Below are 72,089 nucleotides of genomic sequence, written 5' to 3' on the forward strand. Positions count from 1 at the left end.
GAGGCTAAGGAAGAAGCAGGTGCACATCCATTTGCTGGAGAAGGCCACTGAGCAGAAGACTTAAGGAAACAACTGACCAGAATCCCCGATGACCCTGTTTCCAAGATGGAGAAGATCTGACATAAAAGTTCCCGACCAGTGCTCATTCTGCCTTCCTGTCTGTGTCTGACTGTTAGAAGATTCTGTGCTCTTCTCTCTTAATTTCAACTCTTTTTTAGACTACATTGTTTTAAAAAGAAAACTAAATACAGTTTCCCTTAAGTTAAAAAAAAAAAAAAAGAAAAAGTGCCTGATGTTTCTTACAATATTTCTGAATTTTTTACTGTTCATTTCCCTATTCTTTCTTGCCTCTGCCTCAAAAAGAGTTTCTCCTTGCCTTGCATCTACATGTGTTGCCTAACTTTTTTTTTGACTCCATGTGTCTGTTCTCTGTGTTAGTCTATGAGCAAAGTGCCTTCAAGCCTGTGATACACCCACCACGTGGAATCCCTGTGTCTTTCCTGTTGTGTTGCACACTGTGTCTTCCCCACGAGATAGTCCGTTTCCTAGGTTACAGATGCCTCCGTTTGTTTAATACTCTCAAAACAAAGAAATCAAACTACTGTATGCTACCCTAGAATTCATTAATTCTAGTATTTAACATAAATCCCATGGATCCCGGAGTTAATAAATAGGCTTCAGAAAATCCATGAGCCTCCTCCCTGCCACAGGATTGTATTATACAACAAAAAATGTTAAGAATCACTGATCTATTCTAACACTAATAACTTTACAGATGAAGAAACCCAAGGTCAGAAGGCTAAATTACTTGAAGGGAATAGATTTTTGAATCCTATTCCTTTCAACTTCTGAACTCAATTTCACATTCTCTTGGGAGTATAAAATTCCATGAAATGTCTTCAAAATCCATTACCCTGCCTGCAGGCAGAATTTGTCATAAAGATCCCAGCAAATGCAGCCCATGATACTATTAAAGATCTCCTGGGAAAGGAATTTCATAATTTCCTTCAGTGTACTTTCACACAAACATAAAGTCTGCCTCTGAGAGCAACCAATGCATTATATTACTTCTCTTTCTTGTATCCTGAACACACACACACACACACACACACCAGCGTTTTCCATATAAGAAGTGATCAAGTAAAAATGTAATTTACCTTACTTATACTCTTTGTCAAATATTATTTCAACGTGAGCTTTATTTGAATATGAAAATTAAGCAAAAACAATATCAAATTAGTTTCAATGTTTTTTTTTTTTTTGTTTTTTTTTTACGTAGAAACTCAGGTTGATATATTCCAGGTAATCCACAAATCCTTCAACCAACAAAACAACTATTTGTGCTGTTACCATGACATATTTTTTCTGATTTTGTAAGGTTGGATTGAAAGTGGAAATCCCTGCCCTGGCCTCTGCTCATGGAGTAACAACAACAGGAGGAAAATTTCTGGATAACGTATCATATCCTTAAGCCATCTCCAGGCTTCAGAGGGCTTTTCACAGAGTAGGAGGGAACAGGACATGATTTTTCTTCCTCTTAAGTTTAAATGCTGTCTTCAGTGTCCAGCAATCTCTACCCTTCTCTGATACACCTTCAGACAGTTTGCTGTTACTCTTCAACAGAGTAGGATTTTGAGTGATTTGCACTTCCCAAACTCAAGTGAAACTATTTCAGATCATTCCCATTTCCATCTCCCAAAGTCTATGGCATAGGTAAACAATAGAAAAGACTGAACATGATGAATAGCAGTCAAACTGAATCTCTCGACAGCATAATTTCTCAAAATAATGTTGTAAGTCTATTTACATACAGAATCGAAGGGGCTGAGTCTAAAAATGGCAAACCATTTTGCTTTTTTTTCAGCCTAAATTATTATTGATATTATTGGTGGGGGGAAATAAACTGACCAAGCAAGTGTGTTCCTCATTGCATAGGTTCATAGTGAAAGAACAGACAATTTAGCAGTCAGAGAGAAGAACTGAGGGAGATGGAGCTAACAAATCCTAGCTACTGCCAGGAAACCATTGGGAATTTTAAAGTTCAAAAAGGGTACTGAAGCTTAACCTATAACAACGTTTGGAAAGGATGTAGAGCAAGCTGACAGAATCATTGAAGGAGAGGATTGCTTGAATACGGATATGGGAATAAGATGTTGAATAAGAGAACTGGCATGGATAGATGTCTGGAAATAAAATCGCATTCCCCTTCAGCAGGTTTCATATAAAAGGAAAAAGGTGTGTAAGTAAAAATAGATTATGCCATTCCTTTCCACAGGGAGACTCTTCTTTGAGATCCCTGCTTCTCTGCCTTCCTGGGGTCCTGCCATTCTCAAAAAGATTGTTCAAGGTGTGCATTGTGTGTTTTGGAGGATTGTCTGAACTCTAAAAACACCATGATTAAGCGTTACCCAAGCACTGAAGAGTGGCTAGTCAAATGCTATTTTCCCAGGATTCATTCTCTGTAGGGGGTTCGAAAATAGCCATTTTCCTTTTTTCAGTGACACTATTGTAGAGTGAAGTGGTTGAGTGGATATTTATGATATAAGAACTATACTTCTTTCGGCCAACTGCTGTTCTCATCATTTCAAAGTGCCTTTTGAATAGAGCTTGGTCTGAAAAAAATAAATGGAGAAGTTTCATATAAAGAGGCAGTCTGTGGTTAGTTTGTCCCGTCAAGCTAGTGTTCTTGTTGCCCACAGAGTGAGGAATGTCTTCCTGAAAGAAAGTCAAAAGACATTGTTTCTTCCTCAAGCGTCAGTTCCCTACCAAACTGCAAAGAAAAATTGTAGCAAAAAGGGGAGTTCTGGGGGCAGGAGGAAAAGAGGGAAAGCATTTTTAGTGTGTAAGCAAAGACATGTATGCACCAATGCAGGAAGGCAATGTTGTTTTTCAGTATGAAAGATAAAGGTAACTATTTAACATTAAAGTGTCACTTGTTCTTGAAATTTCTCAGAATAGTTTGTAGTCTCTTTTGATTGAGCTATAATTGACATAAAACATTAAATTAGTTTTAGGTATATAATATAATAATTTGATATTTTGCATATATTGCAAAATGATCATCATAATAAATCCAGTTAACATCTATTACTGTGTATAGTTACAAATTCTTTCCTTGTGATGAGAACTTTTAAATTTTGCTGTCTTAGCAACTCTCATGTATCCAACCCAGTAGTAATAACTATAGTTGCCATGTTATACATTACATCTCCATGACTTATTTATTTTATAGAAATTTGTACCTTTGGCTTCCTTTAGCCATTTTGTCCACCCCCCAAACACACCTCTCTGTGTCCATGGGGTTGTTTTTTCTTTGTTTGTTATTTTTTTAGATTCTACATATATGTACACCTTTACATTATTTGTGTTTCTCTGATGTATTTTACTTAGCATAATGCTTTCAAGGTCCATCTATGTTGCAAGTGCCAAGATTGCATTCTTTTCTATGGCTAAGTAATATTTCACTCTGTGGAGGTAGGTAGGTAAGTAGGTACATAAATAACATTCCTTTATCCATTTGTCCATTAACAGACACTTGTTTCCATGTCTTGGCTATTGTAAATAATGTAATGAACATGGGGTGTATATATCTTTTCAAGTTAGTGTCTTCATTTTCTTAGAATAAATACCCAGAAATGGAATTGCTGGATCATATGGTAGTTCTATTTTTAATTTTTTGAGGAAACTCCATACCATTTTTCATAGTAGCTATACCAATTTACATTCCTACTAATGATGCACAAGGGTTACTTTTTTCCTACATCTTCTCCAAAACTTGTTATTTCTTGTCTTTTTTATTCTAGCCATTCTAAAAGGTGTGAGGTAGTATCTCATTTTGGTTTTGATTTGCATTTCCTTAATGATTATTGTTATTGAGCATTATTTCATGTACCTGTTGGCCATCTGTATTTCTTTTCACAAAAATGTCTATTCAGATCCTCTGCACATATTTAAATTGGATTGTTTGGGTTTTTTTTATTATGAGTTGTATGAGTTCTTTAAATATTTTTGATACTAACCTCTTATCAGTTATATGTTTTGCAAATATTTCCCCCCATTTAGAAGGCTGACTTTTTATTTTGTTGATGGTTTAATTTCTATCTTTATGGTTTCATATGCATCATTTCTCCCATCATTAAGTCCCAAGTCTTCTTCATTGCATTTTAGTAGAAGAGGTAGCATGCAGTGGGTCAAAAAACCTTAAAACTTATGACCACACTATCGAATAGAATTGACTTCCCTAAGCCACTTATAAACTCAGCAAAAAGAAAGTGATTTCACAAGTGTTCATACATAATTAAGCTTTTTATACTTCATTAAAGCTCAGATGATAATTTAAAAAATAAATTAAAATATATGTCTATCTAATGTTTTAGTTTGCTTTTTAGATATTAAAGGGGAATTGAATTATTGAACACATTTTCAAATAAAGCTTTACTTTTACACTTCTAAATATGCTTTTGGTTTCTTGCTTTTAAAAATAAATCACTGTTGAGGCATCTGGGTTGCTCAGGCAGTTAAGTGATGGACTCCTGATTTTGGCTCAGGTCATGATCTCACAGTTCTTGAGATTGAGAGTCGCATTAGACTCCATGCTGACAGCACAGAGTTTGCTTGGAATTCTCTCTTTCCCTGTCTCTCTCTCTCTCTGCCCCTCCCCTCCTCATTCTCTCTCTCTCTCAGTCTCTCTCCGTCTCTTCTAAAATAAATAAATAAACTTAAAAAAATTGCTATGATTTTTTAAAAGGTTAATACTTATTATCCTTAAATTAAATGAATTAAAGGAAAACTTAAATCTTTAATATGGAGCAATGGTCCAAAAGTGAAAATGAGAAAAGCTGAAAAGGAGAATGATTTAGAATACTTCTTAAAAAGAGAGATGTTGGAAATATTTTATTGGCTTCTAAGCAAAACTCACAGTACTACAATTATAATTATGGAGAATACTTGGTACGAGAAAATAACTAACAGGATAGATATAAAACAATATGAGGCTAATAAGTTACTCAGGAACATTTTTTTCATATAATGAAAAATGCCTCTATTATATTGCCTTTTCATTTAATGATCCTAGAGATAGACAAACATAATTTTTAAAATCCTAAATCAAAAGTTGATAAACCCAAAAATCTTTCTTTTTCTTTGCATAGCTTTTTACTGCTAAATCAATGTGGTACTGAAAAATCTATTTCAAGCTGCAAGGGTATTTTTCAAATCACTGCCTAAATGAAATACTTCAAAGATAAAGAGACAAATACTTTAATCTGTAATAAACTAACATACACGTGTAGGAAAGTAGTCATAAAGGATGTCAAAAACGGATTACCACTGGTGGCTCCCATCAAACATTTTAATTTAAATTAAAGTTGGTGTGAGGCACCTGAGTGGCTAAGTTAAGTGTCCCACTGTGGCCCAGGTCATGATGTTTCCGTTTGTGGATTTGAGCCCTGCATTGGGCTTTGTGCTGACAGCTCAGACCCTGGAACCTGCTTCAGATTCTGCGTCTCCCTCCCTACCTGCCCCTCCCTGGCTCACATTCTGTGTCTCTCTCAAAAACAAATAGATACTCTAAAAAAATTTTTTAAATTAAAATTGGTATGCCATTTGAAGTTTTAATTTAACCAGATGGCTATTATAGTATCAGAATCGCTGATTAGAAAGTGATTTACTATCTAATTAACTCAAAAAGGCATAAGCCATAAATGTACAATTATTTCTTAGTTAACATATTAGATCTCACAGGACATTCTGTGTATTTTATATTAATGTTTAGCAAGGTAACTCATAGGAAGTCATTTTCATGAATATGGAATAACTGCCTTTTCAACATGATTTTCAATGGAGCCATTCAAACAAAAGCTAATGATTTAACCATCTTCAACATATTTAAATTAAAGAAAAATTACAATATTCCTTTTATAAGTAACTAAATATTATTTAGTTGTGATTATGATTTTTTCTATAAGTATGTACTTTCACTTTATCTCTATGAGCTGTAAAATGTGAGAATCTCTGTTCTAGAAAAGAAACAACAGTCATTTTCCATCAAATCATCAATTTTAATGAATATCTTGTGAGTGACAACTGTGTGTCAGGGACCAGAATAGTGCTTAGTGAAATGAGAGGCAGCATGACATATGGTCCCAACTAGAGGAGTTTAAAATTTATTTGAGAATATAAGTCTACTTACATAAAAACATTTTATGACAAAAAGTAAAAATTTCATGAACGGTGGTAAAAATAGATTTTAAAATGTAAACAAAAAAGCAAAAAGAGTAAATTCCATGGCTTTGGATAAACAGTATCTCAAGAGAGGTGGAAAAAAATGAAATTGATGCCATTAAGAAGAAAAGGGAATGACATCTAAAAACACAGGAAGCAAACTGTCATATCATGTCAAGGTTACAGGGATTATAAGAATTCCCCAATTGAGACACCTACTCATGGTCATACTTAAAGGCTAAAAGACAAACAGTGTGTGTGTGTGTATGTGTGTGTGTGTGTGAAAGAGGGAGAGAAAGAGAGTCAGAGAGAGAGTCAGAGAGAGAGAGACAGAGACAGAGAAAGCTAATGTTTAGTGAATGCTAAATTTATGTCGAGGACTCTCCAAAGCACTTTAAATTAGTTATTTTATTTAATCATTATACAACCTATGAAATTTTTAGTATTATTTTAATCTGATTTTATGTTTTTTATAAGCTGATTTTATGTTTAAGGAAACAAAGTTCCAAGGGGTTAAGTAACTTGTCTAGGGGTTACACCATACAAACTTTAGCTAACATTTGAGCCCCAGCAGCTTGATTCCAGACCTCACTCTTTCAAATAATATGACACCACAGGGCCATATACCCTAAGGGCATGAGCTCTGGACAAGGCTCCCTGAGTTTAAATTCTGCTCCACTATTTACTTGCTTGGGTCCTGGCATTAGCTACTCAAAAGCTCTGAGCTTCAGTTTCTTTGTCTGCAAAATGGGAATAATAATGGTAGTTAACTCACTAGATTGCTAAATAAATTATGTATAAGAGAATAGAACAGTACCTGGTCTATACTAAGTACCTAAAATGTTAATAGTAGTGTTAGTAGTACCACTATATTGAATCTTTGTAACAAATTATAGTTTACATAAAAATATTTTATATTTATAAAAATATAAATTTATATATACATATGTAAATGTACCATGTAAGAAGAGATCGCTTAATTGAAAACAGAGCTTTGTTCCTAAGATGAACAGTGTTTAAGCAGCTTATTGTGCTCCCAGAACTTGTGGTACTGTTTCTAATTGCAAATCTGTCAATCTTGGTTCATAGAACATTCACTAGTCAGTTTAGTGAGCTTGACTGTTTTCATTGAATCCCAATGTCAGGCCCCATACTCACAGTCCTTAGTGAACCTCAGTTTTGTCCATTAGCACCAGATGACAGAAATTGTTCTGGCAGGGACAGCTAAGAGAAGACTTCCATTTTCCCTCTGCGGTATAGAACTGATATAGAAACATTGTCATGCCAATATCCATGTGCCACCAGGGGGCTTATTCAGGAGGAATTCCAGCAATAGCCACATTGCTAGCCTGAAGCCCTTCTCACCGCCTTAGTTACACCCAATCACTGTCATAAGCCAGTGCCCCTCTTTCATGCTAGATTCTCTTTCAGAGTTCTCAGAAATCAGGCTTTCATGTTGATTCAGGGTCAGCTTTCATTTTCATAGACACACATATAGTTGTGGGTTTCTACTTGGTTTTTACTCCCTTATATTTTCCTCTACTTGTGTTCCTCATATTTGTGATTAATAAAGATTGTATTTTTTCCTTCATGGTTTCTATTCAACACATACACACACACACACACACACACACACACACACACACACAAAGATACATGGTAAGTTTCTTATCTAGATCCACTAATTTTCAAATGTTAATAATAAATAAGAAGGTAATGAATATAGATGAGTAAGCTGTCATATAAAAGCAGCTGATGTGGAATAGATACAACCAAGACAACTATAAAAAATTGAGGTGGGGATAATCAAAATCTGGAAAGAATCTTTCAGAGCTTTCAGATTGCTTTTCTATTATTTTCATGTTCCTACTATAGATAAAAATACTAACATGTAATATTTGATGATGAATTTGTTCATTCATTCACAATTTTGTTCATTCAACAAACATTTATGACCATTGTGAGTGTGACAGGGAGTAATATCTGAGAATCAATAACAAACAAAGAGGTACAAATTCCTGTCCTCATAAAGCTTGAATGGCAAAACAGACCTCTAAATATATATTTAAGGATGATACATGAATCAATGTGCAGCAACATAGTGACTAAGAGGAAGTGCTGCTTACAAAAGGTGCTCCGTGAAGATCTGTTAAGAGGGCATGTGAGCAAACACCTAAAGAAAGAGGGGACAGCCATGTGGCTCTGTGAGAGCAGAGCTTCCCACAGGGAAGGGGCAGCAAACACAAAGAGCCAGCTGTGGAACCTTGGGAGGCCATGTGACTAGGGAGCAGGGGTTGAGGGGAGAGCCTGAGCAGGTGAGATCAGAGAGCCAGACAAGGTCCAGATCAGACCCAACTTGGCAGAATGCGGTGAGGAATTCCGTAATTTTCTGTGTGAGGGAAAGCCATTGGAAAATTTGAACAGGGTAGCCAGATCTTTCTTTTAAAGAATCATATTGGTTGCTGGGTAGAAAAGAAGGGACAAAGGTGAAAGCCAGAAAGTAAGCTAGTTGGGAGGCTCATGCATTTTGGAATAAAGTGGTAAAAATTAAGGGTTCAGGAGGGCTTGGATTTTAGATATAGTTTAGTTTTACTGAAGGACAAGATTGAAAAATTATTTCCAAGTTGTGGAAACCTGTGACATTAGAATGTATTTAGAAGGATGATGATGATAATGATGATGATGATGATGATTCAAGAAGAATGACAGAAGAGGTCTTTCCTCAGGAAAAAATAACACTTCTCATCAAAAAAATTGATAAATTAGGGGCGCCTGGGTGGCTTAGTCGGTTAAGCGTCCGACTTTCGCTTAGGTCATGATCTCGCGGTTCGTGGGTTCGAGCCCCGCGTCGGGCTCTGTGCTGACTGCAAGCTCGGAGCCTGGAGCCTGTTTCAGTCTGTGACTCCCTCTCTCTCTGACCCTCCCTTGCTCACGCTGTCTCTCTCTCTCTCCTAGAAATAAATAAAACATTTAAAAAAATTGATAAATTATAATTCATTTTATGCCTACAGTAAAAATTAAACTTTTAAGACAAACAAGTCTTTTTTTTTAGGGATTACTACAGTGGGCTGAATTTTCCTATGAATCAACCAATTAGGAAACCTAACCTCATCAGATGAAGTTTCATTGTTAACATGATACTTTGTTAAGCAGATGGTATGGTATATGACTTCAAAACACACTTTTTAAAGTAAGGTTAATACTTTCTACTTATTCTTCTACTTTTTTTCTTTTTTCCTTCATGTAAAAAAAATGCCACAAAGTAAACACATGCTGCCTTTCTGTTCCTGGACACTGCCTCTGTCAACTCTTGTTGAAAAGTTACAAGTTCCTTGTTATCATCACTCCCCAATCTCTTTTTACCCTGCTGACACTCCAAAACACACTATAATCATGCAGATATGTGTCGTAAAATTATATTTCTATAACAGAGTCAATTGAATTCCATCCAAGTAAAAATAAAAAGTTCGAGTGTACAGAACCCTTTGTCTTCTGTATGGAAGAGGTTGTTTATGCCTCATAAACACCGAAGTTTGTACAATGGTAAAAAATGAAGATTTAGTAGATACTTGGCAAGTACTTGGACAGGGAGTAGAAAGGGCAGTGGTCTGCACGAGACATCATTACCTTCAATAGTGCTCTGTGGATTCCTGAAGCTTTTGAGCACTGCAGACAGGGTGTGAGAGCTGTGCAAAGTCATCTGGAGAGCAGAGTAGTGTGGCTGCATAGTCAATAGAGAATCAAACCTTAAAGTTTATGTTCAAACTTGTATTCCTGAATGACAGGAGTTTCCTCAAGGCTAGGAATCACCAGAATAAAAGAATAAGAAATGAGAACGACCTTCTGGGAGATAATGGTACATAACATTAACCTTCCCAACTTCTCTTGTAATATTATTTATTGTCAAGTAAGTTTCAGATATGCACTTATATCAAACCTAAGACTGAAGGAAATAAAATTTCTGTCATCACCGCGTTATTTATGTCTGTGTGGACTATGACTGCAACACTGCCCTTTAGGATAAACTTGCTTCAACCACAGGGAGCAATATTGAAACTGATCCACTGAGAAACATATTCCTATATAAATTGTTTTTGTTGTATTCATTTCCACTCTAGCTGCCATAACTTAATAGCTGTAACAGACTCATGATATCATGTTGTTTCCAAGAACTGCTTCACTTGAAAGTCTGTAGCACACAACTAAATTATTGAGTGTGTGAGAGTCATGCATGAGCTATAAAAAGCAGAAGGGAATTAGCATCAACACCAATATCTTGGCTGAGTGTCTAAATGTTATCCTTTGACAGTGGCAGACTATTAAACAATTTTTAAATAAGACATTTTTTCCACCACAAGGAAAACATTCATTTATACTTTACAACCCAGGATTTAAGGCTTTAAAAGAAAATATGCTGTCGGTACCATGGATTATCTAAAGGCATTGGAAAGACCTGCCAATACAATTGGCTTGAGATTGGAAGGCTTGAGACTGTTTTTAAATAAAAAATGGTGTCTAAGAACAAATGAGTCATAGACAAAAGGCCAAGCCATTCATTCTGAGGAAAGTAGGAAATGTCAAAAAACAAAGATTGCATAAGAAACTATGAATAAAAAGTAAAAGAAAGATTACTTTATTCATATTGAACTAGTCTCCCAGAGCTTTCCATTCAGCTATAGAATATATTTTACAAAGGTAATATGATAACAAGTGTTCCCTAGAGCTAGAAAACTTTCAGTGTGCTTTCACTGTGTAACTCAGAGTTTCTCAGCAGAGGCATATTGACATTTGGGGATGGATAATTCTTTGTTGTAGGACACTGTTCCTGTCACTACAGGATATTTAGCAGCATCCCTGGCCTCTAGATGCCAGTAGCATCTCCCAGTTGGACAACCCCAAATGTCTCTAGAAATTATCAAATATCCTCTTGGGGTAAATTCACTCTCAGTTGGGAACCACTGACCTAAACCAAGAAGCCATACAATCAAAATTTTGCCATGTAGCTCTCTACAACGTGTACACTTGTCCAATTATAACTTTTCCATGATTTTTTTAAGACTTTCTAGCTTAATGAAATTAATTTATATTGCACTAAGAACATGTTAGTGTCAAGTAAAATGTCTTATGTGGCTCGTGCACTTAAATAAAGGAGCCTGTGTGCTCTGAACTGTACATGTGGCCTCTAGTCCTTAAATTCAGATTGTGTGGGCTCATGAAGTCTCCAAATGGCTGTCAAGATAGTGAAAAAGGAAGAGGAAATGAAAAAAGAAATCAAAAATAAAATGGAATGAAAAGCTGAGCGAGGAAAGAATGACAGAACTATTAAATCAGCAGAGTTGATGGTAATCAGAGAGCACGATGAGAAGCTTTTCCCTGGAGATGTAAAGCTGATTTAAAGCCATTTAGAAATACTGTCCAAGTCACAGATTACACATTTTTCTCACTATATTGTGATGAATAAAGTGATAAAAAAAAAAAAAGTCACAAGAGCTTCTGCAAGAGAATGTGGTGCTTCTACATGTGGCTTAAAATAAAACCTTCCAGGAAGTCTCTGGAGTTTAAGGACCTTTGTCTTTTCGAGAGAACCCTCCACAGATGAAGAATCCTTGACATCATTTCAATGCCAGAATAATTTGGATGGCATTTTGAGAAAGAATGTTAGGGGATAAATAAATAGTATGTAAAGTTTGTTTCTTAGTGTCCCTGTCATCCTTACTCCCTCAAAGTCAAGAATATGAGGAAGAAACATGCACAAAGGGAGACAAGTGCCGAAGAGGAGTTATACTCACAGAGAAGCAAACCGGGCTATCAGACTTCAAAAGTAATAGGGAGCTGTGGCGAGCGATTTGTAACAGACACTGCTAATTCAGACCAAATACTCCCTTTGAGCAGAACTGCACGCCTTGGTTGAGATCTAATTATTAGAAATGCTCTACCCCATCTCCCACCCCCAGCCATTAATCTTTGATTTGCCTAAACTAAACCAAATGACATTCAAAAGAGATTCTATTTCTTAAATTCATAGATGGCTTTTACAAATGAATTTTGTGGCTGTGTGCCAGATGGACGAATTTAGGAATAAAAGGCTTCTATCTACAGAGTAGATAACATCTATATTAAGTTTAGAAATAAAACATCAGACAAAAACATCGAAATGTGATTTTCTCACCACAGTGAAAAAATAGGGAAAAACTGAGGGCATGAGAGATGGTGGTTTACTCTAAAAGGACGTCTCACGAACTGGTCCCCACCTACTCAAACTGGAGCTGCCAGTTATGTTTCAAAGAGGACACTTCCAGGTTTTCTTTGAAGCGGTGAGGGGACGGGAGCAATTTTCAGGCAGACTCGAATTAAGACTCCCGTTTCTTTCAGGGTCATCTTTTCAGGCGTTGGTTTTCTCATCTGAAAAATGTGGATGGTGGGCTTAGAAAATTATTTCCCAGAGTATGTTCCATGGAATATTATTCCTAAGAAAATCTTTATGAAAAACCATTCTTCAGCAAATAGACACACATTACATTCTCTACTATATGGAGATATGCTGTGGATAATATTGTGTACCAACATACTACACGTTTTCTCCATCCACCCAATGTACCAGTACCATTATGCTAAATTACATGTAAGCAACTTGACCAACACCACAGTACATACAGGTGAGAAGGAAACCCAGGACTGTTCCCTTCTTGCAGATTTAGAAGGCACACTAGAGGAGTACAGATTTTAAAAAGTTTTTTTTAGTAAAGAAACATGTTTGATTTATGTATAGTAATATATTCCCAATTATTCTGACCACAGAACTTTTTTTCTCAAAACATATATATTTAGATTCTGCAGAACACTCTGAAAAACACAGGTCTCAGTTATGTCTAATATCTTTTCAAGGCCTAGCATATTAAAAATATAAGCTTTAAAGAAGTTTATCAAGAGACATTTTTATATAATCTGTTCAGAGCCAGAAAGTATATCTTTCATTCTGTCCACGAGATTGTGGTTCTTCGATCTTGAAACTAGATACTGGGGGTGAAATGAGCACACTTCATGTCCAGTAGAATAATATTGAAAAGGGATCAGTTAAAATAGTAATGCAGCATGCGTCCAAGGAACCCACACAAAAGACTGTGCCTCTGGATCCCAGTAAATATGTGGCCAGAGGGAAAAGCCCTGATTCTGTGGTCTGTAGCCCTTCCGGCGCTCTGCTTACCGCCTCAATAATGCCAGGCTTTCCAACTGCATGGTTGAAAGCACAGGAGTTTCCTGGAGAACTAGAAAAACTTACACCTAACAATTATTTAGGTCAAAAAGTATACAGTACCACAGTACCTGTAAGCACACAATTCATGTTACATGTGTAAAGCACTTAGAACTACATGCATGATGAATGTAAAGCACTTCAGGTAATGCTAATCCATAGCAAGAACTAATAGTGTGTAATAGAGTGGACAATATTGTGTGCCAACATACTACACATTTTTTCATCTACCCAATGTAATAATATCACTATCCTCACTTATATGTAAGAAACTTGACTGAGATCACACTATTTGTGAGTTAAAAAGCAATTGAGTACTATCCAAATACAGATTTATTGTTCCGAATCACTACGCATTGAAGAAATCTATCTGGTCGGATCTCAGTTCAAGCTCAGAAGCTAGTAGCTCCTTCCATTTACATCAGGTGGCTTGAAGCCACAACAAAGGAGTCTTCTCCCCTCTTATTTGAGCCTTAAGTGATGGTCATTGTTATTTTGGTGAACAGTTCTAAGAGAAAAAAAGAGTGGGGTTGGTGATTTCTTTTTCATTCTTCCCAAAGTCTCTCTTCTCCTTTGCAGAGTCAGTTTTATACCCAAGTGAGTTTTAAAACAAGTAGGACTCCCCCCTGCAAAAATACTACTTCATATTTTTTTAGCATTTTGTAGCTTATTAAACAATTCTATGCCTATTTTGTCTCTTTCAATTTAAAAAATACTATGATATAAGGAGAAAAGAATTACAGTACACAAATTGTATTTAAGAACAGGGATATAAACCTAAAATACTAGGTGTCATAAAAATTTATGTAGATCTGCCCTACAGATAAGCTTATATTTAGAACTTGCAAGAATTAAGAAAATATACTTTGAATGATCACTCTTCAACTTTCTTTCCCATTGTTTAAAAATTAGATTCCCAAGGAAATCCCAAAGCAGTTGGTGAGAGTTCAGTGTCTTACAGGTTGGTCATTTTCATTATTATTGCTTTCTAGGTGAATGAATCTTGTACTAAGATAATAAGGTATTGAGTGTCCTGAGTTAGAAACTACAGCCATGAACTGCAAACAAAATTTTCGAAGTATCCCACAATATAAAGAAAGCCACGAAGAACTTCCCTCCTCCAGGGCCACAAGCCAGCCTATCAACTTCCATTCTCCCTTTCTTCCTTTATATGACCATCATCTGTAAGAAGCCTTAGAAGAATGACTCAACTTGTGGGAGAGATCACTAAACCAAACAGAGCAGTTATTCCAAAATCTTCTTAAAATCTTATGATCTTCCTTACACCTCTCTGAAGAAAAAAGAATTTAAAAAATTAGACTGATTTCAGGGTGGAGAAAGTGGGGAAGATGCAGAATACTCTGCACCCCCACCATTTGTCATGGCAAAAACGCATGAATTCTCTGTGGAATAGGTGAATACTGTAGAAGGTGGAGGGATTTTAGCCATCTTACCTGAACCCTAAAGAGGATGCTAAGGTATCCTTTGTGAGGGCAAAGGAAATTAAGAAGAACAGATGAATCTACCAGCAGGATCAGGTGCTTTTAGGAGCTGAAAGGCATCTAGCTGAAGGCTGATTTCCCTTGCCTGGGAATTGTGCTGTGGTGTGTGTGTGTGTGTGTGTGTGTGTGTGTGTGTGTGTGTGTGTGTGGCTGGAAGACGGAATTTCTTACTGGGCTCTCTGAACTCACACATCCTGCCCAGGAGGAATCCAGAATTTCAGCACAGCCACAGAACAGACATGAATCACACATCCTTTTCTTGAACTCCTTCTCCCTGATCCAAGACAACAGGAAACAGAAATTTCGCACAGGGTCGAGGGAGCCAAGAACCATGTAACTATGTTGTGCTCTGCATACCTCTGCCCATACTCTAAGGTAAAGGGCGTGAAGGGGAAGTAAAAGAACCGAGGAGGCTTCCTTCCCACTTTAGAACTGGTCAGTAATAGGGGAGGGCAAAAAATGTCATCAGTTTACCAGCAACTAACTTTAGATTAGGAGATACTTAGAACTTTTGGCTTCTAACTTTTTGTTTGCACACTTAGGGTTTTATACACTTTCTTAAAGAGTCAAATTCTGTACCCTGCATTTATCAGACTGAGGCCTCTGTTATGGTCCTGAAAATTCACTATCCTCTGTCTTCTCTCACCAGGAAAATCAGAAGTAAACATAGAAAAATTGACACTTTCGTCAATATTCACTGATTTCCATGTGTTTCAGTATATTTGGATAAAAAAGATTCAAAATAATCTTAGTGCAAGTACAATGATTAAATTCTAAACAGAAGGGCCTTAACTAGGGTGATTTTTAAACTTCCTTATTAAAGCTAATGTAGGAACTGGGTGGAACAATTTTGGAAATCAGAAAAGGGACATCTAAAACTATTGCCTACCAGGGAAAGAGAACAGGTGATGAAGAACACATACATAAGACATATTTAAGCATTTAGGTGTCTGGAAAGTATGAATTGGACACTTTCTTGCCAAACCTGGTTCAATTGCAACTCTTTAAGAATGGAGTTTGTTACTGGGCAGGGTTGAGGTCTGCTATGGGCTGAATTATATAGCTTCCCATATGTTGAAGCCCTAATTCCAAGGACTTCAGATTGTGACTGTATTTGAAGACAGTGCCTTGAGTAGGAAAAAAACAAAAACTAACAATCTTTTCCTTGTGAATAAGGAAAACCCAGTCCTTCCTCCTGTGTGTCTCTTCTACTCTAACACTACACCTGAAACTCACAACACCTCTGACACCAGGTATTTGAGAATTCCTCCACCAAGCAATTCTCAGAAACTTGCTGAGTGTTCTACAATTTAACTCAGTGTTGACTCTGTCTACCTGGGGATGGTGTCAGATCCCACAGGTTATGGGCTGAATTGCATGAGATTGTCCCCCTCCTTCAGATGTCAAGAGCAAGTAGTAAGTGTCCACGTTCCCCACAACTCTGTCCAATTCGGCTACTAATTAGAGGTTCCATGACCCCCTCCTTGGGTTCAGTTACTTTGCTAGAGTGACTCACAGAACTCAGGAAAATGGTTACATTTGCCATCTTATTAAAGGATATAAGAATGTAGAGTATACATAAGGTGTGATGTGGAGGACCCTGAGCACTGGCGTTTCTGTCCCTAAGGACTTGGGGTGCATCATCCTCCTGGTACATGGATGTTTTCACCCACCTAAAAGCTCTCTGAACTCTGTAGTCTTGGGATTTTTATGGAGTGTTATCACGTAAGCATGATTGATCATAAACTCCATTTCCAGCCTTTCTTCCTTCTCAAGATAATTGAGAGATGGGCTGAAAATTCCAAGCTTCCAATTATGGCTTGGTCTCTGGAGACCATCTCTCATCCCAGAACCATCCAGAAGCCCACCCAGAGTCACCTCATTAGAACAAAAGACACTCTTACCACCCAGGAAATTACAAGGGTTTCAGGAGCCACATGTCAGGAACCAGGGGACAAGAGGGGGGATGTATATATTTTTTCTATTAGATCACATGCCTATAAAAGTTAACTAAGTTAGGGGTACCTGGGTGCCTTAGTAGGTGAAGCATCAGACTCTTGATTTCAACTCAGGTCATGATCTCATAGTTTGTGAGTTTGAGCCCCACATCGGGCTCTGCACTGATAGCTCAGGGCCTGCTTGTGATTCTTTCTGTCTCCCTCTCTCTGCTCTTCCTCTGCTTATGCTCTCTCGCTCTCTCTCTCTCTCTCTCTCTCTCTCTCAAAATAAATGTAAAAAAAAGAGGTAACTGGCTATATTGAGGTCATTACCTAACTGTTATCTTTACAAAAAAAGAAAATTAGGACACAGACATGTCCAAAAAGATCATATGAAGACACAGGAAGAAGGTCAAAGAGTGAGGTCTCAGAAGAAACTAACCTTGCTGGCATCTTGATCTCAGACTTCTAGCCCTCAGAATTGTGAGAAAATAAATTACTATTGTTTACAGCACCAAGTCAGTGGTATTTTGTGATGATGGCCCTAGAAAACCAATACAAGCTCTCTTTCACAAGATTCTGAAGGCATGATGGGTTTGCAATTTTGACAAATCCAGATCATCTGAAAGGACAGGAGCATATTATCTTGGAGATTAAGCATATATCACATAAAATGTTACTAAAAGTGAGTTTTCTAGCACTTCTCTTTGAACTACATTTCAAAATTTAGATATAAATTTTCTTAGTGTTTCAGTGTTATACTTTCTTCATGCAATTTCAACTTTTATTGGTTTATTTACCCAAGGATAGAACTCTTGAGACATAACTGATTTTCAAAAGCATTATTAATAGCCAACTCAAACAATTGCAAAATCATCAACATTTACATGCAATCCGTTGGGAAATGAATCCAACTTTTTATGAGAGCTTTTTTCTTAAGAAAAATCAAACAGCTACATATGACAGGTTTATGAATCTAAGCTGAGATACAGAAGTATAGTTATAATGAATGAGTGGATAGAAATCCTCATACATACCAGGTGCTTATTATTATTTTATTTATTAACAAAGCTACTCTGAAGTTGATTAATAGCTTATTCTGGTCCAGATGCAGCAAAGAATTACTCCCATATATTCAAGGAAATGCTGAGGTTGTCATAGTGGTTTGGATTTTGGTCACCAGAATTTCTTCTCTAACGTTACATGAAAAGACTTTTGGGTAAATTTGGAAGACCTAGATTCATATTTTGATCCATAAATTAACATTAACTGTGATATATTTATAGTTGTTTCCTTTATCCTCAGGCTTTCTCCTGCTTTCAGCTCTACCTTGTAAGAGACTTGGAGTTAGAAAGTATCTGCTATATCCAAGTATGATGCAGTCTATCCATTTTATTGCTCTCTAATGTCATGGAAAGAAAGACATTAAAGGGGCACCTGGGTGGCTTAGTCAGTTAAGCGCCCTGCTCTTGCCTTCAGCTCAGGTCATGATATCACTATTTGTGAGTTTGAGCCTCATGTTGGGGTCCGCACTGACAGTGCAGAGCCTGCTTGGGATTCTCTCTCTCTCCTCCTCTCTCTGCCACTCCCCTGTGATGTGTCCTTTCTGTGTCTCTCAAAATAAATAAATAAACTTTTCAATAAAGACATTACATACGTACATACATACATACATACATACACGCGTACATAGCACCTTTTGCAAAAGAAGGGAAATTTACCCTCTCAGCTGTCCATAACTGAAATTCCATTCCATCATGGTGGCTTTTCTTGTTCTTTACTTTTTCCAAGACTGTACATGGAACAGGAGACTTACCACTCTTCCATACTAATTCTAATTATATCCAATGTCCAATTGTAGCTCCATTGGTAATGGGAAACAGAATATGTCAATATCTCTAACTGTGTTTGCCCATGGATTCCACAGGTCTCATGGAATGTGCCTTAGGAACATAATGTTGGAGACACGGTGAGAGAAGCATCAAGAGGAGGCAGTCAACAACCTGAGTGAAAGTAGAGAATTACAATATTCTTAGCCATGGAAAGTCATGGTTTTATTTTGCTAAGAAAAATTATCTGAAAGTTGAAAATTATCTAAAAGATTTTTTTAAAAAGGAAGTGGTATGTCTTGTCAATGACAGATCAAAGTAGCACAGTCCCATCTAAAAATGACTTAAGAACTTTTGAAAATATACTCTTTTCCAACTTCCTATTTATAACTGGTTAAAGTCTCAGACTTGCTGAAGTTACATGTTCACCTGTAGATTTTGTCTGGTAGATATGCAAGTAATTTGTGTCCAAAATAGAGATAATCCCAAGGATTATGTTTCTTTGCCTTTTACGAGATTCACTAGCATTGTATCTAACCTTGCAATCTTATTCAAACTGTCCTTATTAAATTTTTTTGACACTCAGCTTCCAAGAAGCTCTTTGAACTTGTCTTCGCATCGGGCTGGTTCTATTATTAATTAATGAATTGAATACGGTTGTTGATATATGTTCATTTTATGTTTGTATAAGAGTCTTATTTTACATTTTGGAAATTTAACAACTTACAGAAAATGGTGTCATTACAAAGAGGGAGTATTTCATACAGTAAAATTTCACCTTTAAATATTTTGCCTTTGAGATGCTGAAACTACTTTTCTTGGGACACCTGGGTGGTTCAGTCAGTTAAGCATTCCACTCCTGGTTTTGGCTCAGGTCATGATCTCATGGTTTGTGAGTTCAAGTCCTGTGTCCGGCTGGGCACCTACATTGCGTAGTCTGCCTGGGATTCTCTATCTGTCTCTGCTCCTCCCTTGTTAGCTCTCTCCCTCTCTCTCTTTCTATCTCAAAATAAAAACTAAACATTAAAGAAAGAAAATATTTTTCTTCTGGAACAAAAGTCTTCATCATGACAGTTCCCTTTTGCTTGAAGCATACTTGCCTACAAATTATTAGACTTTAAAATTGTAGCTAAATTTATTAGAGAAATTTAACAGTTCATCAAGAAAGAATTGTTATAACATATTTATAACTCTGTCTTTCCAATATCTTCCACATATCTTGAAGTTTGTGATTCTATACTAGTCCAGAAACTTCAGAACATATATAGTAGAAGCCCTACAGACCTCTAGATAAAGAATTCTTGGTCTTGCCTGCTATCTAAAAAATGTATTTCAAAGCTCATTACCAAGGACACTTCTCACTATAAGGTCTGGTTGGAAACAAAATATGTCTCTCAGCTCCCCACACTGAAAGAAATAAAATAATAATGACCGGAACTTACTTCATGTTATTCTGCAAATTAATTTCAGTGGCAGGCATTAGCCTAGGTATTAGATTTTTTTTTTAATCTACAAAAAAAATTTGCACAGATAAAAAGCAACAAGATGGTTTCTTAAAAGCAATTTCTTGTTATAAGAATTCTTTGGCTTAATAAATGAAACAACCTAAGGCTGAACACATGCCATAATGATTACATTTTGCCGGAAAAGTCAGTGCCTCTGGCTTTTTGGTTTTAAAGCCAAAAGTAATCCTCTTTCTGGTCTGTAGTTGCAGCTCTGAGTCATTCTTCTTACCAGAGATAAGAAGTCGAGATCCGAAAATAACAGGCATTTAAATATAACTAACTGAAACAATGCGAAACTGACCTAGCCAAGTTATAGAAACAATCTATGATTGACAAAACAGCAATTTTTTATAATATATTGAAGATTGATAAATAGTTTCTTATGCCTAAAACTATTGTTTAATTTAATAAATTCAGTCATATTTATTTGTCCATACTCCTGGGCTGGATTGAGACTCAGTTATGAAAGTGGCTATGGATCCTTTCCAGGCCCGTGGTAAAGGTGGTGATGTCCTCAAAGATTGAATACAGACACACACACACACACACACACACACACACACGTGCATGCTCATTGACTAAATAAAACATTGACTTACAGTGTTAAAATATAAATGCATGAATCACAATATAAGCAAAATACATGCTCTCCATTTTATTCTAGGTTTATTTCTCTCCCCCTTCATTTAGTCAAAAAGTCTTGAGTATAAACCAAAATTAGGGATGGGAATTAAAATTCTGATTCTACTTTAAAGCACTAAGAACAAAGACGGACAGTGACATCTATGTCTAGTCTGCAAATCATTTGACTTTCATGGCCAAGGATGACAGTCCTACTTTGTTAGTATAGTGCTTAAATACATTATTTATGCTGGTACTTCTGGAAACTCTCAAATTAAATATGTATTTTAAATTATGGTAATAATTAACATTAACATCTTTTAATGCTTATAATGTGATTATAATGTAAGTTTGTTAAACACTTCATATCAGTATCTTGTTTCTTCTTCACACTATGAAGTAGATACTGTTACTTTATTCCAATTTATAAGTAAAGATATTGATGATTAAAAGATTAAGTAACTTAACCAAAGTCACGTATCTATGGCAAAAGTGGTAGGAATTCAGAGAATCAGGCTTCAAAAGTAGATCTCTAAACACTAGGTTAGAGATCTCTAAGCACTAGCAATTAACAGTTACCTTGTTACTGCATTATCTCTCACTGCAAGGCTAGTGATAATTATAATCAACTAAGCCAACAGAAAATTACAATTAGAGATCTACACTTTACCGTAATTAATTAATTTACAGCTAGCCATCTCTTATGGCCATGTTTTAATTCAGTACATTTTTGTTTCCACAGGTAAATAACATAAAGAAGCTCTTAATTCATTATTTTATCACCATTTTATCACTACCCTACTCATAACACACTCATCCTCATAGGAAATTAGTATTTTTTTACCAAAGAAAATGTACATTTTAATTTCCAAAAATTCTGCTATGTTCCCAAATTCAGTTGACAAGTTCCACTGTTCTATATTTTTTTAATGGAAGGTAGTAAATTCCCAATTTTTTTTTACTATTTTTGTTCTCTTAAAAATACTTCTTACTTTAGATATCTAGAAAGCATGTTAAAGATAATCAACAACACTTTGATACGTTTCTGCCCCAAGTGGCCCAGAAACGCCTCATGATCTGAACCCTCTCAAAGCTTTTGTGGCAAGCTTCTTTTTGAAGTTTTGAGAAGTTATGACTTCCTACACACCGGCGCATTGGCACAATACCCCCCACGCCTGCAGGTCCCAGCGCCTTTGTTACCAGGGTGTTTTGATGGGCTCCACATTCACAGCTCTCCAAGGACCCGTGACTGAGTTGAATGAAACCTTTGCGACTTGGCAGAAGTAGCAAGAACACATAACACCTGCCAGCTGTCAAGGATGTAAATGGTGATTTTGTTTCCCTTTTTAATGAATTAAAGCAGGATTGAAATCTATCCAAAGACAGCATGTTTGGCCTTTTAAAGGAAAAAAAAATGAAAGAGAGGGATGTTTTCTCCTCTCCCTGCAATGGTGTGCAGTGAGGCGTTGATGATTGCGAAGGGTAAGTCAACACTCCAGGAAAGCTATCGAAGGGCTCTTTTTGTTGTTGGTTTCTTTTACCTCTAATCAAATACGCTCCGTTGGCCTGAGGCAAATAGACCCTCCTCATTTTTTCTTGGAAAACTTTCTATACGCCTGACCTTTCCCAAAAGCAAAAAAGAGAATGTTTCCTTAAGTGTTATTATCTCAAATCGTTCAGCAGGATGTGTGTGTTTGGGGGAGGAGGACACCCTAAAAACTGCTTATTAAAAAAAGTCTTTTTTGCTTTCTTTTTCCAAGATAGCAATGAGTGAAATTTATTTATATAACTTAATTTCACTGAATCAAGGCAAGTACTCACAGGAACTGACAAAATACAATTGCACATCTCTTGAATGCATTCAGAATCACATTATTTTGTTAATAGTTATAAGGTATTTTGCATACAACCATTTACGTTTTACCCAATTATGTATTCACCTGTATAAGAAAACATGCAGGTTTGCTCTTATCATTTGTACCAGAGTAGTAAGAGCTTTATTTCCCCGTACTTTACTTCTTGCATTTTAATATGAAAACAATCTTCCGGTGGCAATTTGGCAAAAAGCACAAGAAAAGAGATGATTTTACTGTCGCTCAATCTTTATTTGCATTTTTTTTACTCAATGATGTAATAATACAGATTTGGCATTCCCTCATCTTCTTCCCTGAAACAATATAAATACTTTTTAACTTATGCCCTCTTTCTTTCTGGCATTACCAACTGTCACGAAAGTGAAGACGACAGTGTCCTTTTGTCTCTATATTTGTGATTTACTTTATGAATCATTAAGATCAACCCAACTCTTACACCAGTAGGTCATCATCTGATCACATGCATTGTTTGACAGAGAATAGATAAAACAGAACTAGGGAATTTTACTCTCCTTGGTAAAGAACATTTCTACTGAGACTTGAGCAAATGTATTTAAGCTTGAAATGGCCTTTGGTCTAGAGGGTGTAGAGATCAAATAGTCAGAGCTTTCTGGGGCACTAGGTGGCTCAGTTGATTGAGCTTTGGACTTCAGTCTAGGTCATGATCTCACTCTTTCTGAGTTCAAGCCCTGTATCAGGCCTGGACCCTATTTCAGAATCTGTCTCCCTCTCACTCTCTGCCCCCCTCCCCACTGTACTCTGTCTGTCTGTCTGTCTCTCTCTCTGTCAAGAATAAATAAACATTATGGAGCGCCTGGGTGGCTCAGTCGGTTCAGCATCCAACTTTGGCTCAGGTCATGATCTCACGGTTGGTGGGTTCGAACCCCTCATCGGGCTCTGTGCTGACAGCCAGCTCAGAGCCCAGAGGCTGTTTCAGATTCTGTATCTCCCTCTCCCTCTGACCCTCCCCCGCTCATGCTGTCTCTCTCTCTCTCTCTGTCTCTCTCAGAAATAAATTTAAAAAAAAAAAAACATCAAAAGTAAATAAATAAATAAACATTAAAAAAATAGAGCCTTCTGAAAAGGAACCTAAGCTATTGCTTCTGGGAAAACAGATCAAAATCAGAAAAAAAATCTTTATGGCAAAATTGAGACTGTATCCTTTCAATGCGGCAACTCATGAAAGGCTCAATAATGGGCCAAACCAAGTTCTTTTGTAACCAACCACTTGTGGACTGAAGACAGGATTTAAAATGGTTTTGTCACCTTTGCTAGCATGTGAAATTTTGTGGCATTTGCTTTTTGAGCCTCACTATTGCCTTGTTCAGAGAGGTTGTCTTCAAGTCAATCTCTTCTTCCTCCTTTTTCACCATGACAAAGATTGCTGTAAGTGACTATAAATACTTGAGGAAATGTAGTAAATTTACAGTCATCATCTCTTAAAGTACCCACCAAATATTTGTAATTGCTATACACTGTAGCATAAAAATTCTAAAAGTTTATTCATGCACTACAGATAAAAATAAAAGGATGTGATTAAGTTGATTTAAAAGAATGGTTTACAATTTCCACATTTCAAAGCATTGATTCTTCTCAATATTCAAAGGAGTGAAGTCAAAAGACCCAAGAATTAGGCACATCTGGGCGGCCCAGTCGGTTAAGCATCCAACTCTTGATTTCAACTCAAGTCATGATCTCACAGTTTGTGGGATATAGCCTTCAGAGCAGAGGCTGCTTGGGTTTCTCTCTCTCTGTCTCTCTCTGCCTCTCCCCTGCTTGTGCTCCCTCACTCTCTCTCAAAATAAATAAATAAACAATAACAACAAAAAAGACCCAAGACTTAAATTCAGAAATTGTACATTGAAATGCTTGATCTTAAGCTCATATCCCTCATCTGTGATCTGTCAATGAAAGTAATAGCATAACAGAATTTTTCTCCATCAGAAGACACAGTATGTGTAAAAACATGTTTTAAACAGTTAAGTTTGCTATTATATTTACTATACGTGCAAAGAGGCTCTTTTGGAAAGAATATTTTTTACCTGAAGACATTATGAAACACCCTTAACTCTAAATATTACATTAAAATTTTCTTTGATTTTTGATCAATTGATTATACAGATAAGTACTTCAGTTGTAGCAATGCACAAAAAATTAACCCTTACTTTGTTTATCAGAATTCCATTATTTTGTTATGAGTCTTCCATCCAAGAATATAGCTAACGTTAGTCATTGCATATAAAGTTTTAAAAACTTGCTACTAATTAATAGTTTGCTATAGACAAACTTTACCCACAGGCAGTCTCGAAACTCATAGCTGAAATTCTTTTATGTTTTGTGAAGCAAGACATAATCTGACATGTTGCCATCTATAACTTTAGTGTATTTTAAGGGAACATTTTTAAAGAAATAATTCAATTTTGCTCTCTTTTATTTATCTATATGTCTTCCAAATCTCGAAGTTAAACATTGATGTGGGAATGTAGTTGAAAAAGATTTAACGGGTAACATTTCAAAACTATACTAACTACATAATTTATTTAGGGTTGAATGACCATAGTTTTAAAAAAATACAGTATATATATTTCATTTGGATTTAGAAGAAGGCAGAAGAAGGAAAGGAAAAAGAGAAATGACTAAAGTATATACAACTGGGAAGCATTTGTAGTAGGTAAGACCAGAGAAAATCTAACCATGTGGTTTATTCATCTATTTCAAAAAAGAATCATTTGAGCTTAAATGAGTCCTAATTATACATAAGTCCTGATACATAAAGCAAAGTTTAGTTTTTGAACATTTAAATATACCTGTGAGTACATGTGACTACATTATCATTTTGTTTGTACAATAAAATATTAAAGAGAGCATAAATGTATTTAAAATAAACAATCATTAAATAATACCTAGTAACATAGCTAAATACTGTGTCAACACCATTCTAAGTATTTTACATATATTAACTCACTTAATCCTCACAAGAATCCCAGGAGGAAAATACTATTATTATTATTATCATTTTACAGATGACAAAGCTAAAACCAGTAGAGACAAAGTAACTTGTCACGAGTCACACAACTAGTAAATGAAAGTTCAATTTTTTTAAATGTTTATTTATTTGTTTTGAGAAAGAGAAAAAGAGAGCATGAGTAGGGGAGGAGCTGAAAGAGAGAAAAGAGAGAATCCCAAGCAAGCTCCAAGCTGCTCAGCCACATAGGTGCCTAAAAGGCAGTCTACTTTTAAGAGGAAGCTGTCTTCATAACCATTCGGCTACATTGACTTCTAAGTATTGATTTATAGCTGGACCTCAAAATACAAATCTGTTTGTTGACTTTATTAAATCACAAGTCAGTGAAAATTAACACACACAGACACATGTACAGATGCTTATTTGCATATATAAAAATATATATAATACAATATAATTTGCATATATATATTATATATTTGTAATCAGCTTTGGGGAAGAGCAGGATAATAAGATAATGATGCCATAGAAGTATTTCCTAACCATTATTATAATAGCAATAATATATGGCAATAATATCTCACATGCATTCAACACTTACTACATACTAGTCACTGTACTAAGCATTTTAGAACAATTAATCTATTTGTTCTAAAAAATTTTATGAGTTAGATCCCATTATCTCCAATTTGCAGGAAAATGAAACAAAGAGAGCATAAGTTTCCCAAAGTCAAAGTCAAACAGGATTAGCTTTGATGGAAACCAGAGTTTTGAATCCAGGAAATCTTATTCTAAAACTTATATTAAGTACTAAACTATTTTAGGTTTATATAATTTCTTTACTGTTTTTCATGTCCTAAATTATTTTATAAATATTTTCAACTTATCTTTGACTATACAATGTCCTTTGACTGAAGTAGGTCACATTTTTTATGTCTCTCATCTCAAATACTGGTTTTATATTATTTTTAATTAATCAAGTCCCAAATAAACCTTGTCAAGACTTCAACTTCAAAGAGGAAGCAATTCATACATTTGAAAATTTATTTATTCTTTGCTTCTAAAAATATTATTTTGAAATAAATGTTAGTCTCTTGAATTTTATGTATTACTGTAACTCTTCTTAAAATTATTGCTTCATTCTCCTCTGAACTAACACACTTAAATATTAGCTATCTCTAAATTCTTTAAATCTCTGTATCCTTACTTCCTTACTTCTCCAACACTGATATAATATATAGTCTTAAAATTATTCACTACTAAGATTATGGTCAGAAAGGTCTCCAGATATTTATCCCATAATTACTTTTTGAAGTTTGAATTTTAATCTATTTCTGGATTTTGCACATATTAGTATAAACAACTTAGAAATTTCATTTATTCTGTTAAAAAGAATATATTGATACATTAAAAATATTATTCCATGGCTTTTAAAAGCCAATATACATTTGGAAAGAACTACATGCCAGTCTCAGCACTCTCCCCATCCTGTGTTGTGTGTTTTCTGATCAAAGACAGATAATACTAAAATTAGGAAAACAAAACCTTAAATATATTTACAGTAGAGGTTTTAATCATTCACTCTTCTTTTTTTTATAAAAATTTTTACAGTTAATTTCTTTTTGAGAAAGACAGAGCCAGAGTGTGAGTCGGGGAGGGGCAGAGAGAGAGAGGGAAACACAGTATCTGAAGGGGGCTCAGTGTCTGAGCTGTCAACACAGAGCCAGACATGGACTCGAACCCACAAACCACGAGATCATGACCTGAGCCGAAGTCAGGTGCTTAAAAGACTGAGCCACCCAGGTGCCCCCAATTCTTTTCTAATAAATTAAACAATCTAGAATCAAAAAAATTTACATGAATCAAAATAAAGAACAGCAATTGTAAAAGACATAGTTCAAGATAGTAAATAAATTATGTCTAATACTGAAGTTCATTAAACCATTTGAAGGCAAATATAATTCCTATGAATTATCTTTGAAATATAATTGGCATACAACTTTACGTTAGTTTCAGCTGTACAACAGAATGATTCATATTTGTGTATCTTGTAAATGATTACAATGATTCTAGTCAACATCCATCATCTACAGAGTTACAGATTTTTTTCTTGTGATGAGAAACTTCTAAGATCTATTCTTTTAGCAACTTCCAAATATGCAGTGTAGAGGCCCCTGGGTGGCTCAGTCTGTTATGCATCTGACTTTGGCTCAGGTTATGATCTCAAGGTCTATGAGTTCAAGCCCCACAACGGGCTCTGTGCTGACAGCTGAGAGCCTAGAGTCTGCTTGATTCTATGTCTCCCTTTCTCTCTGTCTCTCCCCTACACACACTCTGTCTCTTTCTCTCAAAAATAAGTAAACAGTAAAATTTTTTTCAAATATGCAATGCAGCATTATTAACTACAGTCACCATGCTCTACATTATATCTCCATAAATTATTTATTTTATAACTGAAAACTTATACCTTTTGACTCCTTCACTTATTTAACTCAACCCTTATCCCCAGCTTCTGGCGACCACCAATCTATTGTCTGTATCTATGAGGTTGGTTTTGCTTTTTAGATTTCTCATATAAGTGAAATTGTATAGTGTTTGCCCTTCTCTGATTTATTTAATTTAACATAATGGCCTCAAGACTCATCTATGTTGTCACAAATGGTAATATTTCATTCTTTTTCTATGTCTGAATAGTATTCCACAGTGTTTTCATTTTATGTGAGTAAATTCCCAGAACTTACTGATTGCTGAGTCATATGGTAGTTCTATTTTTAATTTTTTTGAGGAATCCCAATACTGTTTTCCACAGTGGCTGCACCAATTTACATTTCCACGAACAGTGCGCAAGAGTTCACTTTTCTCCACATCCTCATCAACACTTGTTATCACACATCTTTTGTGAAAACAGCTGTTCTAATAGGTATGATGTGATATCTATTGTGGTTTTGATTTGCGTGTGTTTGATGAGGAGTGATGTTGAGCACCTTTTCATGTACCTGCCAGCCAGTTGTGTGTCTTTCTAGGGAAAATGTCCATTTAGCTTCTCTGCACATTTCGAAATCAGACATTTTTCAGTATTGAGTTGTGTGAGTTTTTATACATATGTGTATAATATATATATATAATATATATGTGTATACACATATATATATGTGTATATATATATAAATATATCATAGTCGGATATATAATTTGTAAATATTTGCAAATATTTTCTCTCATTCAGTAGTTTGCCTTTTCATTTTGTTGATGGGTTTTTTTTTTGGTTTTTTTTTGGTTTCTGCAAATCTTTGAAGTGAATTTACTCTCTCTTGAATAGGTTAATTGAATAAAAAATTTTTTATAAATAGTTTAAAAGAAGGAATTTTATAAGTTAATTCTGAATATAAAAAGGATTTCCTAGTCCCTAAACTAGGTGGCTGTCATCTAATAGGTTTATCATCTTTGACTCATTCAGTATAATTAGAAACAGGACATAAGTATGAAAAATTACCATTGTTTTCCCTCCATAATGATAATGATTTAAAAAAATATCTCTGAAGAGGCATGGAAGGAAAACAGAAAAGTTCTAATAAATGACTTATTGGAGTACAATAAGGAGATGCTACAGAGATTAGGAAAACAAAGTATCCTGACATAATGGTTGATAACTTTCCAAAAATTATGAAAGACTTACAACCTCAAAGTCAAGAATCACAATGACTTCCAACATAATAAATAAAGTGCACCCAAGCATATCATAATTAAATATTAGAAGAAAAACATCTAGGGCAAAACGAGATCAGCTGTGAAGGAACATCCATTGGACTAAGTGCTAATTTTTCAGCAAAAAAAAAAAAAAAAAAAAAAATAAACTCCCTGTGGAACATTTTCAATGTACAATGTAGAATGACTGTGAAACTGGAATTATGTGGATGGTAGAAATATTTATTAACATGAAAGTGATATAAAGATATATTCAAAGAAATTAAAGCTGTGCAAGTTTATTAGCACACACTTCTCTAAAGGAACCTCTAGACTGTAAGATTTAAATAATGTCCTTGAGGTAGTAGGAGAATGATCCTGGAAGACTAAGATTTAAAAAAAAAAAAAAAAAAAAAGCAATGATGAGTAGATAAAAGGTTAAATATGTGGCTAAACTTAAACAAATATTAATGAAGATATATACAGCCACAAAAAGAAAAAAATGAGATCTTGCCATTTATAACAATATGGACAGATTACACTAAGTGAAATAAGTCAGACTGAGAAAGATGAAGAACAAATGATTTCAGTTCTATGGTATTTGAGAAACAAGACAAACACACAAACAAACAAAAAAAGACAAAGAAACAAACAACAACACAAAAACAGACTCTTGAATACAGAGAACAAAGTGGTGGTTGCCAAAAGGGAGGTAGGTGGGGGGACGGTTGAAACAGATAGAGGGGATTAAGAGTACACTTATCCTGATGGAAACTGATCAATGTACAGAACTGTTGAATCATTATATTGTACCCTTGAAAATAATGTAACATGGTATGTTAATTATACTTCTACTTCAATACAAAATTATTATCAATTTTAAAAATACTAATGGCATTAAATAATCTTTTCTCCTTTGAGGACTAAAAACAGAACTAAAGTAAAAAGTAGCAAATAAGTCATTCTAAATTTTTTTGTATTATTTGGGAGAATGGTAAAGATGTTGAGCAGCTTTAGATTTTCTAAAAATATATGCTAAAATTTATGAACTGGATCAGACAGTTTGCACTAAAATACACAGCAATAACAAATTACAACCACAAAGGATTAATTCTCTCACGCTGCTCCACATTCTCTTCTTTCCAGTCAAGACTGAAGGGGAAATCTCTTACCTCGGATATACCGGAATGACAACAAAATTGTTTGATACACCAAGTTTGATCGTGACTATTAAAGCTGAGTAAATATATATCTTGAAGACAGATTTTCAAGAATAAATTAACTGATCTCTCATCTTACTCAGAGATTTTAACACAATCCCATGAGTGTTTATCAGAAACCCTTACAAAAAATAAAGAAAAAGTTGGACAGCATCCAATTTTTTTCAAAGCTATTGACCAATTTCCAATCAATATTTACTGAGAAACTATCTTCCCCCTAGTAGTTTTGTCATATTGAAACTCTTTTTATGTATTTAGCTTTAAAATTATCAATTCTTTTCCATTGGTTTGTCATATCATATTTTTTGTAAATTTAAGTTTTATAATATTTTAAAAATCCCAGGAATGTTATTTCTTCTTACTATGGAAAAAGCTGATAGTATTATCACCAATTTTCAACTGTTGATATGTTCACAAAACTCACCCTTTTCTTCTATAACTATTTTATTTATTTTTAAAGTAAATATTAGATGTTCCCATGCTAATTTATTTTCCCTAGACAGTTTACACATATTACATCTCTTTTCGGCTCCTACTGAGTAACCTTGACCTATAGCTACAGTTCTTGGGGCTTCTGGTAACCACTCCCTTTCCTCACCCCTTTTAGGATAAAGATAGTAATTGTTTCCAGCTGGTGCTTTTTCACCCCCTTGCACACTTCCCATTAACCCCACCCACAAGTCTATAAACAGTCCCTTCATTAAAATCTCTTCCATCATCCCCATTGAATGTACCAACTTTTTTCCTCCCAGGTCCCTTATGGGCATGGGAAATGCACTGTAATGCATTACAAGCCCTATTTCTTCTAGAGAAAGTGATACTCAGAGGTGGAGTCATTTTCCAAACTTGCAGAGTAGGTAAGGGAAGCTAAAATTCAGATGTGAGCCCAAGTTTTCAAATGCCAATATCCATAGATGCCACCATGTAGGTTGGTAGATAAAGACTGACTTAGAGTGGATGCTTGGTCTATTGAAACCTTACATATAACAAAATATATTTTTACAATACTATAGAATAAGCAATGATTGTTAAGAAAGTATTATATCAGTAGTAAGGGTTCTCAGCTGTCTGGCAACAGCAGTATTTTTCTGAGAGCTAGCCGTATCACAAGAAGATCTGGGACATTTTAAGGGTGAGATTTAGTACAAGAGGCAGATATCAGCAATAACAGATTTCCAAATGTTAACCTCTTTGGGATGGATGTCTACAAAGGAAGCCTGAGAGTTTGCTGCTCGTTAGACTTCTTTCCAATTCTCATAAATCCAGTGCAAAATTGCCAAAATCTCAATGTCACAATTGATACAAAGGGGAACATGTGGTGGTGGAGGGAGAGAGGATGGGTATTCCCCCCTGTAATACTTGGCTAGTTTTCTGGAAAAAAACAATAAATTTGCCAAACTTTATCTGAACTTGCTTGGCTCTGCTGAAGCTTTCATCCATAATTAATGTGAAGTTTTCACCATCACTCTAAGGCCCACATGTCTTAATCCTGCTTTTTTTGTGGTTTGATAATAAAAACCACAGACCTTCAGAAGTGCATAGAAAATTCAATAGGGCTTTTTAAAAAGGCTCTGGTTCATTTTGTTTGTTTTTTGTTTTCTTCTTTCTTTCTTTCTTTCTTTCTTTCTTTCTTTCTTTCTTTCTTTCTTTCTTTTTTTCTTTCTTTCTTTCTTTCTTCTTTCTTTCTTTCTTCATATAGATTTTGCAGTCTGGAGTAGAACAAAACTGAAATTTCAAAGGAAGCTTCAATAGTTAAATCCACACGAAGGCAAATCACTGAATCAACTCAACCATGTTCATCCAACTTGAAATGACCAAGCACGATCACGATTCTACTTTTTACTTGTACTGATATTGGTGATCATCTTTTGTTTTTAGCTTTATTGCGATATAATTGACACATAACATTGTGTAAGTTTAAGATGTACAATGTACAATGTGATGATTTGATGCACATATATATTGAAAAATAATCACCATGATAAGGTAAGTTAACAAATCCATCACCGCACATAATTTCTTTCTGTTGTTGTAAGAACATTTAAGATTTATTCTCCTAGCAACCTTCAGGTGTACAGCATAGTATTGTTAGCTATAACCACCATTCTACTTGTTACACCCCCAGAATTTATTCCTCTTAACTGAAAGTTTGTGCCCTTTGACCAACATTTCCCTCCTCGCCCCCCTCCCCGGGCCCCACTTTCCCCACCAGCTCTGGAAACCACCAATCTGTTCTCCATTTCTGTGAGTTCAGTTCTTTTCCATTTACATGTATAAGTAACATTGTATAGATTTGTCTTTGACTTATTTCACTTAGCATAATGCCCTCAACGTTCATCCATGTTGTCACAAATGACAGGACTTCCTTCTTTGTACTTGAATAATATTCCACTTTATAAATAGATTACATTTTCTTTATTCATCTCTTAATGGACACTGGTTCCATGTCTTAACTATTATAAATAAGCTGCAATAAACATGAGGAGGCAGCTATCTCTTTGAGATAGTGATTTAATTTCCTTTGGATACATAAACAAGTGGGGTTGCTGGATCAGATGGCAGTTCTATTTGTAATTTTTTGAAGAACCTCCACACTGTTTTCCACAGTGGTTCCATCGATTGTAATCCCACCGAAAGTGCATTAAGTGTTCCCTTTTCTCCACATTCTCACCAACACTTGTTATCTCTTATCTTTTTGAAAATAGCTATTCTAACAAGTGTGAGGTGATTGTAGTTTTGATTTGCATTTCCGTGATGTTAAAGACCTTCATTTAAAATATATAGCGGGGCTTCTGGGTGGCTCAGTCGGTTAAGTGTCCGACTTCGGCTCTGGTCATGATCTCACGGTTTATGGGTTGGAGCCCCGCGTCGGGCTCTGTGTTGACATCTAACTCAGAGCCTGGAGGCTGCTTCCGATTCTCTTGTCTCCCTCTCTCTCTGACCCTCCCCTGCTCACGCTGTCTCTCTCGCTCGCTCAGAAATAATAAATAAATAAATAAATAAATAAATAATAAATAAAATATTATATAGCCAATTCAAAACTCTACATTACTAAAATAACTTAGTGTTGGGGATACTTGAGTGGCTCAATTGGTTAAATGTTCGACTTCTGCTTACATCATGATCTCACAGTTTGTGAGTTCCAGCCCTGCATTAGGTTCTGTGCTGACAGCTCAGAGCCTGGAGTCTGCTTCAGATTCTGTGTCTCCCTCTCTTTGCCCCTCCTCCACTCATGCTCTCTCTCTCTCAAATAGCATTAAAAAACTTAAAAAATTAACTTAGTGTTTTAATAACATTTATCTTTTTTAACATAAATCTTATATATATGTGTGTATATGTATATATACATATATATATATATACGGACTCATTATAAGCTTTCTTCATAAACAAGCACATTTTCTTTTTTTAATTTTTAAAAATTTTTTAAAAATTTTTTAGGACTTTATTCTGAGAGACAGAGACAGAGAGCGAACAGGGGAGGGGCAGAGAGAGAGGGAGACACAGAATCTGAAGCAGCCTCCAGGCTCTGAGCTGTCAGCACAGAGCCCGACACAGGGCTCAAACCAAGGACTATGAGATCATGACCTGAGCTGAAGTAGGACACTTAACCGACTGAGCCACCCAGGTGCCCCAACAAGCACATTTTCAACTCAGGTAAATTATTTTGTTAATTCTTTGGAAATAGTTAATACAATCACATAATACAATGTTCTAAAGTTACCAAATGGTATAAAGGGAAAGTATGTTTTCCTCTTCTACCCTCTTGCCTAGCCATGGCTCTTCTCATTGTAAACAATCCTGATTACCAGTACTTGAACATTTTAAGGATAGCCTGGAAACAGCCAAACAAATATTTATATATGCGGTTCTGTAGATATACACATATATTTATGTATATTTTTATTTTATACAAATAATAACATGCTCTATAGTGCTTCACCTTTTTTTTTTTTTCTTTTTTACTTAAAACTATCTTGGATATCATTCCACAGCAGTGTTTCACTGTTTCTTGGACTTATAATGGATGAAGAGGGGTCAGTTTTATAAATATATCACAATTATAATTGTTGCCAATATTTTTACCACTCAGTTTGACATGCATTGGCATTGATCTAATGTTTTAAACAACTCAATTCTTTTTTTTTAAAGATTTTATTTTTAAGTAATCTCTACCCTCAGAGTGGGGATTGAATTCACAACCCTGAAATCAAGAGTCACATTCTCTAGCAGGTTAGCCAGCCAGCACCCTAACCTGATCCTTCAAAGTACTATTATTAAAATCACTTTACCTGTGAGAAAACAGAGGGACAAAGAGATTCATTAATTTACACAAGATATAAGGTAGCAGAGGTAGCAGCTGTGGAATAGTTAAGTTCCAGATCCTGAATTTCATGAGAAGTGATTCTTCATAGTTGTCTTGTGTTATTGGGTAGTTTGTGATAAGAGGCACTGGCTGCTATTGTCCCAGACTATCTTTTCAAGGGTGTTTGCATAGTAGATAGCTTTGGAATTAGAAATTGTGAATTTTTACCAGGCAGAGGGAAGATTTAGTTACAGTCCAGGAAAATAAATGTAGCATCTCCGTCCATAGGAAAGTCAGATTTTTCTTGCAGCTAAATATAAAAGATTTGACTTCTCTAAGCTTGAGATTTTATAAATCTACTGTGCGTGCAGTATCCATAATGACCTCCCTGCATTGTTTCCATGGAATTATTTGGTTATATTCCACTAGGCACTCACCTAGGGTGGAACATCCAAGATCGTCTCATTCTTATGTCTGTTGCTTCAGTTGGGGTGGCCAGAACGTCTAAGGGTTGGCAGAGTCATTCTTCCTTGCAAAGTGACCAGATTTCTTAAGTGATTTTCAGAACACCGAGGGGATAGGAAGTGTTAGCTCCCAGACTCGTGGGAGCAGTCAGAACTGGCATAGCTTCACTCTGCCCCATTATATTGACCAAAGAAATTGACCAGTCTAGTATTAAAGGGAGGGGAGGGGTCTTCCACCTCTGGGTGACAAGGGGGTATGCAAAATATATGGATGGGAAGAATAATTAGCAGCCATCTTTGCCGACAATCTACCACAGGATTCAAAAAAGTCACCTATGTTTTATCAAGTACTTTTATGGTTTTAGGGTACCTGTTTGTATGTGTGAGCTGTAATTTCTTGTGTCATAATAAATGTGTTAGAGATAACACTTTAATTTAATGCTTCTAAGTTAAGTAAGCTCTTCTGAAACCAAATCAGTAATGCATCTTTTCCCTAATAATTTAGATGAATCCTTCACGAAGGATAGTTTCCATACATCCTTGTCTACCAAACCTAGATCCTCTGTAATACACGTACCAGTACTAAGCATGTTTTAATCATAATACATACACTGGTATAAAACCTGTGTTAAGTAAAAGTCTTGAATTCACCTCAAACTCCTGTTCCTAGACTTCCCTATCTTAGTGCACACAACCCACTAAAATGTAGGCGTTATCAGTGACTCACCTCCATAATCACATACTCTAATACAAGCCATCCCTCATTTCTCACTAGACTACTAAAATAGCCTCCCATGGGCCTCCTTTCTGCTGCCTTCTGTCCTTCAAGAAATCTTCCATGTGGTAGACAAAGTAATCATTTAAAATTATATATTAGATCTTGTTACACACTTTTCTCAACACATCTTAGTGCTTTCTATCCCACTCTAAGTAAAAAATAAGCTTTCCATGGCTTCTAAGATCCCCCTTGGCCTTTTGCCAGGCCCACTCCTCAGTTTTGTTTTCTTCTACTCCTTCCTTTCCTCACTCAGCACCACCCACACTGAGCTCCTTGTTTCTCAGATGTGCCAACTTGTTTCCATTTTAGTGCTTTTGAAATTCTCTTTCCGGTACTTAGATTACTCTTCCATTAAACAGTCTCACTCCTCCCTTCCTCATTTCATGTGCACCTCTCCTGAAATATTCTTTTCTCAGATGGGCCTTGCCTGACTATCCCATCAAAAACATCCTCCTCCAGGGCACCTGCGTAGCTCAGCTGGTTGAGTGTTCATCTTTTGATTTCAGGTCAGGTCATGATCTTCTGGTTTGTCGGATTGAGCCCTGTGTTAGGCTCTGCTCTGAGAGCACAGAGACTGCTCAGAATTTTCTTCCTCTTCTTCTGCACTTCCAGCACTCTTACATTCTCTAACGCTCTCTCTCTCTCAAAATAAATTAAATAAATATATTTATATTTATATAAATAATATACAACATATATTATTATATGTCATATAATATTAAATATCATAATATATTAAAATTTATATTAATAATATATATTAAGTATATATATATATATCTTCTTCCAGCCTCACTCTCTCAGAGCCTTCTCACTGCTTTAGTAGCATTCATTCATCCTTACAGGATATTGTATTATATGTTTGTATTTGTTTATTATCTGTCTCTTCCCCTGGGATATAATCTCTATGAGAGAGAATCAATTCTTCTTTGACTCCAAGGATTCAGAACATTACCTAAGCATTGTAAGGATTCAAATAATGTTTGTTGAAGAAATGAATAAATGACACTGAAGTAAATTTCTCAAATGAGACCATGTCTCCAAATCAAGTTCAGCTGACCGTATATTATTTTTAAATAAAATGTATAATAAAATATGTTTTTATACTTACAGACCCTTTACTTTCCCAATATACATTCCTTAAGTATAAAAAAGAAACCAGATTTACCTAATCTGAGTGTTTTCCACTCTCAAAGCACATTCCATAACTCATATTCCCATTGCATTTGTTTCTCTTATTTTTTTCATGATTTAATGTGTTAATCAGACCGAAGCCTTTTGAAGCAGTGAGGAAAGAATCACCAGATGATGATGCAATTTCTAAATATAATCTCTTCTGCAGAAAGTCAATACAGAACAGAAGATAATGGTGTATGAATTATATGAAGAATGGAAATTTTTGTACAGAATGAAAGGAAAACCAAAGCAGATTATTTTAGGAATTCTGTGTCTTGCTTGATATATCTACATGGATTCCATATAAACAAAAGAGCACAACTTTACTAAAAAGTCAAACTTCCCTCAAAAAAAAAAAAAAAAGCTCAGGTTATTGCTGGCATAAAGGATCTGGAAGCTGTTACTCTTTACTTGAAATTAGTAAACCCTTGTATCTCTTCTTCTATCCTCACATCCAATTCATCTATGTTGTCATTAAGTGAAAAAATTTTACCAGACCCAAATGTTTTACCTCTAATCTTGACAAATTTTTGACATCCATAAATCCATTCTGCTTACTCAAATCCCATGGCACTCTCACATGACTAGCATTCTTCCTTCTGCTGTTGTAATAGCCTATTTATATGTCACATATCCTTAACTTCTATTTGGTATCTATCAACTTTGTTTCACACAAGATACAATTCAAAAGTAAAAATCTGAAAAGTACCTGTGTATACAGTTAGTGCATTTGTGTATTGCCTTTAACATATTTCATAAGTGGTAGTGCTGAGGTACTCCTCTGTCTTCTTTCTAAAAACTTGGCTGAAGTCAAGTTTTTATGGAAATGAACTGTCATCTCTTTCTTACCATCACATTATTTAAAATCTTTAGTGTTTCTGACAAAAACTGAGGACTGATGGATGTGGGGGGGGGGGGATGGGCATGGAGGAGGGCACTTTGGGGATGAGCACTGAGTGTTATGTGGAAACTAATTTGACAATAAACTATTTGTAAAAAAATAAANTGAGTGTTATGTGGAAACTAATTTGACAATAAACTATTTGTAAAAAAATAAATAAATAAATAAAATTAAAAAAATAAAAAAATAAAAAATAAAAAAAAAACATTTCTCCCACCTTATAGCTGGCTCTTTCACTGATAAAACACATTTAATGTTAATGAAGTTCAATTTATTGTTCATTTACTTTATGGTTATTTTTGTTTGCTGTTCAATAAATATTTACCTACTCTGAAAAAAAAATAAAAAATAAAAAAATAAAAGATATTTCTGCACAAAATAAAATAAAATAAAATAAAATAAAATAAAATAAAATAAAATCTTTAGTGTTTCTTTCTTTTTCTTGAATGATGAAACCTAAAGACAGAAGAAAATACTTCTATCATCTTTAGGTAAATTTAAATGTGTTTGTGAAAAGGAAGAATAAGTGAGGCCTTAGAGACGTAAAGTAAAGATAATTATGTGTATGTGGATCTCTACATTCTCTGGCACTTATGTCAAAGATAGGCAGGGAAGAAAAGACAAGGCGACCCTGTTCTGCTGAGCCACAAAACAATGCTTTGAAGTGTTCTCTTTGAATCATTTTCCAAATATCATGAATGATTGTTAAGAGAGAGGAGAGCGTGGGAAGGCAAATGAAGCAATAAAACAATATTAAGGTAGTCAAGTGTTGTGGGCATGAGTATATATTTTTTAAATGTCTTAAAAAGAAAAGAATGATCTAGTGGTTACACAGAAGAACAGGAGTCGATGTCCTCAGGCTGAATTACCATTTGACTTGCCAATGAACTCAGAAGGTGAGTTTAGCAAGTGACACTGCCTCAGCTTTTTCCTCTTCCACCCTGAGCAAATAATGTTGATGAAATCCGTAGAACTAAGTCAGGAAAACACTTTACATAAATAGATCTTTGAACTGTAAGAGAAACAAGTCAAGAAGGTTTCCTCTTATCCAAAAAGGATAAGAAACTTATCCTCTATCTTATTAGACTATCTATAATAAAGATGTTTTATTTTGCATGCCTAATTAAAAAAAATTTAAAGATGAATTTGAGTTATTTGAATTGGATTAATAAAATGCCTTATAATAAAAATTCAGTCCATTATAATTATTATTGCTTTCATTTTTATTCTTATTTTCACTTTATTGCAATGTCTTTTGTCATTTAAAGGCTCTGATACATATCTGCTATAATCTCAAAGAGCTATGTCTTCAAAATTTGCCAAGTTAATCTATTTTCTATCACCTATAATATCTAAGGCTTCTGCTTAGACTTTTGGATGCCTTTTTTGAAAACAATGTCACATATTTTAGGAAAATATTAAATATAGTTGAATATGTTGAATATTTTATGAGCAGCCGTAAGTCCCACGTATATATAGTCCTTCAGGAGCCATCAGGACATCTACCATGCAAATGCTTGTTCATATTAAAATCTTCACTGAGCAGTCGAATGTGGACACTCCATGGAAATTTAGGTCTCATTCTTTTAAATGTCCTTCAGAGGACTCAGGTTGAAATAAACTCATGTGAACCAATCCTCATTTTCTAGTTGACTGTTCCAGGAGGGAGATCAAAATTAGGGTAAGTTTCCGCAGCCATCTGAACTTTGAGAAAATATTCTGAATGAACAAAGATATTTTCTTGCACCCTGATTTTTAGCACTGAAGTAACAATGATTACTTCTAGTGTGAAGAACTGACTGTCGCTGAAACAAACACTTCATCTTGGTCTCTTCGCCCTGAGACCAAGTAAAACTTCACAAAAACAACAAAAATAAAATCAATAACAATAGCAACAATATAAAATATGAAGCCTGTGTCAGGTACTTTGTTAATTCATATATGTACACCATATGAACACTTTAATTATTAAAACATTATTCAACAAGAACACAACAGTTATGGATGACCTAATGAGACAATTACTATTGTTTTTCTCATTGTACAGATGGAGACACTGAGTTTTAAAAAGTCTAATATTTTGCATAAGATCACATGCTAAATATGAAGTGGGCCTCGACCTCAAGTGTTCTTGAGGTCGAGGCCAAAGGCAAAGCTCCTCACAGCCTCCCATGGTGCCATCTTTAGCTGCTGAGCATGTTTGTCCAACCTCACCTGGGTCTCAGATATACTTTTTGTATTTTTTTGGAAGCAAGCCCAGCCAAACATTCACTGTGACAATGTAGAAAGGTCAAAGTTTGGGATGTATTTTTTTGCATACCACTTCTCTCAAGCCACTGTTTGCACATTATTGCACAAGGTGCCATGATAGTCTCTGACTGCACCAGAGGCAATTTCTTAATAGATCCTGTTCCTACAATAACAGCCATAGGTCAGAAAATGAGGGAGTTATGGAATGGGTGGTTTGGGGCCTGTGTTTTTTGGCCTGGCACTGGTGAGAGTGCATAATCTGGATAGGATGATAGCTTTCTAAACAAACATAACCTCTGGTTGCATTAAAGGGAGAATTAAAGTTTAAACTTGTTCTCTTCATTAACCATCTTTGCAAAGCCAGCATGTATTGAACTCAAAATGGGCATTAGCTTTGGTGAGCAAAAATGATGATGGGGCTACCGGAGTCATTTTAAGTCTTTACTTTTTTCAAATAATCAAATGGATATTTCATCAAAAGTGTGTCCAGAAAATGCATTTAAGTATCAAATAAGAAGTGGTAAAGTTGGGAAGGGCACCTGGGTGTGTCCCAGTCTGTTGAGCATCCGACTTTGGCTCAGGTCATGATCTTGCTGTTTGTAGGTTTGAGCTCCTTGTCAGGCTCTGTGTTGATAGCTTAGAGCCTGGAGCCTGCTTTGGATTCTGTGTCTTCCTCTCTTTCTGTTCTTGGCCTGTGCATGCTCTGTCTCTGTGTCTCAAAAGAAAATGTTAATTTTTTTTAAAAGGGGGATAAAATTGGGTATGTCTGAGAAAAAAAAGATCCTAGACTAGAGCTGCATTTTGAGGAAAAGCCTGGGTTTTATCAAAATTCATTTGATGTGGTGGTTGAGTGGCTCAGTCGCTCATTCGGTTAAGCATCTGACTCTTGGTTTCAGCTCTGGTCATGATCTCACAGTTTCGTGGGTTCATGCCCCACGTCAGGCTCTGTGCTGACTGCATGGGGCCTGCTTGGGATTCTCTCTCTCTCTCTCTCTGCCCCTCCCTCACTCATGGTATCTCTGTTTCTCTCAAAATAAATAAATAAACTTTTAAAAAATGTTTTAAAAAGTATTCTTCTTTGGGGGGAATTTTTTTGACCAAATGTGACCAATGTAACAGTGGTAATTTGCATGTCTCAGCTCTTTAGACAAAACTTCAAACATTCATGGAAGAAAAAACCCTGAAATTACTGATCTAAGGAAGAATTACCATTCTATTTATGGTGAAGAGCTGACATCAAGGAATACTGTGAAGCACAGTAGGCCTAAATTGTGTCTTGTGTTAAAACATGTTATCCTGTGGGGAAGAAAGCATGATAGGGGGCGGGGAGAGCACTTAGCTCCATTTCTCTCCAATGTAAATCCATCATATTGGGAAAGGGCAAAACTTACCCACAAAGTGAGTACAAAACTTACTAGCACAAGACTGCCTTGCATTCTCAATGTATAATGCAGTCTGCAACTAGGAAAAAATTAGGCCTATGAAATATAAGATAGTCCATAATGAAAAGATTATACACAAAACTAAAGTGTGGCTCTTTAATTTTAGTCCTACTTGCTTGACAGACAACATTAATAATAAGTAAAATGAGGATGCAAATATACCATGTTCTTTATTCATTCTGTATTTTAATATACATCTAACACATATTTAATAATATATATTTTAATATAGTTTTCTGCTCTTTAAAAGTTTTGAAGATTATACTATCACTATGAAGGCAGTAGCCTAATAAAAAACAAAGTGCAGAAAAACAATGTGTAATTTCATTCCATTATAAAATGGCTATATTCTGTATTGCCGCTGAGCAAAGAAGTGTGAAGTCTCATATGATCAGGACAGAATTAGTGTCTTTCTTTGACAATTACTGAAGGACATCTGCTGTTCAGATATCCTGATAAAGACTTGAATTTTCTCAGTTTGTTTATGCAACTGAAGTATTTATGACTTTATAAAATATCTACTTACTAATAAATTACTCAACTAAAACTAAAACTAAGCGCTACTAAAGAGCCACTTACCAGTGCTGAAAGAGGAGGGGAAAAAAAGTGTTGAAAGATCTTAGAACAGATCTTTCTGCTACAAACTGTATGTACATCCCTAAAAACAGAAATTTGCATTGAACAAAACACTGCACTAAAATTGAGAGTTAACGTGCACTAAAGTTAGAAGCAAACCACTCAAATCTCTATAACGTTGTAATGTGATTACTGAACAACAATGACAATCTCAGTAATTACACCAACACAGATAAATATCCACAAATATTTGCAACTGGAACCAAGTCCACAGCTGATTTTTTGCATTCTTAAACTCTGAATTTGTGTTTTTTCTTTGTAGATGTGGATATTGGAGGGCATTTATTGAGGGCAGTATTATTAAAAACTAAAAATCTGATCTGAGATATAGATTTCTGGATCATTTGATTTTTTTAAAGTCAGGAAATGCCTTCATAGCTCCTCCTTTATCCAGCTAGCTTCTACAGGTAGCTTAATTCTGTAAAATACAGGTTATTGAAGCACATTTTTTTTTTAATTTCTAGGAGAGAGAGAAGAGAGAGAGAGAGAGACAGTGTGAGCAGGGGAGGGTCAGAGAGAGAGGGAGTCACAGACTCTGAAACAGGCTCCAGGCACTGAGCTGGCAGTCAGCACAGAGCCCGACGGGGGGCTCGAACCCACGGACCGCGAGATCATGATCTAAGCGAAAGTCGGACGCTTAACCGACTAAGCCACCCAGGCGCCCCAGGTTATTGAAGCACATTAAACAAACGCAGAATATTGCAACAGAACAGAACAGTTCAATGTAAGGTGTTGAAAGGGGAGATTTATTTCATACAGGCCGACCAAGGGGAGAATTTTTATTTATTTATTTATTCTTTTAACATTTATTCATTTTTGAGAAATAAAGAGAGACAGAGCATGAGTCAGGGAGGGGCAGAGAGAGAGGGAGACACAGAATCTGAAGCAGGCTCCAGGCTCTGAGCCCGACACGTGACTAGAACTCATGAACCACGAGATCATGACCTGAGCTGAAGTGGGACACTTAACCTACTGAGCCACCCAGGTGCCCAACCTTTGTTTTATTTAAAACCAACTTTACGAATGTTAATTTAACATACAATAAAATGTATTCAAATCAATGAGATTTGACAAATGTATTTCGCTTGAGTAGTTACTCCAGTCAAAATCCTTTAAGATCTGGATCTTTTGAGTCCTTTAAATTTTTGAAGAAGGTACTAGTTTTGGCACTCCCTCCTGGAATGAGCTACTGGTTTTAATTTATTATCTTGGTGAGAGAAGAGGAACTGCTTCAGAGGGCTTCTACTTGGCCTTTCCTATTACTATAGCTCTTCCCATACAGGTCAAGAGAGCAGTGAAGGGTTCTGCTAACAGCCTTGTACATTCATTCCAATTTTGCATTCAGAAACCAGAGGAATGCACAGCAAGTGAGTCTGTGAACCCAACAGTTCCAGTGTGAAATGGATCTGCATAACAATTTCATTTATTTGGCCCTCATATATCCCTCCTCTAACAGGGATGTCACTACTGTACATTAGGGCACCGAGTATCATCAGCAGCTTGAACCCAGAATCCATCAGTTCTCAAAAGATTTAAAGTAGCTCTCCTTGGTTTGTTGTGCATTTACTTGAGTAAATGAGCAGAGATCCTTTCATACAAGACTGACATAATCACTATTACATGGACATACTATGATGTGACAGGGTCTTTCCTCAAGGATATCTGGCAATGGTGTATATGTCTAAGAACTAGCTAAAGTCTGGAAACTGGACTGAGGACTGTGACTTTCCCACTGTGTTGATGACCTCAGTCTTCTGCCTACCTACCCATTTTTTTTAAGTTTGAGAGGAAGGGAGAAAGAGCAGGAGAGAGGGGCAGAGGGTGGGGGAGAGAGAGAGAATGTCAAGCAGGCTCCACACTCAGTGCACAGCCTGCCATGGGGCTGGATCCCAGGAACTGTGAGATAGTGACCTAATTCCACCCTGTTTCTTCTGAAAACTGCTGCCACATGGATTCTTCTATACTTTGATCTCATCCTCCATTACTATTCAGAAGCACAGTTTTGTTAACAGTCTCTCCTACTATCAGTTCTGGAGAACTGATTCTGAACTAATGTCCTCCTCACTAACCCATTCAATTATTAACGTGATAAACAGTAAACTTCAGGGCAGCTAAGGAACATAATCAGCTAATAGACATTCTGGTCTGTTATAGTAGGTACATTCTAGCATACCCACTTCTTTGAGCCTTTGATCCGTTCTTCCATAGTTTAGCACAATAATTTTGGCATCTCTCCTTTGTTCAATGTGGGTCATCACGTTTCCCAAGCTTCCCAAAGCCTCCTAGCATGTACTGGGACACTTACGGCAACATGAGTTGTCCTTTGTGGACCTTGCCAGGGTGTTAATTCTGAATTATGAAACTGCCCTTATATTGGCCAAACTTTCATTTTCTAACTTTATGCTCTTCTCTTCTCAATTCAGCACCCTCAGAATGACCTTCTAAGCATATATGACACTCAGGTCCTGCCGTTCTATGGCATATGGTCTCTCTTCTCACTTGACCAGTCAAGATTTCCCCCATTGGTTAATGCTGAGATTTGACTCTAATTCTCAGCCTGGAACCCAGGAGGAAATATCAGGATGGGTAAGGGAGCGCAGTCCATGTAGTATCTGCACCTACTTGAAGTGTCCTTTGAACAATCTTCCGTCAAGGGGTCTCTCCTTAAGGAGGTTGAGCCACTTGTGCACCACACACACACATATTCATCCACATATCAGTATGAATTAAGTATATCACGGGGGCAGATTTTTTACAACTGTGAAGTCCCATGCAAGTATAGGGGCTATGAAAATCATGTATATGTCTCTATACCACTACAACCCACCCATCTGGATTTCAGTGGGGTTGGCTTATTGTCTTGGCTCTCTAAATGTGGATGTCATTTGGAGCAGTTTAGATACAGCTCAGAGAAGTCTCATGCAAATATTGATTCCTTCTCCTACTACACATTTTTAAATCTTTTGCTAAGGCAAAGCCTCTATGCACTGCCCTGCTCAGGTTCAACCTTTTGAAGATTCAAGAGGCTGCTTTGGGAGGAAAAAAATGTGTTTTAACTGTTTTAGGTCCCCCCCCCCCCATTTCTGCTATGACAGTCCTAATCTTATTCAAAGCAATGTGTTTGTTCTGATTGGTAAGATGCAGAAATGAAAAATAATAATGCGAATGTAAACATTTCAGGACATTATCTCATATGTGTGTGTGCACACATGCATTCACGTGCCTGTGTGCCTGTCTGAATCTTTTGTTTATCTTGTTAATAACTTAATTTATTATTAAAGTAATTTTATTATTAATTTATTATAAAATTCTGAAAGTAAAAAGAAAAGAACTTAAGCAAAAAGGATATCACCATAATACAAAAACTCCCCAAATAAATGTACAAATTTAATTATCCTCATAGCATGGTCCAAGCTGGAAGTCTGTCTTTCAAACTAAACATCAGAATATTCTAGCCATCATTCCTTTGATTCACTGATTCAGGCTCTTTCTCTCACATACTCCTGCACATTATGAATTCATGAATCGCTTCTCAATAACTATATATTTTAAGGTAATATTTGCAAAAATATATGAATTACTTTTTATATCTTTCTTTTGAAAATTATAGTATGAAATTATTCATTGGGTGATTGGTAACACATAGTCACCTAAGAGAGCCACATATAAAATCATTTAACAATATCTTAGAAATTACTTCTTCATATTATCTGATATTTATTCAGAACTGTAATCTTCAAAGTGAGGGCTGAATAAGATGATCTACTGGAGTGCCAGAATTATAAGAAAGTACTAAAGTGTTGTAATATTTAATATGTGGCTGACACAGGTGCCCTCACTCTGTCAATGTGCCAGATAGTTACATGTCACATCTGAGGGAAAAGGGACGATCCATACCTTACAGAGGTAGATAATGGCCCTTTTCTGCATTCTTTGTTTTCAGAGAATTGTGGTTCATGTGACTCCCATTAAGTGGATTTTCAGATTCAATTATTTAAAACAAAATTATAATACTTTATATTATTTGAAAAGTGGCAAGAAAAATCTCTTTTTTTTTTAACCATATTGAGGTTCACTGCTTATCTAAAGTTTTTTTTTTTTCCCTCTTGGACCTCCATTGCATAGCTTTGAGTTAATCGTACTCCTCTGTGATACAATTGTCATTTGTCCAAAGATGTCCTCTATCTTACATTTTTTATTTACCCTTTTATCTCTATGCTCTGTTATCTATTAGCTAACCCTAGAGAATAAGCTGAGCTTTGCTGTTCTCTGTTGTCCAGAAATATATATGTAATACAGAAAATACCTATTTCTTAAAAGGTTGAGAAATGTTACATGTAAAATAATCTGAATTGAGAAGTGGTGGAGGCTAAGACTATAATTGCCATTTCAAATTCAATCTTGGTTTTTTATTCTCTTTTGGAATTTTTTGGAATTGTCTGTTTTCCCTTATAATGTATTCTCTTTAATTAAGAATTGAAATTGTTAACAAGTTTTTGTTCACAATACTCTTTATTATCCCCCTTTTCTGTATTTCTTTGAGTTAATTCTTATTTCTTGAAAATATTTATGCTTATACAGCTAAAAGTTTTCTTCTGAGTACCATTTAGCTATCATACACATTTTACCTCTCAGTTCTAAATATTTCACAATTTTCCAAATTATTTCCCTTTTGATCTAAAGGATATGTGATTTTTATTTTCATAAATGATAATTTTTATTAGATATCTTTTTGTTATTATGTTCATATTTTATTATATTATGGCCAAAGAACATGGCCTGTATGCAATTTATGTTTTGGAATGTATTCAAAATTCCTTTTGCATCTCTGTTAGTTGTAGATTTATGCATTTTTTAAAATCTTTTGATGTTTATTTACTTTTTGAGAGAGAGAGAGAGAGAGACAGAATCTGAAACGGGCTCCAGGCTCCGAGCTGTCAGCACAGAGCCCGACATAGGGCTCTAACTCACCAACCGTGAGAACATGACCTGAGCTGAAGTCGGACACTCTTAACTCGGTGCTCCAGCTTTCTATATTTTGAAACTATATTATAGTATATGTCATCATGATGAACCACTATATCTTCCCCCATTATTGTTTCTTTCACCGGTGTATAAAGACCACATTTATCTCTTGATAATTTCTTCCCTTACACTCTGCTTTATGAGATATGAATATCTAAAAATGAATTATACACTTTCTTTTAAAAAAAAGATAGGCACTCCAAATTTTCTGAACTCAGTTGTGAAGTCTTTTGAATAAAGATTCCAAGTTAACAGTGAATAAAACAATAATTATTTTTTAAAGCAAATGTGTGCTATGAAGAGAGAAACTCAAATCTGGATACATGTAAACTGTATCTGTTGGTTTAGAATTTAGTTGCTGATTCCCTATTCCCCAGAGTGATCTCTGTGACTTACTTTTAGGCCCTCATTCACCTTTCTTCAGAGGGATTTTCCCACTTGATGAATGAGAAGGAGCATGCATGGCTCAGCCTTCTCCAGTTTTGATATCTGTCCTTTGGTCATGCAGCAATTGCTTCTGGCAGGCAACAGGCCTAGCAAGAAGACCTGAAGTTCCAGAGATCAGCTCAACTCATAAGGATGTATGTAGGTGACAAAGCTGGTTTGACTGTTTGACTTCGCCACATTTTAAACAGGTTTGTTAGTAGTAATGCTGAAATTTTTAACTTATCAGTATCACTCTTACATTTAGATCATAAGTCATTCCACATTTGGTGAGGAAAAAAGTATTGTTATTATTTCTTTGGCTCCACAAATCCCAAACATTCCTCTTATGGAAATAGAGGAACATATATTACCATTGTTACATTTCCCATGCTATTGCTCAATTAACTGGCCGCAAGAAATTAATGATGGTCACAAAAATGGCAGCAGAAATGCATGGCTGGTATTTGGTCTTTGGCTTTTGAAGCTCATAAAAGTCAGGGGATGATATAATGAGTGTTGGTCCTGGAAGATCTGGAATCCAGGGGAACGATAATGAGAAAGATACGTGAAGACCAATCATACTTTTTTACTTATCTATGGGTTTATCTTACTGCATTCTATCATCATACTGCCTTAATGTCCCTGGTAGTAATGGAAATAGCCAACTGGTTCATTATCCAGTTTATAAATTCTGACATAAGAGTGGAAGTAGGCTCTTGGCATTCCAGCTTTGTGGAAAGCTAAAATTTGTCAAAGATAAATTTTTCCTCTTTGCTGTAGGTTAAAAATAGCTAAAGATCTTTTTAATATGCTGTTCCTCACTACAAATTTAGCATTTTTTGATGACAGGTGTGTGTCTTGGAACATTCCTTCTTGGAACCCTGAGCTACCAATATAAGCATTCTAACACTTCCATGCTGTGTATTTAATTACTTAGTAGTCTCATTTGGAAAATACCTGGAATCAAACGGGTATGCCAAGTAAGATTAAAGAAAAAAATTGGGCTTCCCTATGCTTGATATGATGGCCTTTCTATCAAACTTCATTGCTTTATACATCTTTTGTGTTTTATAAATGTCACACATTTTTAGAATGGGCCAATCTAAAACACACTGATTCAGAAACCTTGATTATATCTTAAAGTACTAACCATTTTTTGGTTTCCCCTTCTTTTTTTAAAAAAAATTTAGATGTTTATTCAGTTTTTGAGAGAGAGAAGAGAGAGAGGCAGAGCACAAGCAGGGGAGGAGCAGAGAGAGGGAAATAGAATCTGAAGCAGGCTTCAGGCCCTGAGCTGTCAGCACAGAGTCTGATGCAGAGCCCAAACCCATGAACCATTAGATCATGACCTGAGCCAAAGTCAGATGCTTAACCGACTAAGTCACTCAGGTACCCTGGTTTCCCCTTCTTATTAAAAAATCTATCATCATAAATAATAATAGGTTTTAACAGAAACAATTTTTTTAAAAAATTAATTTTAATTACATGAGCAATATTACAATTCATTTCAACAAATCAGTTTGCATTTATATGAATATACATTTTATTTACTTAAAAATTGTTTTAAATGTTTATTTCTTTATTTTGAGAGAGAGTGTACATGTGTTCCTGCATGCACACAGGAACGGGCAGAGAAAGAGAGAGAGAGAGAGAGAGAGAGAGAAAGAATCCCAAGCAGGCCCCACACTCAGTGCAGAGCCTGACATGAGCTAGATCTCATGACTGTGAGATTATGACCTCAGCCAAAATCAAAAGTCACATGCTTAACAGACGGGGCCACCCGGGCGCCCCTATGCATATTATTTATAATACTGAAAGTCCTCAAAAAAAAAAAAAAAAGACCGCAACATTATTTTAATAGGAATATTCCAGAATTTTTTTCTCTTTTATCTATGACAAAAGAAAAAAAGATTTCTATTGGACAAACACTAAATTATTAAGAAAGCATACCTAAGTAGAAAAGGAGTCAGTCGTCTTAATTATGGAGTCATTCTTTCTATTTGATGGTGGAATTATAGACGTAGGCACTATGTCCGTCAACAATAGCAACAACAATATATTTTGGGCATTTAATTGTCATCAAGAAGTGACTTTAATTGTAAGTGGGAAAGGGCTCTCTTTTTCAAGATCAAAGGTGGTGCTAATGAGTAACTTCCTCCTGCTGCTTCTGAGGCTCAAAAGATTACCAGATGGCTTCTACTAATGTATGGAAAGCAAAGGATTTTTGCCTCAATTAAATGGTACTTTTCCAATTTATTTGTGTGGGGGATTTAGGCACTGAAGTTCCTGACTAACCCTAATAGGTGTGACTGGATTTCCATTTACAATTAAAAATGCACCTTTTCAGCTGTCTGAACAGTGACTCAAGGGGTTTGATCTGTTAAAATGTACTAATGTACGAAATGTCATTGTTAGCCAATTCTAGCTTACTGTGCTGCTGCAAACAGATGGTCCATCTAGCCTCTTGAGACAGGCATTTCATCCCTTTGTGATTACTCTGAGTGGCCACTAAAGGTCACTCTTACTCCATTTTCTCTGTCCAGTTTTGAAACCCTATTCCAGGTATTAAAATCAGTGAAACACCTATTTTTGCACTAGAAAAGGATGCATTTAGAATAGAGTTTTGGGGAAGCCATGAAGTACTAGTTAGCACACCCATCCAGTTCAGGAAGCAAAAAACCTACCTGTGTAAGTCAGAGGTTTGAAACAGGCAGTTTGTGTTACATTCCCACATTCATGTATTTCTAAGGAAGTTATCAAAATTCATAAAAGGTTCACTTAAAAATGAATACTGGGCAGATGTGAAATTCAACGATTAAATTCTGAATGAGAATGAAAATATCTGATTTAAAGGAGAAATTATTCATTTTTAGGAAACACATTTAAGACCTCAAATGCTTATTGAGTTAATAAATCATAACTGATCTGATTTGAAGAAGGGGGAAGGGAAGGTTAGAAATAGCACTTGCCAAAAATTCAGCAGTTTAAATCATCTGTAAAAGTAAAGGCATTACATATAAGAGTCATTTCCTTTTTGCCCATGAGTGTTTAGGATATTTAGGAAATGCTCATATTTAAAAGTATTAGATTTCTGATGTGTATGAAAAGGCCTGAACAGTTTATAGGAGACTCACTTCAAATAGCCAGTATAAATGTCTATTCTCACTGGTAAGAAGGGTAACATAAATTGAAACAATTAAAGGGTTTTTTAGCTTTAAGAAAGACATAAAATTAATGGGAAAAAATCAAGTATTAAGATTGTGAACAATCATGTTTTTCTGGGATTATAAGTGAAACTGATATTTGGCAATATCTAGTAAAAACAATGGTCATTCTTTTAGACCCAACAATTTGCTTCTAGGATTTACCTAGAAACACTCATTTGTTCAAGGAATTATGGACAATAAGCTACTGCAATAAAAGTACCATGACCTGAAAGGTCATTATTGAGAGACTGGCAAAATAATTCTGTACTACATAATTTCAGCCATTAGTTTCAAAACTTCTTTTATGAGCTATAACAGAAAGTTTTTTTAAAGACATTTGAGTGATGAAACACTCAATCTCCACTAGATAAGCAGAGCAGAATAAATAATTTAAAAATCTCAAAATTAAAACGTTAGTTTGAACCATATGAAATTGTTGTACTCAGCTACTTTTAATTCACTAAGAAGGCAATTTTGTAAGGTTCAAACTGCATAAAACAATGAGAAATAACTAGTTTTTTCCATAAGTACCCAGGCTGAAATCTTGATATAAGGGAAACTTTAGGAAATTAAATTTTTGTTCTCTCTTTTTTTTTTTTTTTTTTTTTTTGAGAGAGAGAAACAGCATGAGCAGGGGAGGGTCAGAGAGAGAGGGAGACACAGAATCTGAAACAGGCTCCAGGCTCTGAGCTAGCTGTCAGCACAGGGCTCGAACCCATGAGCTGTGAGACCGTGACCTGACGCTTTGGCTAAGCCAAAGCCAGACGCTTAACCGACTGAGCCACCCAGGCGCCCCTTAAATTTTTTTTACAAAGAGAGGACACTCATATATTGTGAAAATAAAAGCTATTAATTATGTTATTTCCCTTCCCTAACTTTTAATATTTTAAATCCTCACTTACATTTACATGTATATATCATATAAATTATATGTAATTATGCCAAACAAAATATTAGGCTTGCTGTTAGTAGATGTCAGCTGAAGTCAATCTGCCCCTCAATATAATATGTTGGCTATGAGTAGCTCAAGGTCCTACTCTGAACCCTGCAGAACAGCTAACCCTCACTCTAAGCCTTAGCATGCAAATTTATAGGGCTGACTTTCCATGAAAACCTCTGACTCACATCTTCTTAGGACACATAGTATAAGCCCATTATACTGTAAAGGGATATAGCATATCAATAATATCTCATCAAATTTTGAACAGTAAAGGTAATAGACTTGTCCTTTTCCCTTTTTGCTCACACAACAATCCCCACGGTCACACAGAACTTTATGGATGTTTTGGTAATTTGGAGAGGTAGAGGGGTTGACCCCACAGTGGCTATAATTATGTTTATAGAATGTATTATATATCTCTTCTTTTAAAAGTTTCCATTTTTACTTGGGCCCATCCAGGTTCTCACTTCCCCACCTGTTTTTCACCCCTTCCTTCCAAACACCCTTTATAAATTGTCACTAGGAAGCACAATTACCTATCACTCTTTTAGAGAAATTCAGCTCTTTCCAAAATCTTGCTCCAAACTCAGCTTGACATTCACCTTTGCTTATCCCAACCTTCCAGGATTCTCTGGTGAACAATGCCGTCTTATCCTTTAATATTATCTATTCTTTCTAGAATATAATTGTGAATTAAGTTACAGTTTTACCTACTCATATTTCACTGGTATATAGATTAAATAAAATCTACCCTCAGTCTTCACAAGTCTCAGAATCTGAGAAAAAAATAGACAAGTCTATACAAAAACGATAAATTTGGGTAACTTTGAATCAAAACAAGTTCAGTGGTTTTCTTAACTGCATTAAGAACATTAATGTACACATATTACCATTAATAAATGTTCTTCTGAGAACATTTATTATGTATGGGGATTCTTCAACAGATGGATCTAGTATATATATTTCAAACCTCTTTGAAGGCAAAACTCACAGAAAGAGAATTATAGAAAACTTGCAGTTGAAAACTAGAAAACACCCAGTTGCAATACAATAGAAAATATATTTATTAAACCACTAATATAAGGCAATGAAGGAAAAATAATCAATAATCCATGGGGGGAAAATCAGAAAAAGTTTCAAAGAAAAGTATAACTTAATGTGAACCTAAGGGGAGTTTTCGTGGCTTGGTTGGTCATCTGACTTGACTTGCACTCAGGTCATGATCTCACGGTTTGTAGATTGAGCCCCGTGTTGGGCTCTGCACCAGGAGCACAGAGCCTGCTAGGATTCTCTTTCTCCCTCTCTCCCTGCCTCTCCTCCACTTGCTCCTGTGCGTGTGTGTGTGTGTGTGCATGTGCGTGCTCTGTCTCTCAAAATAAATAAACTTACAAAATGTGAACTTGAAAATAAGATAATTTTCCGAGATCTGTTTTGCTATAATTAATTATATAAATTGTTATCAGAATAATCTTCCTAAAATACACTTCTAATCAGGCTATTTCGGAGTTCAGTACCTATTTTATTTCCTAAATTGGATATCATACTTAAAGTTCCTCTCCATTCTTGTTCAGCTTGCTGTTACAGTCTTATTTTCCTTCTCCCACTCTCATACAATCTGTGAGCTACACAAACAAACTGGTCAGTCCCTCTCATGTTATAGGTGTTCAATAAAATAATCTTTTCAATAAGCCCAAATAATTATTCCAAATGATAGCAAATTTATAGTGAGCTTGATATTTTTTTAAAAAGCTTTAATAATAACTTATTTAAACAAAAATAATCATGCAAAATAGGCGGGAAGTTATCATTAATATGACTGGAATACTCATTGTGCTTAACTGAATTATACTTTTGTCTCACTTTTGATCCTTATATTTTATTCAGTGGATAATAATGCTCCTCTATCCTAGAGTGAAAACTTCAGTTAGCTGCAAGGCTTTTCTGGTGATTTTTACTTAATAAAATGCCTTATGGCCACAAGTGTCAAGTACAGACTCAGTTTAGTAAAGAGTGCCACTCCAGATTTAACCCAACATTTAATCTCTTTTGTGGCTGAAGCCAGCCTTCTGCCAGAAGCCGACAAAGAAGAATGAGATTTCTGCTTCTAATTGCTCCTTCCTCAACCGCTGTGTTACACCGCCATACTAAAATCCCCTCGTGTTAGGATCCGTAGTGTTCATGAATAGAAGGACGTAAGGGTAGTAGTACACTTCTTACTTCGCACTAAGGGGCTTTCTAGTCTCTAAACTCGGCAGGGATTACAATGGATTCTCTCTGATGCAGCTTCCCCAGACTCTTCTGAATCTACTGGGAACCTGAATTCATCCTCACAAACTTGTCTACTTCCGCCTGACTGGTCTACTGGGACTCCTTTCTCACGTCTGGGTATCTAGAAATAGCCAGCCAGTCTCTTTCTGCTGAGATTTCTTCCCTCTTCCAGCCCTATTGAACAGGACCCCAAATTGCCCCTCCAGCTTGCTTGGCCCGCTTCTAAATAGAAGAGACCCTTGTGAATTGCTTGCCCAGTGAAACTGGATTAAACTGTGGGCGTATAGGCTTCCCCTGCACGTAGGCTTTCCCACACAGTTTGTCAACATTTCCATTGCTCTCAAGATTTCCTGGATAAGAGATGGATCTAGTTCGGTGACTTCTCTATCTCCCTCACAACTTCTCTTTTTCTCCACACTCTGGACTTTCTTATATTTTCCAGTAGGTCAAGAGAGAGTCGGTAGTCAGGTTCCTGGTTATTTCTTACGAAAATTTTCATATGCAGATTTATCTCCCACATGGATTGGTGACATTTAGGACCTCAGTGCATTTGAAAAAGGAAGGGTCATATTCTGACATGCCCTTACACCCATGTTTACAAAAGAAAAAAAAACAGAAGTTAGTTTTCTAGACATTATCAAGTATGTCACAAATTAAAAATTGTTTTTAAGGAAAACAAAAAAAGTGCTGTTGTTATCCTGGTACCCAGGATAGAGGGAACGCAGTTGCCTGGGAGGAACACACAGTGACTCTGAGGGCACAGGGACCCAGTCCGTCCCTGGGTTTTGGCACTGTGTGGGCCCTGCTAATGACTAAGATCAGACCACCTTATAGCCGGATGGGTAGAAATCTTACGGCATCATTAATTTGATTTAGAGAAATAAACGAAGGTGGCATTTGTTTTCTCAAGTGTTTTGGTGTCAAATTTATACTGGCTCCACAGAGATAAACCCAAGTCTCCTGCCTCCTTGTCCTGTATTATCCCACGACAGCATGTTTAAACACCCAAGAAAAAGGGTATACACATCCTGCATGACACTTTAGGGAAATGAATACAGTGTGGGTTATTTTTAATCTATGGTGTAAGCATTTTACCTTTTTTGCAATTAAGCCAGAAACATGATGAGAACTCATTAGGTAAAAATAAATTTTAAAAGTTATATTTATGTTTTTCAATTATTTGAGACTTTCCAAAAGTGAGAACCTAAAGAGCTGGATGTAAGACTTACAGCTGTGCGTAGGGAGGGTATTTACTGGCTTATTTGCTAAGAAACATTACTAAACCTCCACTTTGGATATGAATAAGGATGTTAAAGCAGAAATTGATTTATAAAGAAAATGCAGTCACCTTCTAATCAGGTTCCTTGAAAGACATCCATTAAAACAATACTGTTGTGAATTACAAATGGAAGACTTTGATGAATATATCAATAATTACGTATCAGAATTTCATCCCTAGAATGCACATTGTTGGCATTTCTAGTCACTATTCATCAAGTATAGGATCTTGTTCACCAAACTTTGTCACATACATATAATGTCCGCAAAAGGAAATCAGTCTGCAGAAAGTAAGAGACAGCTCTCTTTTCAAAAGTGACACTTGTTTAGAGAAACAATCTGGAGCACCTGAATGGCTCAGTCAGTTAAGTGTCCGGCTCTTGAATTCAGCTCAGGTCATGGTCTCATGGTTTGTGGGTTCAACCCCACATCAGGCTCTGTGCTGACAGTGTGGAGCCTGCTTGAGATTCTCTGTCACCCTCTTTCTCTGTCCCTCCCCCACTCCCTCTCCCTTTCAAAATAAATAAATAAATAAATAAGCAAGCATTAAAAAAGTAAAGAAACATTCTAGTTTCTCACACTTCTCTCTAAAAGAAAATATCCAACAACAAAACAACAAAAAGGGCAAAAGATTTGCCAGAATCCAGACCATCAGTAATTTGTACTTTTGCCAATAATTTAGGACTTTGCTTGACTTTTCTATGCAGTTTTCAGCTTAATAGAGACTATTGCTTCAAACTTTCCCTTACACAGAGGTTTCATTTTAAAATTTAAAAGAGGGGTTATCACAGCTAAATATTTTCAAAGAATTTAATTCAATAAAGAAATAAATGTTCACATTTCATAATCACTGGTATCTACATTACCCATGTCAAATTGAAGATTTCTTAGATTACCGTAACTTCCAAAAATTTCCAATTTACTAGGGAATTTCTCTACCAAGTCTTGTATCTCCTTTCCCCATATCAAAATAAATCTATAATCCTGAGCAAAATACATCTTTTTATTAATGGTATTCTTTCTTATACATTAATGATGTCATTTTATTAATGATATTGTTTATATCTCAGACTTTTTGTTATTTCTATCCTTACTTATCAAGAAAACATTGAAAACATAATGTAATAAAGTCTTTGAGCCAACCAAAAATTGACGAAATGGAATGTGTGCTGGTGAAAACTGGCTGTTTACAGTAAGAATTACCATGAGATTTATCTTTGTAAGATCCTTACCAACTATAAAAAGAGCTGAGTGTTAGCAGAAACAAAATAGAGAATCTATAAAGGCCCAACTATGAAAGTCCTCTTCTTTATAACAACTCTGTAGCAAGTGGGTAGGGAAACAGAAGAGCTTCTAAGAAATATGCTTCACCAATTGAATATTTACATACAGAAAAAGTATTTTGACATTTATTTACCTCTTGTCACACACAAAAGTCAATGCCAAGTGTACAAAAGATATAAATGTGAAAAGGAAAACTTACTTAGGTTTTAGAGTGGTGCTGTCCCATACAATAGCTACTAGCCATCAATTTTTGAAAAACAATTTGCAAAATCAATTCCTTAGTCACACAAGAAACATTTCAAGTGCTCTGCGTAACTATATGTGGGTAGTAACTACTATATTAGACAGGGCAGAAATAGGACATTTTAATTATCACAGAAAGTTCTATTGCATAGTGTTGTTTTATATAAAACATAAGATAACATTTTAGAGACATTGTAAGTCAAATTTTAGGCAAAAATTTAATAAGATACTAAGAGTGTTAACTCTAAAAAAATTATATACAAATTGAATTTAAAATAGATATTTCTTCTTATATACTTTACTTAAATAAAACTATAAAAGTGAAAAGAATTTTAGTGCTATGTAATTATAAAACCATCATTATATAAATGGAGATCACTAATTTAACTTGACAGGTGAGATGTTTTACATAAATTAATTTGTGGTTATTCAATTTAAAAGTAGACAACTATAGATGCGGGTCCAGTTCTATTTCCAATATTTTGTCACTTTTATTTTTTAATTGAAGTATAATTAATATACGGTGTTTTATTAGTTTCAGGTGTACAATATAATGATTCAACAATTCAATACATTACTCAGTGCTCATCAAGATAAATGCACTCTTAATTCCCCTTCCTCTATTTGACCCATATCCCCACCCACCTCCCCTCTGGTAACCACTAATTTCTCTGTATTTAAGAGACTGTTTTTTCATTTTCTTTTTTTTCTTTGTTCATGTGATTAATTTCTTAAATTCACACACATCCTCTTCATCCATTCCTCTTGGGACACTTGGGTTGCTTCCATGTCTTGGTTGTTATAAATAATGCTGTAGTAAACATCAATGTTTCTTGATATGAATTTCATTGATTCTAGTACAGAGAATGAGTACTCTATAATTTTATTATTCAGTAAATTAAAAACTCAAGCATTTGCCTACTAGTTTAGGACAATCATTATCCAGGCCTGGCTAGTTCCCCTCACAAATTTACACGATCTTATTAAGTAACACTATCATTCATTTCTTCTGGTTGCTAAATTTAAAATGTAGTAATCAAGGTGCCTGGGTGGCTGTCAGTGAAGCATCAGACTCTGATTTCGACACAGGTCGTGATCTCATAGTTCTAGAGTTCAAGCCAAGCGTCGTGCTCTCTGCTGATAGTGTGACAGTGCGGATCCTGCTTAGGATCCTTTCTGTCTCTCCCTCTCTCTCTCTTTACCCCTCCCCCACATCTCTCTCTCTCTCTCTCTCTCACTCAAAATAAATAAATAAACATTTTTTTAAAAATATCTAGTAGTCAATTATGATTCTTTTCTCTCTCACACGCACACTTAATCCATTTCTGGATATTCTTAAGAGCACCGCCCGTATTCACTATGTTGCTTATCTATCAATAGGAAATTTTTTTTAATGTTTTATTTATTTCTAGGAGAGAGAGAGAGAGAGACAGCGTGAGCAGGGGAGGGTCGGAGAGAGAGGGAGTCACAGACTGAAACAGGCTCCAGGCTCTNTTCTAGGAGAGAGAGAGAGAGAGACAGCGTGAGCAGGGGAGGGTCGGAGAGAGAGGGAGTCACAGACTGAAACAGGCTCCAGGCTCTGAGCTGGCAGTCAGCACAGAGCCCGACGCGGGGCCCGAACCCACGAACCGCGAGATCGTGACCTAAGCGAAAAGTCGGAAGCTTAACCGACTAAGCCACCCAGGCGCCCCCAATAGGAAATTTTTTGAAGTAACAATCCAGACTTAAGGATTCAGCAATTCAGCAGAATTTGTTTTTCCCTCAGGCCCTCTCTTGATAGTCCTATAATGAAAAACAAGAGAAGATGGTAAGAAGCCAAAGTTTCAAACATTTCAAACAGACATTTCAAAGTTCAATTTGTGCCATATTGTTTTTACCATGCTAAATCTTTTACCACTCGCTTGGAAGTGAATTTATTATGTTCAAAGAGGTTGCTCAGATGTCTGCTCTGCTTGGTTTTCAGCAGTACAGGGAGCCTGAGATGAATAAAACTCATGGGACAGCACATCAGAGAAAGAACTCGAAGCAGTAGTCTGCAGAAGCTCTTTACTCCGGGACAAGATGAGAGGAGAGAGAGCCAAGCTGAACAAGAATCGCACATCAGTCCCTGATGGAACCTCAGAAAGCTGTGCGACGGGCAGGCGCAGCACCACGTGAGGGAGTGTGGCACAACTTCTGAAGAGGTTTCTTCAGGATGTCACTGCTGCCGGTTTCGAATGCCATTCAAGATCTGATGTCACTCTGGCCTCAGGAAAAAATACTTTGACTCTTTCGTCCTTGCCGTTGTCTTTTTTTCAGGAGTAGAACGCTGCAATTTAGTCTTCCTCAGATTATCTAATATGAATAATAATAGTAATAGTAGCCAATAGTCGTGGCTTACTGTGTGCCAGACACTATCCAATGTGCTTCATGTACACTAACGTCGCTTTCTAACCACACTAGGAAGCAGGTGCTGTAATTGTCTCATTTTATGATTATGAAGACCAAAACATAAGAAGAGTTAAGTAATTTGTCCTAAATGACACAATCAGTGAGTGACAGAACGTGGGTTAGAATCCAGGCACCCGAATTCAGAATCCATGATCATAATCATCGTAGGGGTTTAAACGGAAAGGAGAGTAGGCAGCTAATGACAGGAGTGTGAACCAGATTGACAAAATCTGAGGTCTAAAGTAGGGTGTTGTGGGAATCTCTGGCAAGTTGGAAAGGTTAGGGCCAACTCACAAACAAATCCTAACAGTGGTTGAAGAATATTTATTTATTTATTTATTTATTTTTAATATTTTTATTTATTTCTAGGAGAGAGAGAGAGAGAGANTAAAGACCCTGTCTATCTCATCCACTGCCTTAATCTCAAGTCCTTGGACACGACCCGGCACACGATAAATATTTGCCGAATGAATAAAATAACCTAAATAAAGTGTGACTTTTTTATTTTTATTTTTTTATTTCTAGGAGAGAGAGAGACAGCGTGAGCAGGGGAGGGCCAGAGAGAGAGGGAGTCACAGACTCTGAAACAGGCTCCAGGCTCTGAGCTGGCAGTCAGCACACAGCCCGACGCGGGGCTCGAACCCACGAACCGCGAGATCATGACCCAAGCGAAAGTCGGACGCTTAACCGACTAAGCCACCCAGGCGCCCCAAAGTGTATTTATTAAAGTGAAAACAATTTCAAGGGCATAATTCTATCTAAGTTGCTTAGTTACAGATAATTAGATACTCTCTTTTCTGAGCTCCCTAAAAGTTATTATCTTTTCTTACTTCTACTCTTAATAAAGTTCTAAATATTTTGAAAACTCAGCCCTCAGGCTTCTGCTAGCTCTGTGGAGTTCCTGGAGTTAGTGTGAACTATATTCTAGCTCCTTTGTAAGTCTATATTCTCTCTTCTAAGCCTTTAGAATTTTGTTTTTTACTCTGATATTCTTAAATTTCACTATACAGTATCCAGACATGAGTTTTCTTCCTTATCTTTCCTCTTTGGCATATTACAGACCTTTCCAATCTGAGGTTTTTATTCTTTATTAATTCTGAGAAATGGTTCTTTATTATTTCAAGTATTTCCTCCTCTCGATTTTTGTCTTTCTTTTCAAAAATGTTATATAGGATGTTACGTTGATGTTTTTCTCCCATATATTACTTACCTCTTCTTTAAGTTTCTATTTATTTATCCTTTTCTGATTCCCTCTGGATTGTTCCTTAAACTAAACTACCACTTGTGTACTTTATGCATTATTTATTTATACCAGTTATTACATTCTTTATTCGATCTATTACACTTTTCACACATATTTCTCCTTATGATTTATCCATGTTGCATATTTTAAATAACTTTTCCTATCTCATCCAGTTATTATGCTAAGTTATCTTACTTGGTCATTCTTTCTCTGTTTCCATTGGAATATGAATCCCAATTTATTTGTAGTTTTGAAATGGTTGTGCTCTGCAAATCTTTTTCTCCTTCTTTCCTTCTTTCTGTGTGCCTGTGAGATCATATTCCCCTGGGGTTATTGGATAATCTATCTGGAAATGCATAAGGGGGAAGGGAAGTGGATCCTGGAGTCCCTGCTGGCTCAGCATTTTATAGAAATTGGAACTGAAGCCTCTCTTCTCCTTTCTTCTATTCTGTTTTCCAGATATGATAGAGAACATATGCTTTGACCACAAAGCAATAAATTTAGAAGTTAATAATAAAAAATATAAATAAAATTAATTTTTACTTGGAAAATTTTTTTAAATTGCCAAATAACTCAGAAGTTAGAAAGAAATAAAAATGGAAAATTTTTAAATGCTAAAAGTGTACGATAATAAAACACTACATATCAAAATGTGGAGGGCCGCATAAGCCATGATTTAAGGGAGCATTATTCCCTCTATATTCAAAAATAAGAAAGACTGTAAAGGAATGAGCTAAGTATCTCACTTATGAACTTAGAAAATGAGTAACAAAATATGCTTAAGTATAGTATAAAGAAAAAGAAAGTGAAAGCAGCATAAGTTATAAAATAAAGCAAAGATACAGCAAAGGATCAAAAATACAACTGTGTAGGGGTTATGTGAGCAAGATAGCAGAGTGAGAAGTCCCAGACCTTCCTTCTTCCCACAGAGAATGCAATTTCACTGTACATAGAACAATTCCTCAACAAATATGGGATATTAATTTTGAAAGTTTATTTAAAGTGGACAAATACTTTGAAAACTATGTCTTACCAAATCAAATTCAAGAAGAAATTAAAAGTTTGAATAGCTTTGGAACTACTAAAGAATACAAGTAGTAGTTAAACAAAAATATCTTCCCCAAAAAACTTCAGGCATAAATAATCTCATTGGCTATTTTATTAAATTTTCAAAACCTGGATAACCACTAACTTATAAAAATTATAGGACCATACTCCTAGAATAAAAGTGCCTGTTATATAGCCATGATAACAAGTAAACATCAAAAGTGGCTTTAACCGTATTTAGTTGATCAATGACAGCTTCAGTCAACCTGTGTGAGAAAGCCAACCAATAAGTGATTGCCTTGCACTTTGAATATTTGTCAGTTGACAGCAAACTCATTTGCTTTTAGAAGCAAGTCATACTTCCAAAACTCGTATTAATCTACTTCTACCTGCATGATCAGCAACAATAAACACACACTTAGGTAACTAATAGAGAACACACTTCAAAGATTGATAGCAACACATTCTTGTCTCTGTAGCCAATATAATCCATGCTCTAAAAATGACAACAACCACATCTGCCCCTACGCCCAACACAATAGAAAACAAACTCTTTGCCGAAACCTTATATAGGCAGCAGAGAGAGAGTTTACTCTTCTCAGCTAGACAATGCATGACTCCCGCAGCCCTTCAGTTTATAACATTCTGTGGGACCCTCAAACCAATAAGCATGTTCACCAGATACACTGTGCTCGAATACCATCTGTCCTTCAAATCTGCTGTCATGAGAGCCTGATTAAAAATGAACATTCCCTTTTTATGTAGCATTGTTGCTCCTAACTTTTTTTTTAAACTAGCATTTATAAGCAGTGGATTTTTATATTAAGGCAATGAGGTCCAAATCATAGTATATGGCAGTTAGGCCTTTTGGTTTGGAGGGACATCATATAGTAAAGAAAATTAGATATAGGCCTTTGTACAAAGTCATTAGATTTTTTTGTTGCAACATCCGATAATTTTTTTTCAGTTAATCTGATTATCCTTTTCTTCCCTTTTGTTTGACTCTTTGTACAAAACCTAGTCTCATGTGTTTTTATTTTGCCCTGGATTGTCTTGTCCTGGATTGTCATGCTAGCAGATCATTAATCTTAACAGGCTGTGATGACTGAGGTCTTCAAGCAAGGACTCCTCATAGAGCAAGAAAACAAATCCATGGAGATATTCAGGATTTGGCCCCAAATTCTGAAAAGAGACTGTGGAAACAACCAAGTTGTAAAATGCATAAGATTAAGATAACAGTAGATAGTTCCAAATTGGCACTTGACAAACTCTTCCATGAAACAACCCATCATATTCGGGACACATTGGCCTTTTTAGTAAACAAACACTAAAAAGACATCTTTTCTAGGATAGTAAAGGATATGACCAGTTAATGCCTCATCTGTAACTTTATTTTTGTGACCAGGCCTGGGAAATCTTCCAGAGAGTCTTCCAATCCCTTTTAATAATAATTTAATTATACATACCTGTTTCCTCATAGTCATCTAATATTATCTGATAACTATTGTCCAGCATATTAAATGCTTCTACATAACCTTTGTCCCAATAGATGATACAACAAATGACTCAAAGCCAAAAACAGGATAAAATCATGCTGACTGAAACTCGATGGAAAAATCAGACTTCTCCAAACAAAAGAGCATTTTTCAAGAGAAATCAACAAAAGTGGTGGAAAGCTGGAGTCTTTGATAGTCTCATAAGCAGCTTTGGTTGATGGGAAAAAAGAGGGGGGACCCTGAGAATTTTACAAACTCCCACTCTACTAAGAAATGGATGATTGTTCTATAGCCATGTGTGGAATAAAATATGTCTGCTTGGGGTTTTTTGCCCTGTATTCCTGGTACAGAGCTTCAGAAACCTTTGGAATTTCCTGAGTGGTGGAAGTATCTTCTCTAACTCTTAGCAAGTCCATCTGGACAATGAGTTCATCCTAACAAGGTGACTCATGTTGGGCACATAGAAGGTTTCAACAGAAGGTCTAACCAAACATATAATAAGAAGATTGGAACTTTCAGTCCTACCTCCCAACTTCTGGGGAGAGAAGAGGAGCTAGAAATTTAATTTAATGACATTGCCAATAATTTAATCCATATCCATGTAATGAGGCCTCAATAAAAACTCTTGAACAAAGAGGTTCAGGGAGCTTCTGGGTTGGTGAACACATTAATATTTTGGGGACGGTGGTATGTCTGTATTCCAGGAGCAGAGAGCGTGAAAGTTCTTCATCTTCCTCCCTCTACCCAATCCTGTCCTATGACTCACTTCCATTTGGAAACTCCTGAGCTGTATCCACTATAACAAAACTGCAATCTTAAGTACAGAGCTTTCCTGAGTCCTGTGAGTTTTTCTAGAAAAATATCAAATCTGAAGACAGGAGGGTTGTGGGACATCCCAAATCTGTAGCAAGTCAGACAGGAGTACGCATAGCCTAAGGAACTAGGGTTTTGAACTGGTGTCTGAAGTGGAAGCAGTCTTGTGGGATTGAACCATTTAACCTGTGTGATCTGTGCTACCTCTGAGTAATTAGTGTTAGAATTGAATTGAATTGTAGGCCACCAGTTAGTGACAGTGAAATGATATAATAAGGGGTTTTAAACCTGTTTAATTAATCAATTTCTGTGACCATACTTTTGAAAGCTAACCAATCAATGATAAGCCTCACCTTGTGAAGTCTGCCAGTTTTCAGTGCACTCCAGACTATGCTTCTAAGACTATTATCCCACTCCATTTCTATAACAAACACAAAAGATGCTTCTGTAATGTTGATATCACCCCTGTCCTCCCCCTGTATCCACCATAACCCAAAGCAGATCCTCCCCTAAAAGCCATATGTAATCAGCCATTTGTGGGTTTTTTTTCTCTCTATTACTTATAAAAGGCATAAAGTAAGCTTTTTGGTTAGAGGCATTGAGTGATGGTCTGATGTTCTGACACATATGTAACCTGTGTAATCTGTCAGTACAATCTTTAAAACAGTCAGGAGATAATACAAAAAAGGAACTTCACAGACCTATATATCCAATGATTATAAATGCAGAACTCCTAAAGAAAATATTCACAAATCTAATAATTTTTTTGCTATTAATGTAGCAGTATAGTAAAAAATTACATTATGGCTAAGTTCAGTTTGTCTCAGGTATATATAGACAGCTCCATATTAACATTAACAGTTTAAACCATAACAATAAATACAAAAAGGCATTTGATATGTAAAAGGACACTTAATTCTTTTTGTAAATTAAGAATAAAAGGCAACTTCTTCAACTTAATAAAAAGAAGTTATGAAAAACTTACAGCAAATATCATTCCAATGGAGAAATTTAAGAAGCACTCCATTTAAAGTTATAACAAACAAGATATTCCTATTATCAGTTCTATTAATATTGTATTTGAGCTCAAAATGCAGAAGACAAGAGCATTGTCATCTAAAAATTGAAAAGGAGAAAATAAAATTTCATAATTGGCTGATGATATAACACTTTACATAGAGAATCCAAAGAAATACAGGTAAATTATTAGAAATAATAGGAAAGTTTACAAAGGTGGATGGATATAAGATTACTCTATAAAAATCGCTTGTTTCCATCATACTAGTCATCAGCTGAGATCATCAATAAGTATTTTTGCAATGGATCACTGTGTAATGTCTAGAATGTAGGTTAAAATGAATGGCATTGAAATTTTAAAAAAATCTTCCAATTCTAGATTCTTATTATTTAAATTAGGGTTTTTTTATTACTTACTACTCATTAAACTTAAAACTAGGCAGAGGAATGATTTTACTTATAAATCATTGAAAAAAAGTTTTTCATCTTTCTAATAATACCTTTCTAATAATGTTTTGCTTATGTTTAATATATATCACATCCTATAATATATTAGTGTTGTTTTGTATGATTTATATGTTATTGTATTTATAATAATAAGTCAAATGATAACTCTAACCACTTCAGTAAACTCAAAGGCCTTTCACTCTCTACTTTCCCCAAAGGGACTACCACTGTCTATGCTCTAATTACTTCTTCTGCGACTTGGAAAGTGCCCCAGGCAGAAAGTCAGAGTGAACTTGGAGGTCACTTCATATGTTTCCTTTCTTTCAAGGATCACAGCCCTGTGCTATCTGGGGTCCAGTGCTTAAAAACAGTTGCTTCATATATTTTTTCCAAATTTATAGTTATTTGCTCTAGTGTAAGCTGATATGTGTTATTCCCTTCTGGCTGCAAACAGAAATTAAGAGTAATGTTTTTAGGTGTCACTCTTTATAACATTCTGAAAACTACATCCTTTGAAAATATTTAATTTCTGATGAAATTTCAGATACAAACTTAATGGGCAAGTGTTTGAGTGGGTTGCAGAGATTAAGGGGAGGATTATGAGATTCATTTGTACATTTTTATTTGTGATGCTTATAGATAAAATCAGTAAGCTCTAGGCTATGAGATCCTAAAAACTGGAAAAGAAGTCCCACTAGAAATTGATATTTCGGAGCTAGCATACATTTTCATTTTGGAATTCTCAAAGTAGATGAAATCACGTAATTAGACACAGTCTATTAAGGAAGAAGAAAAGTACTTAGAAACTAGTCCTGAGGAGCTCCAGTATTTAATTATTATTTGAGGAAGAAAAAACCAGAGAAGAGACAAGAAATATGGAGAAAGAACATAGGAGAAAAAATATGAAAATGTAATTTATAGAAGACAAGGAAAAATAATTTGAAAAAGATGAGTGGTCCACTATGTTAAAAATGCAATGAGAATAAGTAAAACAGACTAGAAGGAGACTGCTGAATCAGAGTGTGCAATCATCTTAAGTATATTTACATTGTTTTGCTAAGTATTCAGAGGGAAGTGTGGAGATTCAGAAAGAATAGTGCCATATACAAGATTGCTTAATGGCACAACAGGATGTGATCCAAAGCACATAAAACAAGATTAGCCTTAGATAGGAGAGCTTTGGCAAAACTGTTTCTAGAAGGATTAAAAACAGCTTTCTTTAACCCTTTCTAGTCCACTCACATGTATAGATATAATCAAGAGCACTCTCGACATCGAAACTTTTTTTTTTTTAACAAAGGAAGAACCAACTTATTTTTGAGGCAAAAATGATGTGATATCACTATCCATCCTCCTATTTTCCCACCCTAGTTCCACTGCAGGAGGTTTTAATGGTTCAGGAATTCTTTCCCTGGTTATTTTGCCTGAAGTGAGATGCTATGTTAGTAATTAGCTTGAAGCTTTACTTCACCACACTGTTTTTGTTTTTTGTTTTCAGCCAACATTGTGTTCAAGGACATTCACAAGGGTCAGGTTGGTTAGGAGGGTATTGTTCAAACAAGAAGAGAGTGCCAACTACAATAGTCTCATTCCATTGTACGATAGTTCCCCTTATCTGTGAGGGATATGTCTCAAGACCCCCAGTGGGTGCCTGAAACTGTAGATAGTATCAAACCCTGTAAATACTACAGGTTTTTTTTTCTATACATATGTGTAGTTGAATAAATTTAAGGTATAAATAAAGCACAATAAGAGATTAACAATAACTAATAATAAAAAAGAACAATTATAGCAATATGCTATAATAAAAGTTAAGTGAATGTAGTCTCTCTCTCAAAATATTTTACTTACTGTCCATACTTCTTGTGATGTTGTGAGATGATAAAACGCCTATGTGATGAGATGAAGTGAGGTGAATGATGTAGGCATCATGATATAACATTAGACTATTACTGACCTTCTGATTTATGTCAGAAGGAAGATCATCTGCCTCCAAATCATGTTAACCACTGGTAACTGAAACTATGAAAAGTGAAACCATGGATGTGGGTGGACTACTGTAGTACTTTTGTAAAGTTCTTATCCTGCCTTTCTCCTGCCAGCTCATGCAGGTTATGCTTTCCCTAAGCTCCATCTCACCCAAGAGTGTTATATCAGAAACAAAAGCTCAGTTATTGACTCATTTCCCACTCAAGGAAACAGAAAAAAGCTATTATTGGATCAACAAGTATGTTGCTTAAGGAGACAAAATGTAATAAAGAGCATTAATAAACCATTGTGTTAGACATGTTTAAGATTCGTTTATTAATTTCAATATATTTTGAATCAAATATGTGACTTATATGTTCTTATCAAGGAGAAATATTCATAAATGATATTGTATGTAAAAAGAGTATAGATTTTTATATTTGGTGATGGGAAGTTTAGGTGGACACCACTATGGCTATTCTTTTCCTTCTGAAGTAGGAAGCAAGATAATTTGCTAAGAATTAATCAAAATAGTTTGAGACATAGTGCCAAAGTTGAAGAGAATGGAATGAGTTTAAAAGGTACTCTCCAAAATTAAGAGAGACATGACTAAGAAAACAGTGAGAAGCTAGATGACATTGATGATCATTAAATTACATTGATACTAATCTTTTGTCTGTTATATTTTCCCCCAGAGGAGCTCAGCAGGCTGCATTTAGGAAGAAAGTAGATAGTTGGAATCACCAAAATTGGGATTTTTCCAGGTGAAGTTAATGAAAGGATATACTGACAATGTTTGTTCAGGGTATTGATCCAAAGCACCAGAAATTAAGGAAGAAAGAGCTTTTGTAGTTGAGACAATTTGAATGTCCAAGAAAAGTATAAGGTGGCAGGCAAGCAAGTAGGAAAAATGGAAAAATATTCAAGAGACTGTATGTAATGCATGGATGTCAAGAACTGTGAAGGCTTGAGATTTTACCCTAAGTGCAAGGTAATCAATTGGCTTGCCACATTTTATGGATGAAGATAGTACACACAGACTCTTAGTTCCTAGCTGGACAATGGTTGATTATTCACAGGAATAATAATAGACAGAATAGAATCAGTTTTGTACCAGTTCTCCAGGCCCCAACTTCCACAGAACAACACAAGGGGCCAGATGACCTAAACATGCAGTGGATGGATTCCAGGAAAAGAAACTTGAGTTTAGGGAACCCAAATGTTGTATAATGGTCATTGAGCATGCCTGCCTTTTGCTCTGTAGATGATACTATATTTATTACATTGGATAATAAACACAACTGTCCTTTGCTCTAGAAGAAATGCCATCTATCTTTCAAGGTTGTAAGCAAACATGCCCCTTAGAGAGAGACTCTATTTCCATCTATGAAGCAAAAATGTGAGACGACCGCAGAGCCTTGTTTTCTGACACTATACTTCTGCTTTGTGGGTTTTGTGTTTGTGAAAGAAATAATTTCAGGTGATAACAATTTCTTGGCTTTGGTTTTGAGAGTTCATGGCTAAGAAGGTAAATAAAGCAACAGTTGGATATGTTGCTCCTTAGAATATTGAAATTTCCTGAAATGACGGCAAAGGTTTGAGTTAAAAGGAAAATAAGAGTTAGTCTTCAAAAAGGATAGGATATACTGTATAATGATGTATCACACATAATGCATTTATAGTATAGGACATAAAGCACATAAACAGAAGGGGATCAACAGAGGACAATGTCTTAAAGCTAGCTGGTATAGCCTCAAACAGTGAATTAAGACAATGAATATAATTGACAGCATGAAGAAGTGGTTTCTTATATGAAGCAAGTTGAAAGATGAAGGCAAAGAAAGTATCTTTTTGAAATGTGTCACCATTGTCCTAATTCTCAAGTTTTAGTAGATGTTTCCAATAAAACCCATTAAAGATAGTCATTTGGGAGCCTGATGCCACTTAGCACATCATCTTGTGTAAGAAAACTGGCAAAGATTAAGCTGAAATGCCCATCCAACAATGACTAGAAGACATTCTAAATCTACCCAATTCTAAAGTACTTCTGAGAGTTTTCGGCATTGTAATCATTCTCTGTGTATTATTTGAAAGAATGATTCATTCATTTATTCCCTCATAAAAATAGTAGGACTAGATCAAAGTAAAAGACCAATATCTTTTATTTGTTTAAAACTAGTGGGGCACCTGGGTGGCTTAGTCGGTTAAGCATCCGACTTCGGCTCAGGTCACTGATCGCGCAGTTCTTTAGTTCAACCCCCACATCAGGCTCTGTACTGACAGCTCAGAGCCTAGATCCTGCTTCAAATTCTGTGCCTTTCTCTCTCCTCACCCCTCCCATGCTCACACTCTGTCTCTCTGTCTCTCCCTCTCTCTCAAATAAATAAACATTAAAATTATAAAATGAAGTATTTACACATTAACAAAAGAAATTAGGTACTTGTCTCTAAGCATTCTTAAGTCATATCTGAAATTATAGTGACTCCTCAACAGCTAATTAGGAACACTACAATAGCATTTCCATCTCAGTTTAAATCAGTTCACATCAACTCAGGAGATTAAATTATTTTAAAGGCCTATTCCTATTCTGAATTCTTGAAATAAGTATATGAAAATGTTACTCTCTGCTTATAAAAAATACAGTTTGCCACATGCTATAACATAAATCTTATCTCTCAGAACACCTTTAAATGTCTCATAGTACCTTCCCTGAAAAGGATTCTAAGATCATATGTAGATTCAACAGGAAAAATTATCATGCTTTTCTTGAGAGTTTGCTAAAAATGAACACATCTTAAGCCAAAAAAGAGCAGAATGAAGTAACCTTTAATTTTGCCTGTTGAGAAAGTCTTTACTGAGAATTTGATATTTGAGTTGAGCCTGAAAAAAATTGAGTAGAATCAGAGAAGAAAAATTCAAACAGAGAGACAATAATAAACAAAGACATGCATGAGATAGAAAGGATATCAAGTGTTTGCGAAATATTATCTTGAAAATAGGACTGGTAGCAGTAGGAGAGGGAATGTACAGTAAACAGACTTGAATGACATGCTAAAGATTTGGACTTCACCATGATGTAATAAGAGATACAGAAGGAATTTAAACAATAAATGCATGAACAGATGGTATTTCAGATGACTGACAACAGTGTATGATATAGAGAGAGAAAGAGATGCTAAAAGTGAGATTACATACTAAAATATTCAGGTAAGGATGGATAAGATCTATGTGTAAAATAGATGATAAGACTTCAGCCTTGAGAGAGATCAGCATACTGTACTGTTGTGACTGCGGAAACTATAAGGAGAAAGGTGGAGAAAGATAGATACAGGCACTTTTAAACTATTTGATGAAACAAAATAAGTAGATAACAATGGCATTAAATAAATTTTGTTTGGAGCGCATAACCTTATGGAGAGTCAACCACATCAGATGTTGGCAAAATGTTCATTAAAGGACCACATGCTAAATGTTTTAGGCTTGATGGGCCACACATTCTCTGTAAAGACTACTCAGATCTGTTCCTAGGTACTTTATGGTTTTTTTGTGAATGGGATCAGTTTCTTGATTTCTCTTTCTGTTGCTTCATTGTTGGTATATAAATATGCAACTGATTTCTGTACGTTCATTTTGTACCCTGCAACTTTGCTGAATTCTTGGATGTAAGAGATCTGTATGATGAAAACTATAGAAAACTTATGAAGGAAATTGAAGAAGACACAAAGAAATGGAAAAACATTCCTTGTTCATGGATTGGAAGAATAAATATAGTTAAAATGTCATTACTACCCAAAGCAATCTACACATTCAACGCAATCCCAATCCACATTGCACCAGCATACTTCTCAAAACTAGAACAAACTATCCTAAAATTTGTATGGAACAACAAAAGACCCCCGAATAGCCAAAGTAATACTAAAGAATAAAACCAAAATGGGAGCTATCACCATCCCAGACGTTAGCCTCTACTACCAAGCTGTCATCATCAAGACAGTATGGTATTGGCACAAAAACAGACCCATAGACCAATGGAACAGAATTGAGAACTCAGAAGTGGACCCAAAAGTATACAGCCAACTGATCTTTGACAAAGCAGGAAAGAATATCCAATGGAAAAAAGACAGCCTTTTTAACAGATGGTGTTGGGAGAACTGGACAGCAACATGCAGAAGAATGAAACTAGATCATTTTCTCACACCATGCACAAAAATCAACTCAAAATGGATAAAGGACCTGAACGTGAGACAGGAAACTATCAACACCCTAGAGGAGAAAGCAGGAAACAACCTCCTTGACCTCCACCGCAGCAACTTCTTACTTGACACATCCCCAAAAGCAAGGGAATCAAGAGCAAAAATAAACTGTTGGGACCTCATCAAGATTAAAAGCTTCTG

Source organism: Hyaena hyaena, unplaced genomic scaffold, assembly GCF_003009895.1.
Source record: "Hyaena hyaena isolate Hyena2069 unplaced genomic scaffold, ASM300989v1 scaffold_198, whole genome shotgun sequence".
Lineage (NCBI taxonomy): Eukaryota > Metazoa > Chordata > Mammalia > Carnivora > Hyaenidae > Hyaena > Hyaena hyaena.